This window comes from Eleginops maclovinus, chromosome 2, assembly GCF_036324505.1.
Source record: "Eleginops maclovinus isolate JMC-PN-2008 ecotype Puerto Natales chromosome 2, JC_Emac_rtc_rv5, whole genome shotgun sequence".
Classification (NCBI taxonomy): domain Eukaryota; kingdom Metazoa; phylum Chordata; class Actinopteri; order Perciformes; family Eleginopidae; genus Eleginops; species Eleginops maclovinus.
Window position 1 is genome coordinate 9,638,561 of NC_086350.1, and position 72,089 is coordinate 9,710,649.

The 72,089-nt window shown below is 39.6% G+C and overlaps 2 protein-coding genes across 3 annotated transcripts; both read left to right on the forward strand.

The window, feature by feature from the left end:
* Positions 1-7,188: 7,188 nt before the first annotated feature.
* On the forward strand, positions 7,189-36,862 carry LOC134882742 (tumor protein p53-inducible protein 11-like). 2 transcript variants are annotated; one of them, XM_063910655.1, is made up of 8 exons: positions 7,189-7,316; positions 10,795-10,909; positions 25,550-25,689; positions 30,077-30,135; positions 30,304-30,352; positions 31,175-31,271; positions 33,241-33,342; positions 34,284-36,862. In XM_063910655.1, the coding sequence occupies exons 3-8, from the start codon at positions 25,561-25,563 to the stop codon at positions 34,415-34,417; spliced, it is 570 nt and encodes a 189-aa protein (XP_063766725.1). In that variant the 5' UTR covers positions 7,189-7,316; positions 10,795-10,909; positions 25,550-25,560; the 3' UTR covers positions 34,418-36,862. The 2 variants fall into 2 exon arrangements, with proteins under 2 accessions (XP_063766725.1, XP_063766733.1); XM_063910663.1 differs by lacking the exon at positions 10,795-10,909 and having other exon boundaries at positions 7,205-7,316.
* Positions 36,863-38,940: 2,078 nt separating this feature from the next.
* LOC134878349 (CD82 antigen-like) lies at positions 38,941-59,206 on the forward strand. The gene is made up of 9 exons (XM_063904330.1): positions 38,941-39,115; positions 44,314-44,389; positions 45,597-45,669; positions 50,978-51,102; positions 52,474-52,548; positions 54,381-54,479; positions 55,613-55,786; positions 57,088-57,171; positions 57,484-59,206. Exons 2-9 carry the CDS (start codon positions 44,327-44,329, stop codon positions 57,559-57,561), a joined length of 771 nt encoding a protein of 256 aa, XP_063760400.1. The 5' UTR covers positions 38,941-39,115; positions 44,314-44,326; the 3' UTR covers positions 57,562-59,206.
* The last annotated feature ends 12,883 nt before the right edge of the window (positions 59,207-72,089 follow it).

A 72,089-nucleotide genomic window follows, 5' to 3' on the forward strand; every position in this document is an offset into this window, starting at 1 on the left:
CGGCAGCAGAGAGAGCTGAGTGATTAGAAACATAACATCCACCCAGTGTCGCGTGTTAGCCTTCAACATAGTTAGCATGATACTTAGCCTAATGTGATGTGGAAGATATGAATATATGTATGTATGCCTTGCTGCATTCTACACTGTCAGGAAAGAGCCTTGAAAACATTTAATTAAAATCCCACAATACGCAACATGCTTTGTCGTTGTTAAGGTAACACGATAAGTGCTTTACCATTCCTATACCATCTTGAACTCTTGCAGTATCTCGCAATCCAGCAGCTACCAGGTAACCTCAATTAAGTCTATGATGGTTTGGGTTAAAGTAGATAGATAGATAGACAGATAGACAGATAGACATATATAATCATATATAGATTATCTGCTCTTGCTTGGATGAGATTTGGAGTTAAAGACAGCTTACGACAGCACAGCCTGCTACCATCACAGGGCCAATCGATGGTTCAAATCACCCGTTAACATACAATTTGGGTTTAGGAATAGTCAGCCAACTTTTATAATACTATCTATTGTGTTTCTGAGTGAGAGGTAAAGTGTTTCCTTTCTTTACACGCAAATCATTTTTCTCTAGAATCGATTGCTTGTTGACAGTTCAACCTTTTAGCAGATAAAAGCAGTTTGATAGTGAAATTATGTATTCATGTTGTGCCTGCGTGGGAACAACTCTAACTGTCTCTGTGAGGCCGGGTCAAGCCGCAGACCATCTGCTCTTTGCTGAATGAGAGTAGAAACTAAAAAGGAGTTTACACTTCAGTTAGGTGCTAGGATGGTGTAAAGCTGTACTTTGAAGCCGTAATGCTTTGAACTAAATGCTAACATGCATTTTCACATGCCCACAGCACACTACAAGCGTGACGAAAAAGTTCATTTTAGAACACAGTTTTGCTTCAGACATTTGTAAAACTAAACTTTTTTATTGTGCAATAAATAAATACGGTATGGGTTATATATTTGCAAATAGTTATTTATTGTGGCTGTTTTTTCTTGTTAGGTTTAATTGCAGATGGTAGAATTGGATGTTATTTTGTGAGTACATGCAATTCTATAAAAAATAGGGGCATTTCCTACAACTACACATTATACATATCTCATTAAAGACCCATCAATATTTTGTTGCACCAGCTAAACAAAGTGTCCTTATAAAATATTTAAGTAGGGGTGTTCAGTTTCTGAGTATGCTGCATTATTTCAGATTGGTGGGGAGACACTTGCCTACAAAGCTATTATCACCTCTTACACTGAGCAGATTTATTCCTTAAAGATGAAATATCATGTTAATAGTAAATTTGCCTCTGCTGAATTTATTCATCTTGGAGGGTGAACAGTGTTTTGATCCAGAGGGTAATGGTGTCAAAAAACCCTGATTTAAACCATGGTAAATCGTTTAGTAGATGTGGGGTTATAGAAGAGGTTTTGATCAATTGCATTTATTGGTTTTTATAAAAAGGTTTAAATACTGTTGGTGTTTTTAAAGCATGAAGGCTTGTTTGTTCATACATTCAGCTGAAGCCATAGTCAACACCTACTTTAATTTAAAACCTGAATTAATTAGAATTCATCTTTTTTAATGACATTATTTGCATTTTTTTCTGGCGGAGACCTGTTGCACCTTATATTAAAGCTTTCATTTGCGATACCTTTTTTAATTCTTAACACCGGGGACATTGTACAGCTTATAAAATGTGTATATATACATCACAAAATCTGATTAGGCTCCTTTTGAATAAATAAGCCTGTGTGTTTTAAACTGGGAGGTAAAATGCCTTTAAAATCTGAATTAAGCCTGTGTTTGGGTTAATGATTTTTTCCTCAGAACAAATAAGTGCCAGCTTCTCAAAATAGCTCTTGGCTGAGGCAAAGAGGAAATGTAATTATACTAGAAAGACGGGAGGGCTTTGTCTTCCATGAAAAGAACAGCTAGGTGCTAAATATTTAGTTGGACCCCAGGTAGATGCACAATGTACCAACGCTTCTGAGAGCTCCTTGATATCAAAAGAGTATTTTCTTTTGCTTAATATTTTTGATTGCACCTAGTTATGCAGTCTGTATAGAGTGTTTAGGATACACATTTCCAAAGAGCTTTGTGATTACACTGATTGTGTACCACAAACAAATCCCCATGCTGCTGTTTTATTTTATTTTCCTCTACTCAGTCATATTTTGTTGAAGTTATTCTGTGGAAAGGTAATTTGGTTTGTGCCCTGAATATTATTGGATTAGTTGGTTCCCTAATTTTCTCCAGGATCAGACAGAGAAATAAAGATTAATCTCAAAGTAAGGGATGAGTCAAGAAAATTATTAATTGGCGGTGTCCTTGTCTGGTCAGGTGGAGGACAGGACGACTCGTCTGCAGACAGACAGAGTGGAGTGTAGAGAGGAGCTGCATTTAACTAATACCTGACCTTTGCCTGCTTCCACTTAAGAGCATGGTCTACAGCTGAGGCCCATGAGAGTCCTGATAAATAAACAGCACAGCTGACTGACTTTGTGTTTACATGTGACAGAAGGGGCGGCCAGGAGAGTTAAAACTCTGAAACGGTACATTATATGGATGTTTATCCCTCAGGGTAAAATACATTCAACCTCCCATCCATTTTTCTACCCATTCTTTGGAAATAAAAAATGTTTCTTCCTGTTTTAGAGCTGCAATATCAACTATCCTTTTGCGATCAAACTAATAGTCGTTTTGTGCTTTACAGTATCATTTCAGAAAAAAGTGAAAGATGCAGCTTAGTGTTTTGTAAGCCAAGGATGAAGTCCTCAAATGTCATGTGTTGTCTAAAACTCCTTAGATAATCAGTTTACTCGGTGTAAGGAAACTTGCACATTTGAGACTTTTTTTCTTAAACAAATCACTCAAAATAATTGAGAACTACAATCTGTTTTATCTTTAGAGTAACTGCTTTTATGCACCTGGCACTATTGACTGCAGTAAGTATTGGCATATTCTTTTTTTCCCCCAGGAAGTAAATGTCCTTCACAACTTCCCACAGTCCCACAGTGTTGTGATGACTGTTTTCAGTTTTCTCAGCCTGCTGGCAACAAGCCTAAGTAATCCAGTCCTTCAAATTAAGCAAATATTACACTTATGCACATAAACATCAAAACCCTGCTTTCTTGAGGCAAAGATAAGATGCTTAATATATGTATAAAGCCATATGATTATTATATGCCGGAGACATTTAATGCTTTTAAACTGCCTGGGATCTTGAATGTGAAGTGAGATGAAGCACAGCTGGAGAATTTTAGACTCTAGGCTTAGAGGGCCGTCTAACATGATAAGTTGAAGAGGTGGGATGTCTGTGAGGAAGCTGATATCAACACCTAAGCGTCCCCAAGGTCTACTGAGGTGTTGAGTATGACGAGTTGATCTGCAGCTCCTCTTCACGGATATCAAAAGGAGATATATTGTATTGTTCTGGATGAGGAAATACAGTTAAGGCAGCCCATTATCAGTAATTATATGTGGCGGCCTTGACCAAGAACCCCGATTCTTCTTTTGTTACAGGAAACATTCTCTTTCATTAGATTTTTTTCACTGGAACAAATAGGATCTGATGCACTTTCATGTCGCCTTGTTGACAAGATATATTACATAACAAACCTAGCAGAGTGTGCAAGATTCCCCCCTTCTTCATGCACAACAATCGAACACCCATTTGGTTGCTGCAGGTTGGGGGTGGAAGAAGAACGCTGTTTGTTTGACAGGTTTGAGTGTGGGCGAAGACAAAGTACATATGCCTCCTACCAGCCCCCTTCTTGAAGCCCATATTGTCATGTTCATTTCTCAAACACCGCACACCACATGTCCACGCGTTTGTGTCTGTAGGCTAAAATTGTTATTGAAAATATACTATAAATGGAAATAAGGAGTGAAAATATTTTCCAACCATGATTTCATTCTACAAGCATGTCGATAGATGTTGTTGAAACAATTTGTATGCATGTTACACCATCTACATTTGGCCCATTTCTGTCTTTTAGAGGAGCCCTGCACTCCTCACAATACATTTAAAAAGTACAACCAGGAGAACAGGTCATCTATCCTGCCTCTCTTCTACAGCAGAGGAGTGTCTCTCTCTGGAAGGTATCCATGCAGGACAGATATTGAATTTGACCACACTGCATATACGTATATATATATAAAAACATTGAATAAATGTCTTCTCCCTCATAATATGCCCACACATGTCTTCTCACACCAGGCTATCAGCCTCCTACCCATTTCTATATCACAGATTGCCCCTGCCTGCCACTTTATCTGTAACATCCACCCACTGCAATCATGGCTCTGTCTCAAATGTCACCTTTTCATTTATATGTCCGGTGTCCTTATAAACATAGGTGGATGTCATAAAAATGCATGTAGGCGGAAATGGCCACTAAAACATGACAACAGACCTGATCTTGAATGTTCTCCAATAGCCTTTATTGGGTTAGTCCCATGAAAGAGATAGTTAATATACAATGAGACCCAACTGTGGTGTTGAAAAAGGAATGTTTAAATTAAACTTTGTGTGAATTGCTAGAAGTGGACTTCCTTGGACATTTCCGAGGCCATAATCTGAATTACAGCCAGAAGTCACTTTTTTGTACGCAGATAAAAGATAAAGCTAAAGACATGAAGCCACTAATGTTCCGGGTCACCTTCGTTCAAGCCTTAGCAGTCATATTAACTTGCCATCTTTTTTTGCAGGATTTTACACAAACATCAGTAAGTTTGCCTGAATGGATAACCTCTCATTCTGAGCAGAGTCACTGCAAAGTTCTTTCAGATAAAAAGTAAATATGATGCTGACAACATCAACATGTCACATAGGACTTTATAAAAGTAGCCTAAATCAGAATACAACATTACTGATTCAGTGCTACAGCTTCTGGTCAGGGTGTCAAAATAGATCAGACTCACACGGTAGAAGAACAAGTAGAATTGGTTATAAACCTACAGTTTCAATGCACAGGGGGCTGTGTGATGTTTTCTTTGTAGAACTGTGTGAGTTACTACAAAAGCTGTGTTTCATGATTGTGTGCTACTCTTTCCTGCCAACCTCTGAGGACCTTTCGCCTCCAACACCTTTCATTTCGCTCCTGCCGGCAAATCCTCACAGGTCCTTTCCCCAACACTAATTCAGCACCTCTGCTTGACGCTGAGGAGCTTGTTTTATTAGCACCTACATGAGTATCCCTGATGCTGTTACAAAAGCAATTAAAGAGAAATAACCCTGTTTCTGCCACTTGGGCTCTGAAGACAGACGTTTGAAATATATAGCTGTTAAACTGTTACTGCTGTGCGATAATATTAAAGGATTTATGTTGAAGTACAGGGCAGATATTAAGGAAGCAGCAGCAGCATATTGTCCCGACTGTTCATTGGAAGAGGTGGACACAGAAGAGGAGACAAAGGGAGGACAGAGACAGCATGTGGTTTATGAAGTCATGAAGACAGTCATTTAGGGTTTACATCACGTCAAAACTGACTTTTCTATCAGCTCAGCCTTTTGTAAAGTTATTTTCTTTTAATTCCTCTGTGGGCCTCCGACATTTATTTAATATGCAATATGAAAAGTTCAGATGGGAAGTAATTCATAGAACCAATAAGTGATAGACATCTGAGACGTGATAAAGGGCCTCAAATATGCCCTGCTTTGTACAAAAACTGGTTTTGACTGGTTCCATTTTTAGAAAAGCATTGCATTTTATAAGCTATTTAGATAAATGCAGTAAAGTACAGAATTCATGCAGTCACGGAGGGAAAGAGTACTGAACCCCTTGGGTATTAATAAAACTGCATAGTTTGATCATAGTAAATGATCAAACTATGCAGAACATATTAGGGGCTTCACATTTAAGTGCATGAACAAGGTTTGCTCTAGAAGTGGAAAAACAATCGGACCTTATGTGCAAACTTTGACAACCAACAACACATTTGGCAACTACTTGGCCCTTAAACTAAGCTACAATCTTCCTCGGATAAGCTTTACAACAATAAAAACCCAGAAAACTATAGACAAATACAGAAAATAAACAAAAGAACAATGAATCACAAATGAAACAGGCCGTGTATTTACCAGCATAATAAAGCAGCACAATGACAGCCAACACTGAGATGATGAAAACGCAGTAAACTTCAGCTACAGCCCACAGAAAACCCACATTCAAGCAAAACGATAGCCTGCAGAGCTTTTACACGTTTCTGGTCCACTAAGATTGTTGTTACTCACCTGTTTGAATGTCATTATTTCTGTATCGATCACCTCGACGGCCTCCTCAGTCTGCTCCTGGTAAAACTTCTCTGCTCGTTAGTTTTGCTCCATATGCTCAGCCTCCATGTCGCTCTGCGCAGCTCAAAATCAAAGTGTTCATCTGGATCAGGCTCGAGGGTCTTATGTCACAAACAATCATCACATGAATTTTAGCTTGAAGAATTTAAACTACACCCAGGGTGCACCTAGTCACCTGTGCATCTTGGGTGTGTTTGATTTGTGTCACCGAGCATGTTGGCCGGGTGGTGCTTTCAATTAGTGGCTCACAAAGTTACCCAAGAAAAAGTACAGAAATATTAAATGCAAAAATAAAATTAAAGAATTAAACGAACAAAAAAATATTCATTTAGCAGAATAACTCCTTTCAAAGTGTCTATTACTATAAAATATTATAATATAAATTATAATTATAACATCATATTCTACACAATGGTTATCACCTTGTAGAATAAAAGATGATGTGTTTGTTGTTCAATGTAAAAAGGAACTGGTTAGTATAAAAGGATGTTTATGCTGTTGTTATAATCACCTGCAAATTAACTGTTAAAAAGTAAGTAAAAGTACAATATCTTTCTCTGGATGGAGTATGAAGTTGCATGTAAAATAGATATGGTCAAGTAAATCACAAATGAAGTGAAGAAAGTAAAAGAAAGCTACTTAAGTACACTGTGCTACTTGAGTAAATGTATTGAATTACATCTCACTAGATATTTTGAATGTAGATATTATAAATATGTGATAGAGGTACGTTTAGTTCAGTGAAATAAAATAGTTCTGTCTTTGGATCTGGAGTTTCTGTGTTGTCTTTGGTCAGTGTGCTCTGCATGTATTACGGTAGACAGAATCCAATGTGCGCCGTTGTGTGAGCCTGGGTTATTACGGTAGTGTGTAGCTGTGGATTGTTTGCTGCTCCGGGTTTGTGAAGAAAAGCACGGAGCGCTGCGATGATCCGCCACACTATCTGCCCTGCTCACTGAAATAACAGCTCAATACCCTCTGGAGCAAACTCTGCACATCACTCCTCTTTCTACTGTAAGTTACACACGTTATCTGTGCTTTTAAATACATGTACTGATGTCTTGCCCATGAATTTCCTTTAAATTTCACTTTTAGGATGTTTTCAAGCCATGTCTTCTATCTGTCAACGTCTTGGGAGAGTTGAGTGCTAGATTAAACAGAAGTCATTTTTGTTGCGTGAGTGGAAGAGTTTATCGTATTTCTGTGAGAAAGATATTGATTTCATCTGGCTGTTGTTTTGTTGTTTTATGAGTTTATGTGATGTGTTGGTAAAATGAAAAAAAGCTGGAAAGCGAAGTTACGCGTGGTGGAGAGGTCTGTTAAAAAGCCGTTGCAAAGATATAGATCACCTTTTTTTGCTTTAGTTTCACTGGCATGTAACATAGAGGAACATGCTTACATTCAATGGAGGAGAACCCCCCTAATGTTTAATAATGTACTAGTAATTTATTTATTTTTACGTTTTATTAAGCTTCATATCCGTATACGGCAGAGCTCCTACACCCCACTCTGTTACAGTGAAGTTATTTAGTAGCAAAGGTTAATGTTTGTTAGTAAATAGCTACCTGATTAATTATTCAAAATAACAGAACTGAGCTTTTCCTTATTTTGACAGAGAGTTCCTTAATATTTGAAAGTGGTTTAACCGGTGTGGTGAGCAAGTGAGAGCCAAAATGTCTGGGGCTTTCAGTGGTAGAAAATTGCAGCAGCAGCACATGATCACAAGAGGGGAGACATATGTGTTCAGGTTACACTGTACTTAACAGAGTTAAGATGTTTATATAGATTAAGCTTTGTCTTGTTTCTTATCTGGTTTTATTTTTTATCTATAACTTTTTTTCTTCATCGCTCTCTGGATTCTTGAGCTGCTGCAACAAGTGATTTCCCCTTTAGGCGATCAATAATGTTCTTATCTTGTCTTAAAAATGAAAGGAGTTTGTCTCAGTTTACACAGTTTGGATGTATGCTTTCCTCCTAACATTGTAATTGAGATTAAGTGCAATGATCAAATTGGACTGAGTGAGTTGTAAGCTGCTTTTGTTTGGGATAGAAAGATCTTTTGGTGTAAGAGTTTGCTCGACACCAAATAGTTTGAGTTAGTGTTTGGTGTGTCAAGACTTGTTCATAGTGAGCTCAAGCATTGCTGCAGCACTGACATGTTGTTTTGTTGTCCGGCAGTGAAATGAGCTAAGCCTCATGATGATCCGTCTGCAGGGAAAGTCTCAATCTTATTTACTATGACGATTCTTCTTTGGATGACTGAAATATAAGCAAATGTTATGTTCCTACATCCAACTGCTTAATTTGGGGAGTGTTTTCGAAGGAAGGATTGACTTGCCCAGGTTTCGTCATCCTTTTTCAACATTTGAACACACAACAAAAGCTAACCCAAGATGCTGGTTTGGGTTAAACAGAAGCTCATAACATTAGGGAAGAGTTGTGGTGGCTTTGACATTACCTGTTTCTAAACATGGCAAAAATGTTCATGTTGAACAAGTAGGGCTGTTATTCCCCCTCAACAAGACAACATGTTTAACTTTCTATTTTTATGAATCGGGCTTTCTGTAATTTCCATTTCATCAGGATGTAATCAAGATGTCTTAAATGTTCTGTGGGCAGGGGGAAGGAATCTAATCGGCCAAAAAAAACACAAGAGACGCTTTACGTGCGCATGGCGACAATGTTTTCTGTTTTAAAAAAATGAATAAAAAAGTGTACAGCAGCAGCTTTTTGAACATTACTGTCGCTGTGCTAATGTAGCCATCAGCAGTTTTAAACCATAGAAATAAAACCGTTAGATATTTTCACTCTGAATACTACCTCAGAAGTGGCTTTGGTGAAAAGGTCATGTCTGGCCTGATGATGACCTTTAGGACCTTTGTCTTTTCTCCATGAACACTTGTGACTGCAGGATATTGTCACCTCAGCCAACCCTCAAGTTGCCAGTTTCTCCCACTAATGAATGTCCTTCAAAACAGCAGCACAGCTTTCTGTGCCACATAGAGGGGCTAGGGCTGAATGATTTTGGATTACATTTTTTTAATTGTGATTGTTTTGACTGATTACAATTTCAATCATCAAATCAAAGGAAATGATCATTTTTGTATCATCCTTTCAACTTTTGTATGAAAGCATATTTAAATAGGCCTAATCATGTATAAAAAATAAAGCATTACATCATCATCTTCCTATTTAAGGGCTGTGGTTTATTTGTTCAAAGAGTATTTTCCACAAAACTGCGTTAAACTCAGCACCTTACCAGACCAGATACAGATTTAACTTGGTCTCAATGGAGTTGTGTAGGGAAATTATCCTTGGAGAGTTGAACAGCAGCGTATACATATGGTTTTGTGTCTCTGTGTGTAGTCTTTCTGCAGAGGCACAGAGGCAGGCGGCGCTGGCTATAGCCCTGGGCAGTCCCACAGGTCCTTCACACACTCCTGGCATGCTGCATGCTGGGACGCCGAAATGGATGTTGACGTCTTTTTTTTTGTTTTAACTTCAGAGTGATGAATTAACGCTTTGTTTTACAGCACAGTCCTACAATACAGGAAAAACAAGTATTATATTAGATAATAATAAAGGGTTTTTTGCTTTGTTTTTGCTGCACATGAACATTTGCAGATCCTTAAAAGTGTGAGCGTGGTATTTGTACCGCCTGAGGCATTTGTTCCTGGTGGATCTGAAACAGTAGCACAAAGTGGTGTTTCTCTAAACAGTGGCTGAAAGGATATTTGCCTAGAAACCAAGTCTTTAATACTACATTTTTAATACTCAAGAGAATGGGGGAGTTTGTGTATTTTTAACAATCACAGCTTTCAACATGGATCCCTTCAGATGGTAATTGTCGCCTTAGATGTTTTCCTAAAACAACCATAAAAATGATTTACTTCACAAAATGGTGGTTAGCTATATTTAGTTTCCTCTTTCCGCACTGACTTCTGGTCTGTCTCCAGGGACTCCTGTGTTCCAGAGAGATATTTCTGCCAATGAGGATTGCTTTCTTCCTGGCATCTTTGCTTTTAATTTCCTCTTGCCTGGTGTGACACTGGGTTTACTATAGGCTCTAATAATGGGACGACAGCAGATGTGACTCTGTTTATTTCCAGTGGACAAGATTAGAGAAGCTAAGACCATATGTTGCTTTTCAGACTTTGCGGTTTTATGGCTGTGATAGGCTGCTCATCTCATTGATTACATCTAAGGGAAGACAGAAAAGCAATTGCATTGTTGAGTGGTGTCAAAACACTGTGGACTGTGTGTATTTGGCAAGTAATTTCCCCTAGGCTCTTTACAGCTCTCCGCTTGAACTCTCATTTTGGATTCATTATCTTTGATAATCCCTTTACTTCATATTGAAATGTTGTTCTACATGGGGGGCTATGTTTTTATTTGGCTTAATTGCATCCTATAAACACATGTTAAACAAGAAGAGAGACATGTTTCATTTTAATACCTATGCTTTAATTTTTAATTGACACGTACATTTTAGGTGGCCTCGCAGGACCTTTGGAAGAGCGGAGTAGCAGCAGCGGCATCGTCTTCTTCATTTGGGGTTAGGGGCTCTGCTAAGGTGCAATCACCACAACTTATCATATCTGCTTTCAGTAAGTACAAGTTTAGTTTCTGTTTCTCTGATTTATGATAGTAATTGGTGGTAAAAGGCCTGAAAATGAGGATTATACCAGGCGGGCTGTGCTGTGTGGAGGCTTGTTGTTTGTATATGTATTCATGAGCACAGAGGAGCATTGTGAATGTTTTAGCTGTGTGTGTGTTTCCTCTTTGAGTTGTTTTGTTCCGAATATGGTTTCACATTTCCCTCAGGCTATTTGGACAAAGTCACCTTTCAGTTCTCCACTGCAGCACTCATGCATCACGCCTAATGTTGATGGTTAGCTGACCTCAGAAACCTTATGCTGGAAGGACTCTCCTAAAATATGATTTAGTATTTCAGCTGGTAAATCTTAAGAGATGAGAAGGCAGGTTTATCTCTCCACAGGTTCTCATGTATTGCCTCAGAGCCATCGCTATGCAGGAGGCTTAATACTTATCCTACAGGCGTTTTTCTTTTTTACTTTTGCTCTCTGGTTTTCTTTATAAGAGCAGCAGCTCATCACTGAGCTGTTGGTTTCTACTTAACTGACAACTGTTGCTAGTGTTCTGCATTATTGATCACATAATGTGCCGGGTTCATCTCCAGGTTGCTTCACTTGAGTAGTTTCTCAGTGATTGTAATGGAAAACTGATGATTAAAGAATGACGATGATGTGTAATTATATATTTTTAAAAGCTGCAACTACTTTCATGTGTGTTTGAGTAATGGTTTGTCTAGAAAAGAAAATAGCGAACAATTCCTAACCCTAGACCCAACATTGTTATTTAATCAATTTGATACTAGACTAAGGCAAATATTTAGCTGAAGCCAGTGGATTTTTGGCACTAAAGCTTGACCGATTATTTAAATATTTGCAGACTATTATCAATTAGATCAATGGATTACGAGTTCCCGAAGTTCCACAAATATCCAGAGAAGCAGACACAATGTTTGTCTAAACGGTCAAATATGGTTGGAAAATAAATTCAGTAGCAGCTATTTGTCATGACCATAGTCCAAGTCAGCAGAAGTATAACAGGGTTTCATAAGGGAGGAGCCACCAAGGCCTCACATTCAATGAGTGAGAATTCATAATCAGATGAGATTAGTTTGATTATTTGATTTGTCGGATTCATCTAAGCGTGTGATTGATCCATCACCCTGCATGACAGCCTTACTGGTCACAATAAGGTGCTGATGTGTTGGTTAGCTTCATAAATGCTGATTGATTTTCCTGCATACTTCTTCAAGCCAAGGCAGATTGACTGTATCTTAAATCCTTAGGTCGGGGTAATAAGTCAATATAATAGATGGTCTTAATACGATCATCTTGTGGTGTTGCAATAATGCATATGAATGATTCTTAGCAAATTGCATATAAAGCCAAACTGATTGATTATATTTTTGTTGGCTTTAAATTAAGTTGTATTATTAAATTAAACTAGTAAGTTGTTTTGCTTAGCTCATGCAGCGAGGAAATAAAAAACATTAAACATGCATTTGTTTTTTATATTTCTTTTCCCACAATGCTTTTCACAGCTATTTTTCCCAGCCTTAATAGAGTTTTAAAACTGCTGGTGTTTTATTTGGATAATTGCTAATTCTGATGGGATTTCTGCCATTAATGAGGCAGTGAAGCGCGCAACTCCATGCTCTTGAGAGGTTTAATTTTCATCTAAATGGATTAAAATCATGCAGTCACAAACAGGCTTTTGCCAAGGGAATAAATTGCCGGTTATAGGGACAGGAGATAAATGCAACCTTTTCCCCCGATCCGTTATTTAGCTCATCATGCTTGATCATCAGCCATCGTGGGGAGGCATTGATTTGCCACTGGCTAAGGTTCATTCCCTCATGTGTTTCTGTGTAAACTCAGCTGAGCCCCCATGGCATTTGTAGTGCTCTGTTCAAACCTGATTAGCAAGCTGCGTGGGTGTATTCACATTTATCCAGAGGCAGCTTTTGCATATGAGAAGGTGAGTGAAAATATGTCTGTGACAAATATGTTACATTTTTGTTCGATGTAAGTTGAATTTCTCAAAGTCGAACCAATGGAATTATTCAGATCAAACAACAAGTTCATGAAACAAAAACACATTTTTCAACTATAGTTTTATTCACTGGTCGTGGCCGTACTTTTCTTACTTTTTTCTCTGTGTAGAATAGAAAAGCAATCCAATTAGCTGCAGGACTTCACAGATTGCTGCTGCTGCTGCTGTGGGCTGTTGAGCAAATTCTGCTCACGACTTTAGTGACAAGCTGTCTGACCTTTTTCCAGTAAACTAATAAGGCTTGAATGCATTTGGGGGGAAAAACATCAAACGCCTCACACACACACACACACACACACACACACACACACACACACACACACACACACACACACACACACACATACATACATACACAGTGCAGACAGAGTTTGGGAGTTGCTTTGAAGAAACTTTACCCACTGACGAACAAAGACTATACTTAGTAGGTCTGCGTACTTGTAGAGTGGACCTAGTCTGCTGCTCCTGGTGAGCTGCATGCCCCTAAATCCCCTCCTGAACAAAGACACAAAACTAGGAAGAGATGTAATGAAGGACATTTTGTTGCCTGTCAGTGTCATTTGATTGGCACTTGAATGACGTGAAGTTAAGAGGAACTTCGTGATTTCAATTGAATGCCTCGTATTTTCTACAGACAATAGGAAGGTTAAACTTTTGTAACGTGACGTTTCAAATATTGATTTTCTTTCACAGAGAACCTTTCATTATTTGCACTCTTGTCTGCAGTGTGGGAGAATGAAGGACAAACCAGTCATAGAGACTGAATAGTAATAAGATTGGTATGTGCCTGTGTTGGTTTGCCTGAAGCTGTGTGTGTTGCACTGTTTGTTGAAGGTGCTCCTCTTACTGATGGGGCAGAATTGATTTTAGTGTTTCTGTCATTTCTTCAGATCTGAGGCACACTGACAATGACAGATGCATGTAATGCTGAAATGAGATTCTTTTGCCTGTTTTTAAGACAGACAGATAACTATTAGCTTGGAGGATATAAGGATAGAATAGGCCTCATGAGAGAAGACGTTCTAACATTGACCTACAACAAAAAGTTTTGTATTCAATATTCAATCAACCTATAAAGCTAACTTGAGTCATAATTAAAGCTACATATCACCAACCAAATTGTATCTGTAATATTATATCTGTCTGACTGTGTGTCTGTCTCAACATGGCCCCAAACAAGGAATATTTCCTTATTTACATCTAACATATTTTAATAAAGTAAAAAAAAAAAAAGGTTTTTATTTCCCAAACTAAGAGCATGAAGATATTATTTATAGACACATGCGGTTGAGATATAAACATGCAATAAAGCAGTGTGTGGCATTGCTGCACTACTCGTTTGTATCAAAAAGAAAGACTAAAAGCTTTTTTTTCGGGATTGTTGCTCGGTTTTCTGAACCACTGTGTCGCAAGTGGAGAACAAGCTCTATACTATCACAGAAGATTCAGTTGAACCAGCCAAAGTCATTACTCACTTTACTTTGCGGCTAAAGTCAGAGCAATAAAGTACTTCCATGATAATTGCAATCCTATTTGTTCCCTTTTCTTCACTGCTCTTCTAGTGTGAGCTGTTAAAAAGGGTGATTTATCACACTGGCCGACCGGCAAATAAAATGTCAACATCCTTAATTATGGATGCTTTTAGCTGGAATGCACTACTTTGAATTTCAGTCAACAAAAAGTTAAGTGACTGGGAACTTTTAAACTCTGAAATGCATTAAATTCATACCATTATTTATTTTCTAATGTGTCTGTGTTTATTATTTTGTTTTAATTTTGTGATTATATAATATTTATAGCACTATCTAGACTAATTAAATTATTGTTTTTGGACCATTCAGTACAATTAGAAAACGTTGGATTAGATACATGTTTTATGTACACAGATAGCACATAATTGTATTGAAAAGCAATAATATTAAGTTTAAATAAACTTTATTGGGCTCAACTAAATGTGATGGCTAACCTAATATAATAATATGGAACCTGTTGACATAATGTATTTAATCAAAGTCACTGTTTAAGTTTATTGTGTTATTAAGGATAGGTTACTAGGGCATTAGGGGTTAGGGTTGGGGTTATTTTAGGTTGTAATGTCACTGTATTATACATGATCTCTATCCAATTATAAATGTGTTAATAATATATATTGTAAATACTGTATGATTTAGTCTCGGCCCAATTCAAAGCTTTATAAAATGTATTACATTTAATAAAAAAATCTGAGTTGGAAATGGCGTAGACAAAGAGAGGAACCAAATGGCAGTGTTAGGTGGATCAATAGCCCTTGTCTAGCTTGTGAAAACATCTCCCTCTCTTCCTCTGTCTGTGTTTGTATATACGTCATCACTATAACATTAGAATGTAAACTGAAGCAGATTCTTAGTTGTGTTTACACAGTCACTCATCATGTAAAGAGTGAGTACACGTTGTTGCCCAAACTTCAAGTGTGTGACAACAAGATGGAAGTTGTTGCTCTTGGTCTAGTGAAAGGGAAAGCTTACCAGCATGATGTTGGCTGTTACTGTGAAACCCTCTTGTTGACTCCTTTATAGCCACTATGATGTGTGTTTACTGCTGTTTGAATTGTCATCTGAAATACGTGTTTGATCATCCATTGCTGTCATATTTCCTGGAGTGATGAGCACATGATTGCTCTTTCACATGTTCAGGAGAGAAAGTGTAATGATGTTACGAGATGGCAAAACAAACATGTAGGATATTTTAAAGATCTATTTTTGACCTTTACCTAACAATTACACCCACCTGAAGATATCCTTTAGTGACGCAGGTTAAGCCCTTTAAATGAGTACTCTCCGTCATCCAGCAGCGCTGCCTAGCAACCAGGTAGCGCTTCAACAGGCAAGACAAGCTGTGCAAGAAGGGAACAAGTGGAGGGCTGTCATATTGTGCCACACTTAGGGAATCAATAATCACTCCAATTAATATTGTCTTATCCTTCGCGGGTGAGACATGTTGAGTTTGACTATCAAAAGAGCATCGGTGGCTCATAGCAAAGTCTTTCACACTCATTTTTTTGCATTATTTCTGAATTAATTTCCATGCTCTTGCTGTTTACAATCAGGGGGCTCCAGGAGGTGATTTCATTTGCTTTAAAACTCACTCAATGACTGATGGAGTAAGTAATTGTCCCCAGCAGCCCTGTGGTTTCCCTAGGAACCCAGAAACATGTCTGTTCCACTTTTATAAATTGCACATTATCACACTCCCTATTTAGTACTACAGCATAATGTTCAACAAGGGCAGAAAAGTCGACAAATGTAAAAGTTTAGAATTATGGCATGGATGGAGCTTGATTACGGAGGTTTTGCTAACATATAATGTGAACCGCTTTGAATCATAGGAGTATCATTAATACATCATACACTCCAAATTGCAAAATGTGACGTTCTCTCCTTAATCTCTCAAAGTAAACTTACTGTAAGCTTCTGCATTTTTATTTTAAATAGTGTTTTTCATCCAATCCTCCTTGGAATGGGTTCAGAGAAAACTTCTCCAAATCATTTGTTAGTTTAAAAAACCAATATTTGGATCCTATTTCTAACCTCAAGGGCCCTAGGGATCTTTACAACAATGCTTTATATTGTTGAGTATGAAACTGAAAAGTGCCTCTTTTTATATCGCCATCATTTCAACTCTAATCTTGAACCACTTGCCTTATTTCCAAAATCACTCCATCACTAATCACCACCCGTGAAGTCTGCTTATCAAATCGCTTCCCAATTTCTTAAACAGTTTTTACCAACATCGACATCTACATACAAAACAACCCCATTACCATTATAATAATTCTGTTATTCTCACAAGCTCAATTAATTTCACAGCAGCACTCTAAAAGCTTCCACTGATTGCATGAATTGATTGACCAAATTGTTACCCACAAGTCAAATGGGCAACAGTTTTATAGTTCATAATCATCTTTTAGTGAAATATTATTCACTTAATCCACAAAGTGCAAAACAACCCTTTTTACTGTGATTGTGTTTAGTCTGGTGAAGGGTCTGTGGGTGGTGGTTACCCTTGACATGCTTAACAATCTCCTGAATTAATCCAGCAGTCTTGAGGGGGAAATAATTGGGTGCACAGAGTTTTATCCACTAATAATCTTGTTGTTGTGCGTCATTAAAACCTTCCCCATTAGATCATTTAATTGGTCTTGGCGAACAGTTACCCTGGACAACAAGTGTTGGATCTGGTATTTCCTGCTAACTGGGTCTTTACTTCACTTCATTCCTTCTGGCTTAACTCTGCAGACTCAGTACACTCAGTTACCAGTTTAATATGTATAAGGAATTTAAACAAATCTTGTCTAATACAAAAGTCCTCTAATAAATGATACTCTCATGAATGTTACAAATGGATTTAGCTTCATGTTCATTTTGGAAGTGGTGATGTTTGATCGAGGTGCCTTATACCAGCAGGTGTTTTTTTTTTTTGTTGCTCACCCCCATTCCTCTTTCTGCACAATACAATACAGGTCAACAGCACCTCATGCTATTCTCAGGAAAAACCATACAGTTGTATTTGTATGATGATGAAGTGTCAAAGCTCTTTGCAGTTTTGTAGAAAACACAACATCCTCTTTGAAGGTTCTGCAGCTTTGTTGTTTCACTACAGCAATGAAACATCTGCTTTCTAACCCGTGCAGTAAGTCAGCAGGATATGAGGAGAGTACGTACGCTTACATTGTCAATATTACCATGACAAAATGAAACTAGGAAGAATGTCGTTTCCAGAGCAGCAACAGCACTATTTACAACAACAAAGTCACTACTGCATTTAAACTCATCGATGTCTTACTGTAAATATAAAATGTCAGGAAAATAAATCCTTTAGAAATTTAGAAAGAATAAGGGACGCCCAAATCAGTCACTGTCAGTTCTTCATCATCCTCTGCAATCGGGATAATAGCATTTGTTATAATCATAGTGACAACAATGTGCAGCTGCAGAGGTGAGGAAATCAATAATAACCCTAATTATAAGTCACTGTGTAGCTAATTATAGTAATTATATATATATATATAAGTAGTTATAAATACTGGTGGTCTGCTATCTTGATGTCTTACAGTGCAGTAAAGACTGTGATTTGAAGCATTGTGCCACTGTTGTCGGTGTTTTATTTTAAAAGCGGCACCTCAGTTTGCTTTTCGTTGTGTTATGGATCCCTGCTGAGCTCTGATGGTTTTGTTCATTGGAGGAAACCGTTCACATCCCAGCTGCGTGTGTGCACTAAGTGTCAGCTCTGCTTTACCTCACATCGTCTTTGCTGCCTCTGCCTTGGCTTCACGTTGAGCCCACCATGTCAAGATGGCTCCATAGATAGAAAAAACCAACAATCCCTGGCAGAGCTCAGTGATTTGTACTACTAGCCCCCACTCCTCAATACCATAGATGGTAAACATAAATTGCCCCTCTTTCTTACGCACAATTAAATCATACTTTGAGTTCAAAGCCAAGAAAAGTGTCAAGTCAAACGACAATCCCTTGCTTTGTATCGTAATTATGATATTGACACAAATGAAATGACAAATAATGTTGGATGCATTATAGCTGAGTGCTGGACATTCATATATTCACATTACACAGAGCAAGTATTGGCTCCTACTGCTACCCAAGCCTATTACTGGAGAGTGTTGCATTACGGTTTGGTGTGTTACTAGGCTTGTGAGTGTTTTTATCTCCATGTACAGTGTGTCTAAAAGTGTTTAAGGGCACTAGCCTTGCAAAAATAATGTATAAGAGTCCTCTTCTTTTTTTTGTGTCAATCTATAAATGAGAGGTTGCAGGGCGCGGAGGGGGAGGGATGCAGGGCTGCCTCCCTCCACTGAGACACAGCTTGACCGCTGTTATATAAACTCAGTCGTTATACCTGCAGCTGAATTCATAAGACAGCACTTTAGAAAATGCACATTCTTAATCAGTATCTAATTCAATAAGAAGGGTAGTCATGTAGCATTCAATTATGATTCGAGCAATTTTGAAACTAGGTTTTTCAACAGATTTGCATTGTTAAAAATAAAAGGTGTAGTAACAGCTCAATAAAGTGACAATGACTCCTAGGATACTCGGCTTCTTATGTAAATGTGACTCCCAGAAGGTTTTCATTAAGCACACTCAAACATAATCAAGTCGGAGCAAGTTGACCAACAAGAGGGTAATTTCCCTTGCTGCTCATGGATGTAGTAACTGAATATTAGGAAGGGAAACCCTGAATCCCAGGACTCATTAGGACTAGTTCATCCCACAGTGGCTGTCCCCAGATGAACAGCATTAATCTCTTTGGCTCAGCACAATAATCCATTGACGGAAACTGAGGAGCAGTTCTCGCACAATGACTGCGTGTACAGATCTCCTCTGTGTTGTGTGGAGTACAGTTTCCAGGGTACGCATTGCGGGCCTGTTCTGAATCAAGATAAAAATTCACCGCCTCCTCTCCTTTGTTTATCACCAGCTGTCAGAAGAACTGCTCTCTGTGTCCATGGGTTTTCTCTGCCCTTTTGCCACAGCTAAACCTCATCTGTATTATCCAGCACATCAGAGCCTGCATCTGTTTGCCAGGGAAACCATTACTTTAGGTGATTTGAAGGAAATGATGTCAGATTTTCCACATTTGGATGTCTGGATACATCTACAGGTTCATTCCCTCCACTTGCACGATACAGTGGCGTGTGCAGATTGCTGTTTCCAGTGCCTGCCCTTGACCGAGCTGTACTGATGTCACGGTCAACTTAACGTGTCAATGTGTGATCACGCAGGCCCCATGAAAAAGAAAGACTTAAGACTTGTCATGTGTCATTAGGTTGTTGCTCGTGCATAAACTAAGGCGCTAAGGGCTTTGTCTCCTGTGTTTTTGGAACTGATCTAACAATTTATCAAGCAGACACCGATGGTTTCCACAGTAAGCCCTTAACAAGCTCATTTCCATTACAATCTAATTCTAATTGTGTCCTATTGGGTGGGATTGATGGTGAAATGTTTGGCCACATGTTCTGTTATTTTAATCCTGATATCTTGTCCACAGTATATCATTAAGAGGGGTGCATCAGCATTCAGTTTTGAATTAGTTGTCAACATTGTGACAATAAATGGACTTAATTGCAGCTCTGATAGAAGACAGCACCAAGGATCAGAAAACAATAAAGCTTTTATCTGTTACAGAAATAGTACGAACTTGAAAGCAGTGAGATTACACAATGCACTTCACAACGTTCTCTGAGCTGTTTGCTTTTCAGTTATGAATTGTGAGCAAATAAAATAATCAAAATGAGGTAAGGCTTTGGCTGTAGGCCCATAGCTTGGAACAGACCTCAATGCATGACACGTGGTCTGGGTAAACAAGGCCAATTCCACATTTCATGCTGCTCCTGTTCAAAACACGGTTGCCACCTTCGGTTCGGATCACAATTTTTCATAGGGCTGCAGAAGAGATCCTGAAGGAAGTGGTTGTTAATAATTTTGTCACTGTTGGGTAGGTTTCCAAGGTTGTTGTTGAAAGGCTGACTTAGGCTTTAAAGTGGAGTCCTGCAATTTCTAAGCTCCACTTGCCCCTTGGCACTTTTCAGTTATGTTGGATTGCATCAAGGAAAACTCGTGCCTCAGTCTTCCCCGGTCCAAAGGTCAGTCAATTATTCTGAGTGGGCTCATGAGACAGACGTTTCATGGAGCATGAACTGCTCACACTTGTTGCGGGAGTCTGATCAATAGAAGTGTTGTTTCTTTAATCTACTCCTGGCACTATATGTTGATGCTAAGATATCCCAAACATGCTGGTAAGGGGATTTAGAGGGTCCTGGGTAACGGTGGCTAACGTTATTATGGAAAAGAGGACGAGATGAGCAGGCTGAAGAAACGGCTTTCTTATTTTGAGTAACACATTCGTTCACAGTTGCTCCTCCACACCCACTCTGCTTTGTTCTTCTGATACAATTACTTTTTTCTTTCTCCTTCCTTACCGGAGATCTCTCAGGGAGTTTGCACCTTTCCCTCAAAATCTTCCTCCTATGTTAAGCAGCTTTTCGTTTTCATAGCACATGTCATAAAACCATGACAAAGGAATAGAAAGGGTACTGATTTCTGCTCATATTCTTGCTGCTTTTGGTTCATTCTTAACTCCACATCTGATATCCTCCAACACTCACACGGATCAATTGATATGTTCTTGGTGCTACGACGCTGTTCCCTCTCTCTCTGGGAGATAAATGCATCGATATTCTGCGAATACATGCACGATCACCGATCTCTGCAGACTGAATCAATAGCAGGCGGTCCAGCATATATCACTGGTCGTTCCCTTGAGGCTTCTTGAGTGTATTATGTGCATGTCATTATAACAAATGCAAAGCTTTGAGAAATCTGCAAATATACCTTCTTTATGTACCTTTTCTTTTTTCCTGGGTGTGTTTCAGATTTTAGTCAGGGTGTTTTAAATTCCCATTCAAAATTTTAAGTACAGAATAAGCATTCCCTTTTTAAACAATTACTCCATAAATAGCCGTGTCTTCTAGAAAAGTACCCCTATTATTATATATATCAAATTACCCCCTTGCACGGATTATTGGTGGAGTTCTTGTCTTGCTGAGATGAAAATTGTTCCGGAGGTATTTTCGGATGCTGGAGAAGTTGTAATTGCTATGTAATTTTCAAATGAGCAAATCTTAAATTAGGATCCGTCATTATTGCCATTACTCTGTTCTCTTAAGCAATGAATGAATGGTTGAATGGTTCCACAGATGCAGATAGGGTACTATTAGCACATTTGTAGATAGCTGTTTTCCCTTTCGCGGCACTATAATGTTTTGAGACTTTAAAAAAGGACATCCTCGCTCAATAATCGTAGTCTATATTCCAAGGTAAATATATTTAATGCATCAAAGAAGGAGACCTTTAAAGTAAAACACCTTTTCACACTTGTCTTTTCAATCTTGAAACTATCTTGGTACATTTTCTGTGTACTTTAACTCTGGGTTGCCTGAAAGTGGACTGCTGTCTCAGTTGGTCTGCTCTTGAATTCAGCTTCTCTTTATTCATCCTTTCCAGCACTCTCAATAATTCATTATTTAACTCACTTCGTGCATTATCCTCATCGTCAGCTTTGACTTTGCGTTCATCATCCAGGTTAGATAGTTCCTCTCGTTAAGTTTTTAAGCTGATAAGAAGCCCCTCATCAGGAAATGTTCTCTCCAGTTGACTGAACACAGATCAAAGTGTGTTCATCTTTCCTAAAATATCATTGCAACGAGGATGATATTGGAGACACTAGTGGCTGTCAGTAGAGACCCCGTAATCAAAGTTGGTTTCAATCATGAAAGATGCTTTCGGTAATTAGGAAGCGATTGGTTCATTGGCCGTTGCCAGGCAACTGCATCAGCATTACTCTGGCAAGTCAAGTAGCAATGGTACATTTCTAATGGAGAGACAAGCAATGCTCTTTTATGTGTCATTTTCCCACCATCTTATTCCTTGCATAATAACCGATTCTGTTGGAGCAGATAAACATTCAGGAGGCCATAACGCCAATTTTGCGTCATTTAGAGCGAGGTTATGCAATGCATGCTTCTTCTTAGCGTGTCAGACAAGCCCTGACATGTGGCTATGAAAGCTGGGAGGACAACTTGCCTGTTTCTCTGTGGATGGGGAGGTTGTAGAAAACCAGTAGCCGCTTGTATAAGGAAGGATTATGGAAGTAGAGATGAAGAATATATTTCATCCTTGGTATAGCAATTAGCCTGTTAAGTATTAGCTTTTAACAGACACTAGTGATTTTGACTGATTGGGGCTAAAACTCAGAGGAGCAGCTTCTCACCTAAGTTGAATAGCTTGTCCAGCTTAAAGGTTAGCCCACCTTAATGAGGCTGAGCCAGGATGGTTGCAAACTTCAGGGTTAACTCCTTTACTTGAATCAACAGGTGGCCAGCGAGACACAGGGAGCTTGGCTCGGGTTGTTGCATTTATTCACCAGCGTATAAACTGTGCACACACTGCAATGCCACGTTCACAGCTATAGCCTCACTGACTTCAGACACAGCAGGCCACCAAACTTTCAATACACTAGCGGAAACCATACAGAATAAAGTTATGCAAGGCAGGCCCACAGCTGACAACCCAGCAGCTATTTAAATTAATGCGGTTAAGACATACCGGGGAAGTGGCTGCCTGTGTCCATGACAATGCTTGCAACATCATGGCTGATAACTTTCCTGGCCAGGTCTACCGGGGACCCAGTTTCCTGTTTTGTGCTTACACTGCAGCTGGCAATTAATGATGGATAAATTCAGTCTGTCCATGGGTTATTGTTGCAGCTTGGCCGCTTGTGAGGCACTTTGATCACAGTCCCCTGCATGCAAAGCACTAATCGTGTCTTTTAACAGTTAATGATCGCTTAACAAGGGTCGGCAATCATTAAGAAAAAAATAGCATCCTTAATAGCAAATGAAAATGCAATCATCACATTGAAAAGGATGTAATAAATTAAGCAGATTGCAGAGAGTTGGCTTTTTTTCTGAATCTGATGGCAGTCTAATTGATCTGATAATGACACGTCATACTCAAACAAGCTGTCTGTGTCTAGCTCTGTGATGTATTATCACAGCAAACTTTGTGGAAAGAAGGTCCAAAGTTTTTCTTTGTTCTTTGCTCTGTCCTCTTCCTCTTCTTGGTGATAATTACAGTAAAGAGACAGTATGGTGGCTCCTGCTCTGTGTGGGAGTCCAACAGGAATCTTTGACAACAGCAGTCTGAACACATGCTGCGTAACCTTTACTGACCGCTCCTGGCCTACGTATGATTACCAAGACAAGGGAATGTTGTTGAGCCTTACTATTTGTATCACAGACAGATTAGCCCACTTTCTATTTCCCACCTGTTTGTTCCAGAAAAAAAACATTTCAAAGAAGGAAATGGGGGGATGAGGAGAACAATGTCACAGGAAGACCTTACAATGTAATGCTGTGCAGGTGTGGCTGCTGCATGTGTTTATTTGCATTGTGAGTTACTCTTCCTTATATTTGACTACATGAAGGAGAAGCAACAAATCATCACATTTAAAATACTGATATTGTCAACTCCTCTCTGACTGAGCTATCACCAAAATCGGAAATATGCCAAACCTGTGCCACTGGTTTCTTGTAATGAAACGCTGTACGTTTTTCAACCTGTTTATTTTAAAACTAGCTGTGCCGTAAATAAAACAACAGTGCTTATTTGCGTACTATATGGCTCTCACTGTGATGACACACTTCCTGATTGTTGGAAACTGAGCACTTTGTGACCTGGCAGCTCTGATTGTTGTTTGTTTTCCATTCCTCGGGACAACACACTCTGTTTGCAGTGAGTTCTCCTTTTTCCTGAGTCTTTCAATAACACTTCTAGAGTATTAGTTCATGGATTAGCCATCAGTTTTTCCATTGTTTGCATGTGCACACACATGTCTCGTCCCTCCAGTTGAACCAGAGTGGAGGTTACACTATTGAGTCATTGATGATCCCTTTGATTTGATTTTTGTTTGTCCCCCTTAAATCCACATGCTCTCATTAATGTTGATCAATAGGACCAAAGCTCTGTATCCTGATATCCCAGTTAGCAAACCCCATAGGCAGAACATTAACGAAAAATGAATGTCTATGATTGTGATTTACAGTCATTTTTCATTTCTATGCATCTAAGAAATGATTCTCTGAATGCATAGATCAAAAATGTTTTAAATGTTGTTAATAATGGGACAGTCTTTAACAAATTGAAAGAAGTGAACCATACTGGATGACTATTACTTCTAAATAGCTGCAACATTCAAGACTTTATTGTAAAATGGTTGTCTGATTAAAAAAAAAAGGATAGGCATTTTTTTTTATTTCTGAAGCAAATGTTATATTAATTAAAAAGCTATCAAAGCTGACTGGCTGTGCAACAGTGAAGCTTTGGTGTTTTTTAATCACAGCAGCATGTGGGGATAAAAAACGTTATGCTGAGAGCTTAAACTGGGAACTGTGCCAAACTACAGAAAATGAAAGAAAATGGATGATGATATCATAGTCGAAATAAACCCCATGGCGTATTCCTTTCAAATGCGACGTAAATGTCACACGTTGTCGGTGGAACTGGATCAATATGGACGGAGAGACACTCAGAAAGAAGCTATCTATACACTTGTCAGTGATGTGTGTGTGACAGCAGCAATAACCTGTTTCTATCAGATCCATTGGCTTTTTGCTGAGGCACCTGTGACTGCTGACCTCCCAGCAGACCCAGAGGATGTCTGCCTCCTGCCTCCAATCTGACTTGAGAGCAAGGTTTAATAGGTTGCCTCTATTTGCTAGACCTGTCTTGTGAAATTGTGTTATATAAGTATGGTCCTCAAAGGGAATACTGTTAGATTGGTAGATAGCCCTTCCTGCCTGTGCTGTAAATAGGTATCTCCTTCAAAAGAGGGAATAATATCAGAGAGACAAAAAATTATGTTTTCCATTTCTTTCCTATTTTTCTCTTTCTTTATATTATTTATTTCCCCCAACAGTACTGCCTCACACACTGCTTACCTTCTGAATTATTCCAATAATGTTCCTCTTTACTTTCTTTTTTTGTCAGGTGTGTGCACCATGTCGTCTAAACCTCACCCTCCTCTGATGAAGAAGCACAGTCAGACTGACCTCATAAGCCGCCTGAAGAGCCGGAAGATACTCGGAGTCGGTGGTGAGGACGATGATGGTGAAGTGCACCGCTCAAAGGTCAGATTAAGTTATAGTATTTGGAGTTCATGTCATTTTATTCAACATGGGCGGTAAGGCAGAGGACAAAAGCAAATATGCGTTTCATTAGTATAACCAGCACCTTAGTTATACTTGCAGGCACATGTGTTAAACCACGGATGATATTGCAGCAGAAATGGCCCTCGATCACAGATGCATTCATTAACCCTGAGCAGAGCTATGGATTACTTTTTAAAAGCCACAAATGGTTGCTAATTGGCTGATCGTTCTCATAGTGTCCCGTTGTGTGCATTTGCTCCTCATGCTTCAGTGAATCTAGATCACGTATCCCATGAGCTCCACTGAGATGTGACTGACTCCCCTGAGAGATTCCCTTGCCTTATGCCTCTCATGTAGTATATTCCTGCCTCGCATGTATTTACCCACTCATATACACAGTGCACAGTGCTGTGTTTACCACAACACAATGGCCTAATGCTGGTTCGTGACAGGAGACAGAAAAACACATCTATATATTCATGCACATTGAGCTGTGCAGCTGCAATCTGACAATGATGTTTTGTTCCATTTCAGAAGGGATTATATCAAGATCCCTAAGATTACTTTTTTTATACGATTGCATTAGAATGAGCATAGGCAAAGCTGTTCCTCGCTGAAATATTAATCAGGCAAGTGGGAGAAGGGAACAGAGCAGAAGGGAGCAGGCATACGTTGGTGACTGATAGCTCGTGAGGAGAAGACGCCCCCATTTCTCAGCCCTTCTGAGTGTTTGTTTTCTCTCTCAATGTTTTAGCAAGGAGCTTAACCCGGACATCTGCCACTTAGATCCCTCTCACGAAGCGTACTGATGGAGAAGGAGACAATAAATGCCACAACATCCAATATATCTTAATGGCGATCCAGCAACAGTCTATGCAAAGTATAGCAACGCAATACTTTTGGTCTATTGTTGTTTGAAGAAGGAGGCTTTCGTTATTTAACTATGGCAATGACCCTACTTTAGAAAACTGAATTGTTGCCCTTAACATGTGCTGCATTGTGTTGTTACTCTTAAGTTGTTCTATGTGTCCTTGCAACAAGTGTTCGTGGGAAAGAGACCCATGGGATCTGAAAGATAGCTGCATAGCAGGAGTTGGAGGGGAAATAGTCCACTTTATCCCTGTAGTCCCTGTAAACAAAGAAAGGAAGGACTCCTGCAGTCGGCTGACTGTGTCTTCCTGCCTCTTTTACACCTTAAAATAATTCTGTTCATATTTCTTATTTTCAGTGAGAGTGAGGCTTCTGTGCTAAAATATGTGAGAGTACAACTGTGAGAAATATTGCCCTTTGGCTGCTTTAGACCACTGGTACACTGCTTTAGTGTTCATGTCAAAAACCAACAACCAAGCTTGAGCACAGGCTTTCACAGATAAGGCATACCTCAGTGTTTTGTATATTTATTTTGAGTCCCAGACGAATCCCACAGAGACGTATGAAATGTTGATATTATCGGCATAATGTGACTACACTGCTTACATAACCTAAAGGAAAACTAAATGTTGAATAAGAGATTATACTTCCTATACTACTCCTTAATATTTGTCTTGAACACTAGCTGAGTTGCCCTTTGTTTGCTGTATATAAATGACTGACGACAAGGCTATAGCAACTGTGATTCAGCGTCTATCATCACAAACAACATTGTGCATTTCTTCCTTTTCCTGTTTCTCATTCTCTCCCCAACTCCTTTCCGCTCTACCCCCACCCCCAAGCCAAGTCTGTGCCGTCAGTCGACGCTCATTTCCCTTTGAGTATTTCTCATGCCAGTCATGAATATTTATGTGTTCCTGTCAAAAACCGCCCCTGAAACCATGGCACAGGAAGGCTGATTCACCTGGTCACGTGATCACAGCTGGCACCGACACATTCCTGTACAGACACTTCAGCCGCAGTGCAAAAAGAGATGCTGTAGTGTGCCACTCTTTTAGTTTAACTTCAAGGATATCTTCTTTAAGGTGTCTGCTATGATATGAAAAGTCAGCACCAGCCATGGGCGAAAGGAATTATATAAGCATCTTAAAAAAAGAACAACACAGAGAATCCTTTTTTCTCCATTTCATCTAGAACACATTAAACCTTTTTATAAACCTCTCTTCTATTTTGGACATCATGAAATGTCAGGCCATTGGTATCACTCCATATGGGCTTGGCATAAGTAATGTGGATAACGAAAATTTGCAAAACAAAGCCACCTGATAAGTCACAGATGACGACATGTCTAATGTATGTGTTATAGATATACATAAACAATATAAATTCTTAAACCACAACATCTTTTTAATATTCTTTATATTTCCCTCCCCCACTCATTGTAATATTTGATATTTTAGACATTAAATTCACTCAATTCATGCAGTTTTTTCTCATGATGTGATACGACTGAATACATTTGTGTTCCTGTTGCAGTGCTCTGTAATAATTACAGTACACAGTGGGGAATGATAGAAAGCAAAACCCATGACTCTTATCTTTCTAAAAAAAAGACACAAATGATTTTGTTTCATTCACTCTGACATTTCACAGCCAAAGCATAATTCTAATTGATAGTGACTCATCTCTAAACACTGCTGGAGAGAAAACCGTTCATCTTCTCAGACAGAAAGTTTATTAAGGAAGACGTGTTTGATGGGGAAGGAAACTCGTTCATGTGAGAGGAGTGATAAGACCTGAAGGATTTTGGTCGATAGAACACAACTTTACAGCCAAACAGCATATGTTTTGTCTCTCTGGGTAACCGTCAGGCAGAAAAAAGGATACATTTTTTCTTGCCCTCTGTGTGGTTGGTCTGGAAATAGTTTAGGAACCTCCATATGCTTTTATATTTTAGACCAAAATCTAAATTTGTCAGCAACAATTCTGAGCTAATATCCTCCTGACGTGCAAAAGCTACTTGCGCTTCCGTCAAACTGTGTTAATTGTGTCTAACATATGTATATATTACTTAGTTTTTGTTTTGTATACCCCTTTTTACCCACCCTTTTTTTCTAGGCTCTTATCTTTTTATGTTATATGTTCTTTTATATTTGCACTGTGGGACTGCCAGAAACGGTATTTCAATGTTCTTTATGTATAACACATGTGGAAACTCTGACAATAAAGTGGACTTTGACTTCGACTTTGACTAATCAGTGCTCAGGTCTCTCTTCATATGCTGATATAACATACACACAGATACACATTGATGCCTCTTTTCATTGTATATCTTTGGCAGAGAAATACAGTACACACATGGCATGCTGTATGACGGTTTAGGCAATTTATTTACTTTTCTTTCTCGTGAGATCTAGCTCATTTGCATCCAAAGCACAATTATACTGATTACTGACAAACCTGCTGCTTTTAGTCCAAACGATGTCAGAGAATTGGGAGAAATTGCCAGCTGAATTTGACAGAGCCCAATACTTCATGTTGACTGGCGGTCTGAAAAAGCAAAGATATTCACAATGACTCAATCAGAAAATGTTCAATCTTAGAAGCTTGAGTTTGGATAAATGACTTATTGTGGGTTATTCATTGTTTGTCAAATGTGTCATTGATACATTTCCTGTGTTTCAATTTATGATGTGATGATGTGATGTGTCACAACATCGTGCATCATGCCGTCAGATAGTTATAGAGGAAAAGTTCTGGTAATATCAGACTTAACCGAAAGGGAGCCGAAGAGTGTGCCTGCATTCATATTTCAGTTTTTCAGAGATGAATATATAAGTGGCTGTTGAAGCAGAGAACATGTCACCGTTTAACAGCATTCCAGCGTCTTCTTGCATCTTATCAGTGATGTGAGAAGCTTATCCTTGCTAAGTCTTTTAGCTACATGATTGATTATTCTGGCTTTTAAGGAAATATTAAGAGTTTAACAGTTATTTTCTATTCAACAAGAATAAATCTTTGCTTTTAATTTGTCAAATACTTCTCCTACTTCAGGCCCTCAGTCTATGAATTGAGTAATGCGTGGTGTTCGTGTTGCTAGGATTAAGTTAATTTATAGCAAATTAGGTTTCCCTTCTGGCATGCACCTACTTGTTAGGTATTCATCCAGAATTGACTGCAATATAATGTTATGACATACCCTCTGACTCATCGGAGGATGATTAAGGCAGCGTAGACAGTCAAAGTCTTTAATTAACAACACTCAACCTCTTTTCTTTCTCCCCATCATTTTGGTTATTTCATTTCCAATAGCTCTCTGCAGATGTGTTGGCAGCATGAAGAGCACCTGCGTACGGAGCACTTTACTCTTCGTTATGCTGTGCTTTGTTGAAGGCTGTCATAATAGATTTCTGTTAAGATGTCTTGATTGCTTTTACATTTCCCTTCTCAGGACTAAGTTCCCTTTTTCCTTTTGTCTTACCTATTTCACTCACAGATCAGTCAGATGCTCGGAAATGAGTTGAAGTTTGCGGTGCGGGAGCCCATCGGCCTGAGGTGAGATTTCAAAAGCTCAGCAGCTTACAGTTAACCCAGCGGACTGTGTGAGGTCAGCTGTGTGTCACTTCCAGTAAAGTCTAACATGTTGTAAACTCTGACAAAACAAAAGCACAATAGATATTTCTCACAGGAACGACGTCATGTAATGTCTGTCTTTCTTTGAAGGGTGTGGATACTCATCTCCGCAGTGGGGTTCACAGTCATGGCAGTGATGGTAAGTGTTGCTTAAATCAGTGTTTCTTAAACTGTGTCTATGAATTGAATTAATTAAACATATCATACAATTGTTTTTTTAAAGGATTCATAGATTCATTTCTAAAATCTGAAATAGTACGTTTATTATGTTCTTAGCTAATCATTTGCATTTTAAAATAAACTGAATTCACATGGATTAAATCACATTTTAAATTAGCATTTTTCTCTTGATCGGTGTTTCCTGCAGATAATTGAATGCATTATTTTATGGGCACTCTGTGTTGAAATGGTGCGAATAATTCTAATACATATATCTTTATATACAGTATATATATATTATATTATATACATTTCCCTTTTAATATAAAAAATAAATATATGCAGCATTAAATTATGGTTAGTAATATATAGTACACTCCTTCTCTTGTAAGTGTAACACAATGAAGAACCTCAGGCTGTAATCATCATCATCACAGGAAAGGGAATCCATCCATTCAATACTAAAACATGTTCACTCATTTGTGAATGTTTTTTGATTTAAAAAACAACCGTTGTACAGTAATTAAAGAACAAAAAACTCTCATTGTCAAAGGAAGGAAAATCCCATTATGCAAACCCAGCAGGAGGTTACTGTAGATTCTTTCCCATCTTATCAGAGAGGGACATCTGGAGACACAGCTCCATCTTTGTTGCACCTCAATGCCCCCAGTGTTTGGATCATAAAGTGAGTCCAACTCACAAAAAGGAAGACTTTGTCAGTGCATTTTGGGGGCATTTGTGGAAGACATAATTCTGTTGTGGTAATAAGACAGACTGTGTTGTGCTTTGTGTCCCTACACAGGCCCTGGTGTTTCCTAACCAGCTATATGAGGTTGTTTTTGAGGAGGAGCTCTCCACAACTAGCCTCTCCATCCGCCTTTATGGAGGAGCACTGCTTAGTAAGTCTTCACTTCCATTCAAGCTTCCTGATGCATATCTGCAGCACAGTGATTAAACCGCAGCTATGCATGTGGGAGTTAATTCACTGTGCTACAAGGATGCTAACACACCATTTTAATGTATACATTCACAAAAATGTACACTGCTCATCTGCACATGGTCTTTTGTGATAATGCATTCATTACAGTTCACACACATACATTCAGATGAAGTACAAAAAGCTCTTTTCTTCTTCCAAGGCATCCCTTAAGGCTGCAAAAAAAGGCTGTGTAATTGTATTCAGTTCCTCTATGTTTTGTTCACTAAATAACAACTTGACAGAGACCAATTCTCAAGAATGCACAGAAAGGGCTCCAGTCGCCTCACTGGCCTCATATATCAGATCTAAATCCGGTGGGAGCCCAATGATGGCAGGCAGGACAGTGTATGTAGTGTGTGTGTGTGTGTGTGTGTGTGTGTGTGTGTGTGTGTGTGTGTGTGTGTGTGTGTGTGTGTGTGTGTGTGTGTGTGTGTGTGTGTGTGTGTGTGTGTGTGTGTGTGTGTGTGTGTGTGTGTGTGTGTGTGTGTGTGTGTGTGTGTGTGTGTGTGTGTGTGTGTGTGTGTGTGTGTGTGTGTGTGTGTGTGACCGGAAACTAAGAGAAGAGGCAGTGTATTATTCCACAATACACTGTAGCAGCTCACTGTCTGTATCAAGCAATACATTTAGTTTTTTTGTTGCTCCTCTGTGCCACAGGAGTCAATCGTGGAAATAAATATGCCAGGCAGTTACAGTTTTTTCATTTTATTTAAATAGGCTACTTAGTCTGAGGGATTGGAGACAAGCCGGTGAGTCAGCCACTCAGTTAGTGATGAGGGTTTGTGATGCGACAGTAGCAGAGAGGCACACAGGTTAATTTTTAATGGGAAAGTAAGCAGGGAAATACAGAATGGTGAGAGCAAAGGCTTAGCATTCACTTAATAACCAGCTTAGTGATTATTATTTACATCAGCATTACACCTTTTATAGACACACAAGCACAACATATAGATTAGATCTGATATATTTCCTCCTCCCTCACTTTTTAAGCATAAATACATACATTTGAACCAATATAAAATCTGACAAATAATTAAAAATCCTCTGCATGATGACTGCATTACCTGAGGAGATAAAAGCTCAAACATATGACTGTGAGGAGGAAACTATGAATGAAGCAGCTCTCAATCTAACAAGGCCTACCGAAGAGGTGCTTTGTTTAAATGTCAGCAGGGCGGTGGGGATTAGCAAAGGAAATGGATGATATCTTCCAAGACGAGGAGCGGTATAAAAAGGGACGATGGATGGGGTCTCATCTGCCACACAGATGGAACCTGGCGGGGAAGGGGAGACCGTCCATCAGCCCTCCCACCTTTTCTGCCCACCCCCTGTCCATTTCCATCGCCTCACCATGTTTGTGTGGGTGGGTGGGACTGAAATACAGGGAAATGAACTGGAAGAATGGCAGGGATTAAAATGATTGAGCACAAGCGTTGATCACAATCAATGAGTCGGGACATTCAAGGAAATCAATAGGCCAATTATCACCGTGAGCATGTGGCATCACAGTTTACAGCTCCACCTTCATTGGCCTATTGTGTACAGAGCATTTGACTGTGTATTTGTTTTTACTAGATCTCAATATACTTACACATAAATTGACATACCAGCTATGACCAAAGACAAATTATAAGGCTGGAGAGGTAAATGTAGAGAAAAGACATGACTAGCGCTTATTGTACCTGGAGGAATTTAAAAAAATAGCTGTACTATATCAATATAATGTATTGATGTACCTTTGTATACATGGACTGGATCAGTACAGTATAGTACCTCTGTTTATGTAATCACTCTGGGACGTGTAGGAGTTCTTCTTCTTTCCTGAGTTTCATTTTGTTTTCTTTCCCATGCTCCAAAACCTATAAATTCCTTTTTATCACATATTTTTTCAGGCCTGGCCCTCATCATCTGGAATGGTCTCTACACAGCAGAGAAGATCGTCATCCAGTGGACTCTGCTCAGTGAAGCGTGCTACTTTGCTGTCCAGTTTCTAGGTGATTACATTCCTCCATTACATTATTGTACAGCTATTTTATGAGCTATATCCTTTTTTTTTTCATAGCTGTTATAAATCAGTATCTCACTTTTATAGTGACTGAGTTAAGACAACAGCTCAGAATTGGTTTTACTACAGAACGCTGTAAATGGATGTGCTGATAGTGCCCTCTTGTGTTCAAAGTGTGGAGTCACAGATGTGTATTATTTTAAAGGAAGTGTTTACATGTTATCAACTGTATCTTAAAACAGCACTCACAGGCCCATATGTATATTTAAACTGCGTTTGGTCTCATGAACCATTCCCCTTGTTGCTGCTGGAACTGAAGAGACCTCTTTCTGAAGCAGATGCAGTGCAAAGATTCCCTGTTTTGGTTTTTCATCTAATGTATTTTAGGAAGTCTTTCAAACTTCATGCCCTTTTTTGTTTTTGCTCTGATTGATTTATAGCAAGGGCCTTGAGATGAGAACAAAACATAGTTTGCCTCATCCTGTATTTTCTTTTTTGTACAACGTGTATTTATTAGTGTGCATTGTCCCTTATGTACAATAGAATAATCTAAGTTAAAGTGAAGGGAGAGTGAAAGCGGACACCTTTCGTACTTCAAGGGAAAGTAAAGCTAATGTCAGGCTTCAGCTTTTGCTTATGCACGTTTCTTAAAATTAAAGTATGTCTTTGTGTTATTACTCATCAACTAACACTCTTTTGGAACTTAAAAATGATACCCTTGATTGACACTGAATTTATCTAACACGCACTGACAATTGCAGGAATACACTGCTCTCTTAATGTACATGCGGGCGAGTATTGTTTAAAAAAAACAGATGAACAAAACCTCCTTAATGATTACATTTCCAGAAGTTAATATAAAAAAATAATAATATGAATAACGGTGTAAACATCCTATTAACAGCACAAGATGTTGTTCTGTGTTTTCAGTGACATCCATCACTTTAATCGAGCTTGGCATCCTGCCCAACGCCGCCATGCTCCTGCTCGTCAGCCGGGTGCTCTTCCTGGTGGTCACCATGGCTTACTACTACCACCTGGGCCGCAAGCCGAAAAAGATCTGAGTGCTCTGTGTGATTCTTTCAGGGAGGGGGACAGCTGAGCACAGATCACTAACAAGAGGTCAGAAGGTTTGGAATATTATTTGATTGGGGCTTGGAGCATTACTTTGCCAGTGAATGCCCCCTTTCCATGGGACCTCGCCTATTGTACCCCCCAGTATTTAACAGATGAGCACAGTCTCACATTCCAGACTCTGCAACAAGAACGAGAGACCCCATGGTGGAAGTGAATTTCTCTTTCACTGGGCTTTGAGGTCAAGCCCCTCTTGACACACATTCCTCCTTTGTGCCATTCTGAGTGCCGTTATTACAAAGGAGCTAGCAGTTTGTAGTGCATTGTGTCACCTAGTTATATGATTTCATTTGTACAGTACACCTCACTCACTGTTCATGTACAGCCACGTGATTTCCAGATTCAGTATTTTGTGTTTTCTAAAGTTGCATCTTGACTTCTTAATCACACACAAGGACCGAGAGTTTGTGCTCTCGTTTATTTGATGCTGTTCATGTTAATTCCTACTGTTTCTATGCTTAAGTGAAGCCTGAATATATGTGCTCTTGCATGCTTCTCTGACACCTTTTCATTGAACAAATTGAATGGGGAAAGGCATCCATTTGTGCTTCGTGTAAAACTTAGCTTAATGCTGGATTATTGACAATGCTTTTACTGCTTACAGTTTTCTTGGTCATCACACTGAGGAAACTTACCTAAAGGTCCTCTGTTACTCTCAATAATGCCCATAACACATATTCAGATTTAAACTGCGCAAAAAGTATGCTGAATTTAAACATTATTCAGGGATAAAGTGATTAGTTTTTAATTCTATGAGCTATCAGTCAAGAGGTTCTACCAAAGTTAATAGGAATTGTGTACAGAATATTGAAACTACTGAGATTAATACATGTTACGTTAATAAATATGTGTGACTCGTAGAAGAGAAGCAGTGTGTACTTCCCTCCTTGTTGTGAGTGCGCTGCTGGGTAGGACTTTAGCCTGATATATGTAAAGTATTTTAACAATCTTCTTTACTGTAACATTATTGCCACAAGTCCAGCATGTAAGTGTGCAGAGCAAACAAACCTGGTTCCTCTTCAGTGTTGTAGCACAGCTTTTTTTACTTAGCCTTAAAACTACGTAACAGTCATCATCACTGCATCCTACTTCTTGTATATATGTGAATAAAAGTATTTACTATTATGTGTTGTTCTTATGAACCGGAACAGGGAACAGTATTAGTTAAATGGTTTTCAAAGGTTAATCTTTCTCTTGGTGTGTCTTATTTTGTACGTATTTAAGTGACTTTTGTCTTTTTGACATGCATGCGATTTATTCCACCAAAAGAAATGGCTCTAGCTGTGTAGCAATTATAACGCAAAGCGGAAGAAAACAGTAGAGATGTTAATGGTCGTGAATAGATGCATATAAGCCTCAAAAAGGAACATTTAATTTATGATGCAGGTGAACTAAATGAGACAGATACAACCCATCAATTGACCCAATCCATATGTTGAATTTATTATGTTACCTCCCACTTCTTGGCACACCTTCAGGTACGCAACATCCCTGCTCAGTGTTTTAGAGCTGAGACCAAAGTGCTAGTTTTTCATCTCAACAACTCAAAAAGGCCAGTCTAAAGGTCAGTTAAAATAGTTGACTACTTTTGTACATTCAGTTTGAGTCAAACAAGAAACATACAGTCGGCCTCCTCCAAAGGTGGGCCATATTGTTGCAAATGACCACATTCAGCCCTGCCCTCAAAGGGAGTGGCCCTGAGGTTGCAGTGATTGTGGGTTAGCAGTTGCGAGTCCAGCTCTGAAGGCAGATGTTACTTGTTACTTGGGTGAGCTCTCTGTTCAGATAGGCAAAACATGAAACATGGGTGAGGTCTCCCGTCCTCCTGAAAAGTTGTAATTATCCTTTTTTTTTCTTCCACTGTTTAATTAGATGTAGCTCTCTCAAGTGACATTGTGTGCCCCAACCTACTGCTCCGTCCTGACTAGCAGGGTAATTATGGAGTTCAGAAAAATTTCATTCCATTTCCGTCGATACTACAGGCCTCAAATCATCAGCCCTGTGAAATGTTCAAGGTCTCTCATGGGTGTTATTTAAGGAGAGATGGGCCGTTTTTTGGGGGGGGACAGGCAGAAGAAGGGAAGCAAAGAAATGGGTCTTTCATCCTCCTGGTTCTCTGACGTAAATTAGTCCAAATATTGCATTCCTAAGCCGTTTCCTTGACATTTTAGAGGAATAGTAACTTGGGTTGTTAAATCCGTCTGATTTAGATCCATCATATATTGTTCTGTTGTGAATAGGATCCCAGGTCGGATTGTTTCAAGTTGTAGCATTGTGTTTTTATGTATATATGTGATATATTATACCTCAGAAATGAATTGTTATGGATTTTCACTATTTAGTTTGAAATAAAGGACTCTACTGTTTATTTTGAAGACTTGAAAATTGATGTACTCATCTTTATTCCTTGTCTTTTTTATAAAATGTATAAGAGCCCTGAAAAACTGTTATTTTTCATTATTGATTAATCTGCATTTTGTTTTCTCAACTACTCAATTGTTTGTCTGGTAAAATGCTGTAAATAGTGAAAAAGCTGACTTTCCTAACCCAAATTGTGTCTTAAAAGTGCATGGTTTTTCTTGTCATCTAAAACCAAAACACATTTAGTTTACGCTTCTATAAGATAAAAGAAAGCAGTAAATCCTCAGATTTTAGAAGCTGGAGCACAGATTGTTAAACCTATGTGTTTAAAAAATATACTTAAACCTCTTATCAATTACAGAAATAGTTGAAGAGTAATTTGTTCATTAACAATGAAAGGATGTGTTGATTTCTGATAGAAGTTTTATTACTTATTGAGAAGCTAGATAACACCTCAATCGTCTACTGTACTTTAATTATATTTGTTTCAGTTTATTTCTTTTGAAGGTACCAAATTGAATATAAAAGGTTTACAAATCATCTACATCAAGCATACGGATATGCTAGACACATACCTACATACTGGGGAACCGTGATTTTGAAAAAAAGCTTTCCACTCAATCAAAACATCCTGTGTAACTGAAGCAGTAGGGGTGACACTTTCGAGACTTCCATTTATTGATAAAGGTATTGTTAGCTGGCAGCCTCAAACAGGTTACTTTCCGATTACCTGCAGTAATCTTTAGAGAGGAGATCATTTAGCAAAATGTACAATTTAGTTAAACAAAATACCTCAACTAACACAACAGAGAGAACAATATGGGTCTAACATGTCTCAACAAATAAAACCAGGGAACTGGTATGTAATCTCACCCTTTGTTGGGTGTATTTTGTTTAGAGGGTTTTTACATGTGAATCTACCTGGTTTAGCCTACCACACATTTCTGGGAAACTAACCTTTCCCGTACCACGTGCTCTCTCTTTACATACACTTTGGGCAGAGGGTGAAAGGGGAGATTGTGTGGCACAGGAAATGTGTGTGTGGTTAAGGTTGTTCATAGGCAAAAAGCTCCCATGGTTCCCTGTGTATGAACTTTACTTTCCACTTTATGTATTGAGTCCTGTTTATTTCTAAAGGCATAGTGGTGAAGAGTAATTCAGAAAGTACATTTACAATGCCGCATTTAAAGGCAGTTTAAAATGTTTTCAGAGTCACCCAGCAACAGTTTATCCACATACATGCAAATCTAAGTTTATCATCTTCTGGTATAATTTGCATTATGTAACAGCAGAGCAGTTATACTGTTATGTTGTGCATCTTTAGGAGCAAATCATTATTATTATGTGTTCTTAAAACCTTTTTATTTTCCAAAAATGTAAATTTAGATTATTTTAAGGAACATAACCAAAACTGTATTTATATGTTCTAATGACAAGCAGCATACAAAAATAACATGCAGCAAAATATACTTAAAGGGATAGTCCGGCGAAAATTGACCCCAGGGTCTTTTTCTGCATCTGATCGCAGCCCTCCAGAGTTTTTTTTTTCATTCATCAACCAGTATTGAGCTTGTCCGGAGAACCCGGGAGCAACGCCAATAGCTCAAATGGCTTACAGTGCATTCGATCGGGGCAGTGCGCAGAACGCTTCCAAAACGCCATTTCTTAACCAAGCTCAATACTGGTTGATGAACGAAAAAAAAAAAACTCAATGGAGGGCTTACTCGATCAGTTTTCATGCAGAAAAAGACCCTGGGGTCCATTTTCGCCGGACTATCCCTTTGAAGGTCCAAAAGTAAAAGGAGTCAATATAGCAATATAGACAATGGCACATTTCAGAATCATATTGGATTAAAATTCGACTGAAACTAACTAAACATGGTACTTTCAATATGTCCAACACTCAAATAATAATATAACCTTGTAAAGGCTTGTCTAAATGAATGGTGTTCTAACGAAATGCACCTGTGGAGGCTTCTGCGCTGTTATTTCCGTTTGACAGGCAGGAGAGGGTTAATAACTCAGTCTGTGGCATGAGGGGTGTGAACACTTTCCCAGACACACACACACACACACACACACACACACACACACACACACACACACACACACACACACACACACACACACACACACACACACACACACACACACACATACATGCCGTCGCAGACAACTTGTTTCTCAGCAAAGACAGTTTAGTCACCCAGCAAGCACGACAGGAGCTGGTCGACCCTTAACCATCTGCTACAGAAGAAGAAGCTAAAGTAAGTTTTAGCGTTACTCATGTTTACGTGTATCTCATTTAGCTGGTGACGCTGTTTACGCTGAAGCTACGTTAGTTTATAGTTGACGTTAACGTTAAGCTAAAGTTAGTGAAGTCAAACCAAACTGATTTGGGTTTAAATTGTTTAAGTCCCTGATGTGACTTAATGAAATGGCGGTGCTTCATTTCGCTTGTAAAGGTTATACAAAGTTTGCTGTACACTGGTAACCTGCCGTGGTCACTACTCAACTTCGTGTTTTCAGCTAACAGTTGTTTGCCATCTGTTAACGCCGGTGTTACGACTTATACTGTATGTGAAGTGTTTTTAAAGAACCTCATGGGTGAACTGCTGATGTTGAAACGGGTCAAATGGTCCCAAAAAATGAAGAACCATAGGAGTAGCTTTACTTAAATAAACCTGTTGTGATTTTACTCCCGATATAAAGTAATCATTTCCTGTGTTATGGTCTTAAAACACTCCATTACAAGTAAGCATAGTGAATTAAATGTTACTTATGTAAAAGTACAACGTGTTAGGATCAAAATGTAATTAAAGAACAAAAAGTATAGTAAGTATTGAGTCAAATGTACTTAAAGTAAAAAGAATATTATTTTTATGACTTTTTCAAACGATTTACTCTTCTGGTTTGTCATTCTGGAGCCAATGTGACAGAATTTGTAAAATACATGATTGATAGGTATTGAAGAACTGCATTACAAGTAGCTAGTAACTAGGAGTGTAAGATAAATGTAGTGTTGTAAAACGTACAATATTGCCCTTTGAAATGTGGCGTAGAAGTATACAGTAGCATTATACTTAAGTAAAGTAGAACTATGTCAAAATAATATTTAAGTTATTGTACTTAGTTTCTTTCCACCACTGTTTTACTCAACATAAGTTGTAGCCCCTTTTTAGAGACTATACAGTTTGTCAGGTTAACTGTTCACATCACAGGGTCATGGTTTCAACTTTTAAAGTGTGTTATCATCCTCAGATACTTTTTATTTGGGTGGTGATTGAGCAATCAGCTCTAACATAGTGTATCAAAGTTTTGTATATCAATACAGCACGAAAACATAAGCAAACCCCCTATTTTGGACGTTTTATTATGCAGATCGTTTGCTACATTCCTAATCAAAATCCCTCTTGAACAACTCTCTTCTGTGAAGTTTGTTCTCTTCCCCATTACTTTACAACAAAGCCTTCAGGGGGGATTGATAAATACATGTAATATTATTATTTTCATGATATGTGTGTCTGTAAGAATGCTTCTCCATTTGTGAGCTTTACAGAGACATTACATTGCTTTGTCAATGCAGAAAAAAAGAAGGATGCCTACGTACTTCATGTGAGGAAATTTCCAGTTGCAACAGAGCTCTTTCAACGGTCTTGCATTAGTGCAAGCTTTTTAGCAGTATTGTGGTTTACGAGCATAAATCAATATCTGAGCAGACACACATACCGAAGTGGAATATTAATGTTCAACCCTCTATTCTTAAGTTCCATTTACTTTTACTACAGACATTATAAATAGATTGAGATCGTGATGGATCTATTATTTACTGACAATATCTGAAATGGTAATTTGTTAGCTTTTGGTTTGTGGCCACCTTTCCCATTAACTAGCCATGTATTTAGCTGCCGTGTGACACATTTACAAACTGTAATATACCACGTGATTTAAACGTCTTAACAGGTCATATACCCGCATGATGTATCTTAAAAGCCACAAAGTACAGGTGAGTTGTTCGATGATGTGCTGAACAACCCAGCCTCAAGCTTTTGGATAAGGAAGAATCATTGGTGAGACACAAATTGGACTTCAAGAGGTTAATAGTACAATTTGCATCAAGCTATTTGTGACAACAATACTGCCTTTTTAAGACTAAGAACATTGACTGTGTTGTTAATAGCTGATTGTACACAACAATCTGCTTTATTATCGACTTTTGTGTCGGTAATATTTAGTAAAAAAAGATTATGGAAAACCTTTAAAAAGGTTTTAAAATGTTGATAATAAAAATAATAACTACTAGGAGCCTCTGTCCACATACTGTATTTGTAAGCTGAGATACAAAACACACACACACACACAACTGAAAGTAGACCAACTTTCTAAAAAAAAGTATACGAGCCAAAGCCTTTTCCTATTCTCAAACATAAATGCAAATGTTTCGGATGAGTCACGAAAATACACACTTAGAAAATGAGCTACATCCTGTCTGAACAGAGGGACTTTCAACATTTTTGCAGATGTTAAAGCAGGATTCTGGCATGGTGTTAAGCATTTAGTATGATTCGAGTGTGTGTAGCATGATGGCCTCACAGATGTTTATGTGGGTCATATATGAATATAAAGGGAGGAGGTGGTAGACAAAGGTTGGCACATTGCCTTGCTTTTTGTGTACAACAGGTCTGTAGTTGATCCCTGCTGGGTCCATTACAGACACCGTTGATGCCATCTGTCACTAAAGCTGCCTTCATATCTCTACACCATGTGTGAACTGGCCTATTAATGTAGTGCACCCCACATGGAGGAGAATGGGGAATACAAAGGGGAAAAACAATTACTGTATGGGGTCACAGAGTTTGGGAAGTTCTGGTGACTTATTTGCAGCTTTGTTAAAGAATCAATGATGTGGTTTTTGCACTTCTAAGCCTCAGCTAACTCATCTTTTTCTCCTCTCACATTGTCTTTTTAATTGAGCATTAGGAATACTTGCTGTTATACAAGGGTACTGTTTCTTGGAACCGCCGTTTGGCTCTGCTTTGAATTTCCATTGCACTTTCCAGGCTTTATTTCTTACCCTGGAACAGATTTGTCTTTCACTTTGAGGGAGTCCAGTGTGATTGGGTTTGTCTAGGTAGGTTCAGCAACAAAAAAGAACTATAAAATAGCACTGCAGTTTACATAACCTGCTTAATGTGTGCGCTTGCATGGAACTCTGCAAAAGTATACGTTGTTGGTTTTGTTTGGCTTTGCAGCAAACCTCAACATGTGCAGTTGGCTGCTTCAGAAAAAAAATATGCTTTCCTTTTTTTATCCTATTTAATTTGTTGTTGGAAAAAAAAAAGCATTTAGGCATTTTCTTAGAATTGTATTCAGATGGAGGGAGCTCAGTCAACAAGCATTTGTTGTCATACAATAACTAAGCCTTTTAACCCCAATTGCTGCACACCATCTAGACACAAAGACCAGCAATCTCCTTTACGGATTATCTACTTTGCAGGGGTATCTGCTTTGCGCTTAGCCCCGTGTTTAGTTTTGTAAGCATCAATTGTGTTGGTATTTAGGTTATCAAGGACATTTTAAAAAGCCTAGTATTCCTGGAAATAATAATGATATTAACCCCATGCGTCTTTTGATAGGCCTGCTCTACTGATTGTCTGTTCCAGCCAAGCATTTTGCATTCAAAAAGATATACCGTTTTTTATTTTCCCATGTTGCTTTTGGTTACTTTTCTAACAAAAAAATGCTCTTTTGATGATAAACAACAGCTCAAATTGTATTACTTTCAGTGTTGTGTTCATCCTACTGGTACTGACCCATGACTCTATTTAGGAAGATTAGATTACATGAGTAATTTTGTTAAGAAAATTGTAACATTGTGAAACAAAACTGGATTTAATCAGCATGCTGAGTTAAAATCAACTCAGTAGTTCGAAACACAGAAGTAAAGACTATGGTAACATTTCTAGATGGGTGTTAAGTAGTGTTTATTATTTATAATGTGTCGTGATGCATAAGAAGATGGTGAGTGGTAGATCATTGCTTCCATTTCCATTTCCATGTTTCAATAGATACAACGAAAAACAAGCAGCAGTCAGATGCGATAAGATCCCACCAAAGATTATATGCTCCAAAGTAACTAAACATATTTTAACTGGTAATACAACATATACGTGAAGTAAACATGGCAATGTTTCATGATGCCAAAATCACTCGACACGACTTTCTACAATTGCCGTTCAGTAAAGGAAACCAGTGCAGAGTAACAGTATCCTTTACCCTATTTTCAGATATAAAACACAATAAACATCAGGTTTTTGCTTCCAAAAGTAGTATACATTGTTCAAAATAGAACTAAATACACAGTATTATAGGCATTGGGAACAACCTACAGTTTTGATGGAGAAGAGAGCAGCTTGTCATCATGGGGAGTTGTCTCTATAGGGTATTTTCAGACTTCTCAAATAACCACAATGGCTGGTTATACTTTCAGTGCTCCCAGTGAAGGAAAGGCTCTGGTTGTGGTGCAAAAAAATAACATAACATGCCCCTACTGTGCTGTATTTGTGGTGCTGGCCTGGCCTGGCCTACAGGTGTTACCTCAAAGGAAAATGTTACTCACAGTAAAGAGACTGAATGCAGTCATATGTGTTGGCTTGTGCAGTCGCGTAAACATCTAAACAAACATGTCCACAGACACGAATCAGAGGAAAACTGATTGTGAAACACTACAGCGTTGAGTGTAACATGCCCAAACCAAAACTGCAGACAGCCACAGTTCTGAACTTGTTTGAGGGTCTGAATCACAATATTAATATGTCTGTCATGTAGTTGTATGACATCTGCCATACCTTTTTAAATATGGTTCAATATGTTTTTATAGGCTACTGATTTGATTTGTGTTGTAACTAGGCTTGTGACTGCTGGTAAACAAAGCTGTAGATCGGCCTGGTTCCCTTCTGCCTGTGATGACAATAGACTGTCTAACCACATGCTGTCATGGTCTACACATACAGTCATCATGACCTCACCACTCTCCACGTTGTTGTGGTTTCTCCTCAAATCTGTCTCATCCAGGTGGTTCCTCTTTTTTGTCAAGAATAAAAGTATATTCGTTAACAAATTGGCCTTCAAAAGCTCTTACAATGTTTACAGACAATGGGCTAATTGTCTTTACAACTAGAGCAGGTAGGGTTGCTTAATACTGGCTAATAGTCAACAGGGCTGATGAAAATGAGTTACGCTTTCAAGATTAAAGCCGTTTAATCAGTCACCCAACTGTGCGGATTTTCCTGTGTGCATGTTGTGGCGTTAGACACTTTCTCAAGGCTAGCTGGCTTTGTTTTGTTATTGTATAACTTCTTTATCTTGAAGTCTGTCTTCTCTTTTCCCAACAGCCCACTACATCATGATATTACCCTCTGATGTTTAAATTAACGCACAATTTCTGTCTATTTCTGTCCTACAGAAGAAACGCCGCCATGGGGAAAGGATGCATCACAGTCACCAAGTATTTTCTATTCCTCTTCAACCTCCTCTTCTTTGTAAGTCATCACATTTCTTTATCAGTGCTCTGTGGCAGTGCTGCAATAACATAGCGTGCAGGCTCAGAAACATGTCGCATGACTTCCACTTTGTCAGAGGCTTTATTTACCTAAGATAGAAAGATAGGTGTGCTATGCTCGTTCAGCTGAATGAAACACTCATGACGCATTCAGAGCAGTCTGATGCCTTTCAGCCTTCAGTTTTAGTTTTTATTTGATTAAGCGTCCTTGTTCAAATAGCAATAGAGAGAGACATAGGGAAATGTTGCTGAAACTATGCCTTGAGGGAAAGACTTTACAGAGTACCTTTAACACAGCCAGGTCTAAACAACAGCAGATGCTTTCTGTTTGTTCCCTCCTCTCTCACACTGAAGTCCAGGACTTGATAAAACCCCAGACTCTTAAAACTGCGAGGATGTCCAGACCTTTCCAATGAGACTGCCGCTGTAAACCTGACGCAGACCTTTTGATGTGAACACTCAACCGTTGTCTAATAGGAAGCGTGTGTGGTTGTGTCAGTGTTTGTCCATGTGGAGAGATCAGACTATTGAAGCCAGGAAGTGGTGGGTTAACGATGACTGCCGGCAGCTCAACAGTCTCTCCAAATGAACAGCTCCTAACCAGGTCTCTAATGACTGTTGTTGTGTTGGGGAGGAGCGGGAGTGGGTGAATCAGCAGAGCCTCTCATCTATGCATTTAGCCCCCAGAACAGTGCCCCACCACCTCTAAACAAGGGCCTTCTTAATTACATAGAACTTCATTTCCTCCTTTCATGGCTTCATAATATGAAACTGATCATTTTCCGAGGCTTTCAGGCGCCAGGGACAAAAGTCTCCCGTCTAGAGGTTATATTTCCACCTTTTTTCAATCATCTTGACCCCCTTTATCCCTCCTTAGCACTTTTCAGTTTGCTGTTCTGAATACTACATGGGTGATTTGTAGATGTGTGGCTGGCTGGTTGGTAATTGTGAGAAAGCTAGCAGAGTGGGTTTCTTCATCCTCTCCACATCCCCTCTGCACTCTGCTTAGAGAAAAACAGATAAGCAGACATTGAGACAAAGTGAAGAGTTAGGATCTGATTATTTCCAGATGCGAGCGACTGAGGAAGCATAAGTATGGCCCTATGTTGACACACCCTAGCACGGATTCTGTGTTTAACTTTCAGATGACATTTGGTGCCTGACTCTTTTCTGTTTCTCCTCCACAGGTCTTCGGAGCATTGATCATGGGCTTTGGCCTGTGGATCCTCTTTGATAACCAGAGCTTCATTGCTGTTCTACGTAAGTCACACACACACACACACACACACACACACACACACACACACATACACATACACATACACGTGTACACACACACACATACAGGCCTGCTTGCCAAGCCCTTCAGTGATAACATTCAGCACTTTTGACCCATAGCAGTTCAGCTGGTATGAACACAGTAGATTTGAAATATATATCGGAGACTGTGCTTGTCAAATCCTATAACCTCCGGCCTGCTCTGCTGAGCTTATGTGGATTTTATCCCAAAGGTCTCATTCCCTAGGAACCACAAAGGGATTTTTTTGAACAAACCAAAAAAATGACTCACAGATGCAACTTTATGACTTCCCCAGCGATTCAAAGGCTTCCCTGTAGACTCACAGTGATAGACACATCTGTGAAGATCCAGGGGAGTAGGTTATTCAGGGGAGGCGATGGCTCCCATGTCAATTTATCTTATGTCAGTAAAAAAAACGGCTTTATTTTCACCACAGTTTCCACAGAGTTGTACTTTGAACTTGCCAAGTCTCTCAGCTCCCCAGATGGCAGCAGTGCACAGATAGATTTTCCCACCTTCACAGATCTATTGGTATACACTTCATGGTGAAAAAGAAGCCAAGCCTCCAAATGGCATTCAGCTAAGAGACCAAGTTGTCAGCTTTGTCATAGAAAACAATATATAACTCAAGTTATCTGTGAGGAAGACACTAGAGAAAGTATAATGAATCCCAGTTGAGGCTGAAAAAGAACAAGGAACCATGGATGGAAACTCTTAGTTGCATAAATCTAGTTATAAATGCTTTCAGTGTATTCATCCCAGATGGAGCATTGCCGAGAGCAGCAGTGAGGTTTTTCTCCCAACATCAGTCTATAAAGAAGAATTCCTTTCAATTTATTATCTGGCAACTTAATATGTGTTGGAAGTCAAATATAGCGTTTCTTTCAATAAAACGGTGATACCCTTTTCCTAGAGGAGATGGGCATATGACACGGGTCGCAAAGCTACGTCTGATGAATGTTAACCCATTCGGATCAACCCGAGATGTCCTCATAACATCTGTACTGTGCCAATCTGAAAGACTTATGAGATTTACTAGTGTTATACTGACAATATTTGAATAGGAGTAAATTACTTTATTTGTAATTCAAACGCTGGATTGATTTGATTGAATTAAGAAGGACTATTATGATTATTGATTGTTGTTTAATTGTCTTCAAGATACCAAATGTGGGGATTTGCTGCATTACTCTATTGCAAGTAGCTTCTGTAAACAATCCATAACTTTGGGATGTCTTATCCCTGAGGGCTGAGCAGAAGTGGAGGAATCTATATTTAGTCTGGAGGTCTGCGCTGCTTTGACTGATGAGTTGTGAAGAGGCTGAAGTTATGACGAAGACCAACCCGTACTGACCTTGTGTCCTAAACTAGTCGAAGTGAGTCTTGTTTTCCCGCCGGCTCATATTTCAGCTCCTGAGTTTACTTCTCAGGGAGGAATCACTCCAGTGTTATTATTGAGCTGACTTTGCTTATCTCCGGCGCCTCCAGAATATAAAAGCCGTACAGTATCCATTATTCCTGCCTGCCCCAGTCCTATTGTTGTGATAATCCAGCTGTTCCTCCTGAGATAGCAGAGATCCTGCTTCACCGATACCCTGAGGATATCCCTTCCTATGTGAGGCTTGATGACCTTCTCTGCTTAATTTATTATTGTTGTGTAAACCCGGGGGAGGTCAACTTCAACTCTTAACTGCATCCTTGAATTTTTAACCGCACTGGAAATCTCTTACCACTCTGTAAAAGGAAAAAAAGCAAAGCTACAGGCGCTATGTTTATTGACTCTGTGTGTTCCCCTCAGAAGTTTTACCATTCCCTGACCATAAACAGGATCTCTGTGTATTCAGTTTCTATTCTTTATGAGTTATATTAATAGAGGACTCTGCAGCTGTCCCAAAGACTTCACGGAAGGGAACTTTGGGAATGTTTTGGTTTCAGGACCCCTTTTTTTCCAAGTTAAAAGGGCATCTTCCCCTCAGTGTTCATCCCCGGTGCTGTTATTAGTTACCTCATTGACATGATGCCTTCAATCTATCTCTCTGTCGCTTGCCAAAACATAGCTTGCCTTATGTGTAAACAAAAGTCAGCTCTGGAAAGGAGGTCTGGGAGCCAGAGCCGTTTGGAAATATGCTGCATATTAATCCTGAAACTTTCCAAAGTCATGAACAAAGAACCTGGTTGGAAAAAAGTATCTTCATTTGGGAGACTTAAACTCTAGAAATTAAACACAAAGCTGGTCTGCTGATGTTTACATTTTTAAATCTATACGTAATGTCAACGGTGACCTTTTTTCGGCTTTATACAAATTGAATGTGTGGCTCTGGTCATGTTTACAGAAGGACCTGCAATACCAAACAGTCCCTCCTCCTCCTGCCTCAGCAGCTTTCTTAAAGTGCACCATAAGTCTTCCTTCTTCAAATGGAAAGTTCTGTGGAAACCACCTGAGGGACTGTTTTAGAATATCTAGCGGCGACCTACATGCAAATGTGCCACAGCATACGACAGAACAGCACAGTAACCAGGCGAACACATGTGGACTTCAGAAAAAGGGCATGTGGATTGACCACAGGACACAGATGCACAGCAGGACAGTTATAAACTACACTCTCTGTTGCTCTTCAACTCTGACTCAGAGGGTCAAACAGGAAACACTTTTTTTCAATTTAAAATACTTTTAAGAGTGTTATAAAGAAAGGCTGCAGCTGTGCAATTTCCACAAAACTGCCCTGCAGATATTTGAGAATAATAGCCTTGTAATAAAAAAAAAAACACTACAGGGCTTTAAAAAGTGAAACAGGAAGTGTTGAGTTACAGTAAAAAAATAAATACACTTATGATGTCCATAACATATTCCGTGGGATGTCTGTTACATCACCTTTTCACACCCTGACTATGTGACAGCTCTCGCTTTTTAATATGGCCAGCCGTTAGCTACTGATTCTACATAATGTTGGAGGAGATGGTCCAAAGATTAGATGTATTGTCATAACATGCCAAGAAACGCTTCAATGTAGTCACAACTTTAATCGTTTTGAGATTGCATTAGTATTGAATAACGTTTCCTCTTATTTCAGGGTGGATGTTTGTACTGAAGTGTTGGTTTAATCATGAGGCTGCATGGAAACCACACAAACAACATATTACTCAATTGTAGTTCATACTGTTAATAACCATTATTAAATAACTTGTGCTCTACTTCCACATCTCTATTATGTTGATTAAAGTGCAGGGAAACAGTTCTGCCTCACAAACTGAGACTATAAATAAAGACAAGAAGGAGTATCTAGCAGAATAAATTGTAACTTAGTATGATGCAGTCCTAGTATAGCGCTGAAACATCAATGCTTCCTCTGTTCTATCTCAGCTTTAGATATGGGTCTGTTGAGCCACCAACCAGATACAGAGCAGTCTCATGCACACTTTTTTGCTCATGTCCCTGTGTGCATGCGTATGGTGTGTGTGTTCTGGTGAAAAGGTTCAAAATAACATGCTTCAACATAGTACTGGATATAGAACATGCACTGTGCTTGTCTGCCTCCCTTTAAATGCTACCCTGTAGCCACATACACTCTCTGCGTATGTTCACTGACGTTCTCCTAGCTTTCAATTAGTCTCGTACCGCCACAACATGTGTTGCTCTGGTAACATATGTAGAGTCAGCGACGTAACTGCATGTAATAACATCTTTGTACCGATGTCTATATTTTGTCTGAATTGTAAATGAGTATGTTTATTTAAAGTGTCTCAGTACACTACACCATTTATGTACAACATGTGCAGTCAAAAATGTGTAATAACAGAATCATAATTAAGTTCCACATGACTTTCTCAGATGTCCTATTTTTGTCCAACCTGACGTCCAAAAGCAGCCGAATTTTCCGTGTAAAGGGATATGAAACAGAAAATCTATAGTGGTCACATTAGAGAAGTTGGAACTAGAGGGTTGAAATTCAATTCTGCGAACTGATTGCTCAACAAATAGTTTCAACTCTCGATTACGTCAATAACTGAGTGTCCTTTTGGCTTTTGAGTTTATTTAAATATAATTGTATTGTCCTTGCTTCACTTAAAGCTGTCAGAATGTATGCATAATACAAAAAACATACCTATGGAATAAAACATAAGATAATGAGGTGAGGCGTTATATGCAGCAAATATATAGTTCACCTATAGATGTATTTGTATGAGAATGAATACGTTTTCAGTCTTTATTTAATTATGTCTTTTATGTTTAAGTCTATATTCAAGTGTATAGCTTTATTCAAAAGCTTTATTGGAAGAATGACACAGCTTGCATCCTGTGATACTGAACGTACGTGATGGAATACAATGACTGAGCATCTCTGCAAAGTAAGGAGCATGAAGCCGGACTTGGATGTCCGTCTCAGTCTATTTACAGTTTAAGACAGCTGTACTTAAAAAGGAGAAGTTGTTTCAGTCCTTAGAACAATACATATTCATTGCACATATACCATACTGCATATGATGATTGTTGCATGCAGCATCAGCAGCAAATGTGATGATAAGAGAAGCAACATTGCATTACAGTCATTGCGTCTGTCAGCTTCTTCACTGAATGGATCGGGCTCAGTTATCTGATAGCTCTTGGTGTGCTTGGCCTAGGAATCTTTTGGAGCTGGAGCCATTTCACAGAGCTCCGATTCTGGCTTCATCTGCAGACCGAGCTCTGACTCTCTGGAGCTCCTCTAGTGTAGATAACATACAGCCACATAATTGCTCTAGTTTATCTCCTCTCCAACCCTCCAATCTTCCATTTCAGGAGTGCCCCCTCCTCCTCCAGAAGCCCTCCCGCTCTACATACCATAGAGGGAAATCAATTAATCTCACCGCACATTGGTCCAGCTCTCTCTGGTGGCTTATTAAAATAATCTTTTGTGGGAGAAAAACTAAACACCACAATGCTCTGAATTGAGAGGAAAAGGAGGGTTGCGCAGTGAATCATTTTTTGGCTTCCTGTAGGCATCAAAATGGTTTTTGCATGCGAACAAGGCCTTCCTCTCAGCTGCATTTGTTTGCAAGTACAAAAACAAGAGCAAAGGTCTGCTGCTGCTATTCTATAATGGAAACAAATGGGTTCACGCATTGTTTTTGCTAACTGGTAGGGTTTGCTAAGTGAACTGAATGTAACTAAAAGCTTTTGCTGTAAAACTGACTGAGTGCAGGTGTTCAGTTTGACGAACCAATATTATTGTCGGTGGTTTTGTGTTATGTTAACCTCTTCCTCCTGTCTGTTCATATCTGTTTATTTAGAGGAATCATCAGACACGGTAAAAGTGGCTTCCCACATCCTCATCGCTGTCGGCTCCTTGTCCATGGCCATGGGCTTCTTCGGCTGCATAGGAGCCATCTACGAGATTCGTTGTCTCCTGGGTTTGGTGAGGAAAGATATTCACTTAAGACTTAAAAGCTTACATGCTACAGATTGGTCTTCTTTCTTAGAGGCAAAACACACCCCCACCACAATGAGATAAGGTAGTTTGAAACTTACATAAGGTCTAACATATGACCACAGTCATTATCACACAGGAAACTAAATGTCCTGTTTTTTGACAGAGAAAATAAATTGGTTTTAATATTCAACTTCCTGTTTCTGTCTCCCGTCCTGTCATCTCTTCTCCATATTAAGTATTTAAATAAAGGATACAAATAAAAAATAATACTTAAAAAAACTCCAAGTAGTTTGCGGCCCTCTAATCATGCAGAGAAGTCTGGAAACATTCACCTAAATGCACCTACTTAAGAAGATAAGAACACATGACAGATTCCTGCTGACAGTAAAGCCCTTTCGCACTTGTGCTTATGTGTGGGCCGGGGGCTTGCAGCTTGTGTGGATTTACAGAGGGTGGGGGGGCTGACAGGGATAAAGCCAGTGAGATGTCGGGGGTACAACATGAGTGGGGATGGGTGCATGACCTCTTCAGCGTTAAACCTGCTTGGGGTTAACCGAAGAACTGCTGTGACCTATATTCTCCCAGTGCTAGTGACCAGCTGGCAAAATACCCCCCTCCCTCCATTACACACACACACACACACACACACACACACACACACACACACACACACACACACACACACACACACACACACACACACACACACACACACACACACACACACACACTCACACACACACACCACCTTTACAGGACACACATGAAGCTGTTAAAGGATCTTTGATGGCTTTATTCATAAATAAGGCTTTAGAGATTATCTCTAGGAGTTTTCATTTCTGCTTTTTTTTTATTTTCCAGTATAATGTAAGACTGAAGCCTGAAGACAAAGACTATGAAATTGGGGGAATTTCTTAACCAACAGTTTATTTCTTACCCTTGTTGTCAATTTGGAGTTTTTGGCCACCTGCTGAACATAACACAGGAATGTACTCCTTATTTTTAGAACTTTTTCTTTAAAAACAGATGCTTTGGCCTAAAACAACACAATAAGAGCAGCGAGGTCGAAACCTAAAGCTTAAAGGTTCATGACAGAGAGATAAACTATGAGCTGAAACTCCCTATAAAGCTCTATTAAGCAGAAGAGCATGATTGTTTGTAGGTTCAATTCTACATGCAAGCCATTTCTCATTGTTACATCTTATGAAATCCTATATTTATAAAGTATGTTATAGCTGCTTACATTGTTTTATCTTCTCTATTGAGTATGCCATAACGTGTAATGGGATAATTGATTTCTTGCAGTATTGTCAGTGTTTTCAAAGTTTTTCTGATGGTTTTCTTTATCCTCCTCAGTACTTCACCTGCCTCCTGCTCATCCTCATCGCCCAGGTCACTGCTGGAGTTCTCATTTACTTCCAAAGAGAACCGGTAAGACTCTACTGTATTTTACTAGACTACTTTACTTCCTTCCCCTATTCTCAATTTCACTTCTAATTTCTCCTTCTCTTCACAGTATCCATATTTAGTCTTCTTTATTTCTTCCCCATTTCACTCTCTGTCCTCATTTGACCTTATTCTGATCTTTAACACCTACTTCTCATGCCCACCCCCTCCCACTATCCTTCCTAAAACACGATGACGCAACGGTATTTTCTCTACACAGCTTTGATTGGCTGTGTTTAGATCTGAGGTAAACCTGTTTGTGAGCCACCTGCTTCCTTTGATGGAACATAGTTTTGTACCCTAACGAATGGAAATTGTCAGTTGTGAATGAAGTGAAGTTCGATGTAGATAGGAAGATAGTTGAAGCAGGTGCGTGACAACGATAGAACGAGAACTTCGCAACAGACCTTTTGCACTGAAAACTGTTTCCATCGTCATCTTTCTTGGTTCCCCTGCTGGGTGTTTTTGTTTCCTGTGTTGTATTGGGAAGATAAAAAAAAATCATTGTGAATGTGTGAGTGTTGACAAAGCTGCTGACATATAAAATTGGTATGTCTAACGCTGCCTCATTACTAAACAGTAAATATCGCCCCAGCACCAGAAACCACTTTCAACTGAAGTCTGTGAGGAAACAGTGCTGCCTACAGGCAAGACTATCGACTCACCAGAAATGGATCAATTCACTGAGTTGAGTTACAGTCTATTTGTATAAACCCTGTCAAAATGTTTACAGACGTTGATAAATATATTATAATCCCAGGATAAACTTTTGCATTTAACAGAAAGTGAAAGCAAAGTTAGAAAACGGGTCACGACAAACCAGATATCCTCCCTGTTCACTGGTGTTTCTCAAAATTAAGGATTTGTTTCTATACACGGCGGAATGGTTCTTAATGTTCAACTTTTTAAGTTAAAAAAGCAATTAAAAAACCCACTGGATTATCTTTAAAAACAAAACAAAAACAGTTTGTCTGAAGGCTGAAACAAAGGGTGTTGATGTTTCGGTGATTTCCCATCAACGGCTGCAATATTAAACATTTGTTCCTTAATACACTTTCTCAGTTACCTAAAACACACCAAATCTGTTCTGTTAAATAAGGAATCAAACAATAATAGCTCCAGCCTAAAGAATAGAGGGTGTGTGTTTGCACTGTGCGTGTGAAGGGAGTGTTGTGTTTGAACACTCAACCTCTCTGCCTGGTTTCGCACTCTGAAGTTGTTCATTTTCTCCCAGGACAAAATGCTTTTGCTTTGATAAGCCTCACACCTGTAGGACTCACGGAGGCAGAGGCTGTTTGAGCTTTTAGTCTCATGTACACCCATGTGTGTATCGCTCAGCACATGTGTGTGTGCAGCCTTTAGGCGCGCTCCCTGTGTTTAAGGCTTACCACAGAGCAGGGTGGTGCCATTTCCCAGAATAGGGAGAGGCTCTCACTCGTCTCCTGTAGAGCTCTAATGATGCATCGCTGCCACCCCTCTGTGGTCTTACACATATAAACACAGAGTGGAGCTGCTCCTTCTAAACCCATCACAGGACTTCACAGGGCAATACAACCCGAGGTGTAGCCCTTAGAAACATTAAGTTCAGATGTTGATAGTCAATTTTACAAACAAGATTCAGCCGTGAGTGTGTTTCTTTCTTTTCTTTAACACTGTCTCTCTACCCTGCACCAGATTGATTCCCAGGTGTTTACTCTTCTTACAAGCATGCACACACATATTATTCATCTACAGCTATGTATTGTCTCAAGTATAAACAAGTGACCAGAGTGTGACACATTAACCTCGCTGATTATTTGTTCTTTTCTCATTTCCAGTTGAAATATGAGATGTCCAACATCATTAACACTATGATAATCAACTACACCGGCACGAACAGGACCACAGAGCACACCTGGGACTACATTCAGAGGACGGTGAGTTCTTACCCTGGATTGTACAAGAAACACCAACAAGTTTAACATAGAAGAAATAAACTAAATGCACCAATCAAGTGTGTTGTAATACAGGTCCTATTGTACTATTAATAACCCTAGCCCATGACACTCTGCAATTATTTTTTTATCAGAATAAAAGTCACATAGATCAATGTAAAGCAGCAGGTAGGTATAACGGATGGAAGGGACAGGAAAACGCTCCCTTACACTGGAACATGTCTGCAATGTTTTGGTGCAATACTTTACAAACAAAGCAAAATACAAACAAACCATGCATAGCCTTTTTTATTTAAGGTATTGAATTATTTGTTTTTAGTATTGGTATATCATTTAGTTTATATGTTTCTGCCAGTGACACCAAATTATTATTAAAAGTTTTCGCTTTTGGTTTAAAAATAAGTCCCCACAACAATATGTTATGGGTGATTTGAATGTTGTTAAGAATGCTCAAACCATTAGAAAGATGCATATAAAAGAATCAAGAACAACAGCTACCACTTGTGTTTTGACTCACATTGAATAACCCTCAGACCTCACAGTGAACCCTTTAACTGAATCTATTTTCTACTGCGATCTCTGTGGGTTTCAGACTAAATTCCTTTCACTTGGTTTGTATTGTTTCGAGCTGGGAGTGTACGATTAAGGGATGGATATCACAGAAAATCTCAGCACATAAAGCTGAAACAATTTGCAAAATCAAAGGGGTAAATGAGAAATGTTGTTATTTTTATTTTTACTTTGGATAAAAATGACTCATTAAACTAATCAGATCATGGCAAATAAAAACAGGTCAGCTGAAGTCAGATTGTTCTAATCTCTGATGAAGTGTTTTCAGTTTCTTCCCTATCTCCTTCCTCCTTCTCTCACTCCCTTTCCTGCCAAGGCCCTGATCTTTCTGAAAACGGCAGCCAAGAACAGATTAGGCTCAAGCACCACAAAAGAGATTTCCCTTTACTGATCCATTGCGTTTCTAGTTTAGCTTTCATGCTATTTATTTAATTAATTATTTTCGTCTCTCCTCTTTTTAGTTCGCTATTTGTTTTTGTACCTTTTCAATTCTGCTTTATCTCCTTATCCTTCACTCACATCCTCCCTCTCTTTTATGTCCCCAGATGAAGTGCTGTGGATGGACTGGTCCAGGCAACTGGACTGAGAACATTTTGATCAAGAACAGCTCCCAGAACCTCTACCCATGTTCCTGTCGCAATGAGTCCAGGCCTGGCACTGACATTAAGGATGTAGGGATGTGTGATCACCTGTCCCAAGAACTACCCATCTATGAAACGGTACATAACACTTAAACTGCAGCACTGTTTCTGCACCGATGTTGAAAATCTATTGGATTTAATGATTAAGCCAACAGCTGTTTTCCCAATTGTCCCATCGAAGTTTAGTATCAAGTATCGAAGCTGTCAGGCAGTCGTTGCTCTGGCAGTATATGAGAATACACTGTTGTGATAGAGGAGCATAACTTTGCGATTGGTAGTCAAGTCTTTCCAACTGTGCCTTCTCGGTTCATAAGTTTGGGGTCACTCTCACACTCAGCACCGTGTGAAACTGCTGTGTAGAGCAGCTGCAGCTCCAGCTTGCCGTCTGCCTCACTATGCTGAAAGTTTTACTGTGTTGTACAATGTTTACATTTTTGGTTGATCATAATTCAAACACTATACAGAAGTGTTGGATAATATCTCCAACTGATACCACATAAAAACTCTCATACTGCCTGTGCTGCAGCACCTCTTTCCACCCTCTGTCCGAAACGAGAGCCCAGTCTGCTCTGATTGCTTAGCTGGCTGGCTCTGGTTTAACTTGCTCAACTGCTTAGAAATTTTCCGCCATTTCGCCTATCATGTACAATGTGTTGGAGCGCTAGCTAATAGAAATGCAACGCTTGTTAAGTTATGGAAGTAAACAGAGGAGTCCAATCAAGGTGTTTCAGGACAATTTTAGCATTTTCAGACCATTTACATGCACAAAAACCTAAATTACACACTACAGGAAAAGGAAAACCCAAAAAGCATAATAAATCCCCTTCTCCCCTTGATGATGAATCTTTATGAAAAGTTGGCCACCTGGGTTTGTTACCCTGGCCTACTTAGGTTCACATAAATGGAAACATTTTATATGTGAATTCTAAATCCAGCTGCAGTGCTCCCGCAAGCCTGCCTTGTTCTAGCAGACCATCCTCCTTTACTGATGATATACTGTAGGCTGTTGTTGTGTAATTCCGGCAGCCGGCTCCATGTGGCACTGTGGTCGTACTGAATTAGCAGAATGAACACCCACAGCTGAGGCGTGTTATTTTTGTTGTGGGAATTCTTCAGACATCAGGAAACATCTATTATTCTGTTGTTTGGTCTGTTTCAGAAATGTTTCTCTCTGTTCATACCGCTTTCCTCCACTCAGCTAAGCCGAGTGATTCTTCCACTCACTGACTCAGTCCAAAGACAACAGTTGTGTTTTGAAAAGGCTCTGCTCATGTCCGGCTGGGATCACGTTGCCATTCATCTCTTCTCCACACATTGGCCTGAAACCCCCCTCTTTCCACGTCTTTCTAAACCTCTCTCTCTCTTGTTCTCTCCTTCAGGGCTGTGTCACCAGCGTGGAGAAATGGCTGCTTGACAACTGTGGAGTTATTCTGGGTATCTGTGTCGGTGTGGCAGTCATTGAGGTATCCATTTTTCAAAAGTGTACTCAACCTTTTATACGTGTCACTGTAATCATTTCTGCTGTTCATCGTGTCAGTGAATCAATCCCTCTCTGACGCAACTACATTTTAAAAGAGGGGCGACATTCATTGCTAGGATTTTACCACTTATGTGTCTTTCTGTTAGATATGAAGCTGTAGCAAGGGAAAAGCTAGCCTGATTCTTTACTTTTTGTGGTTTTGTGGTTAATTTCTTTGGCTTTGATATCTATATGTATAAATAAATGCTCAAGTGGCAACTCTGATAACTCAGTCAACAATTTCCTTTTTCTCCAGCTCCTCGGGATGATTCTCTCCATGTGTCTGTGTAAGAGTGTCGTCCAGGAGGATTATACCAAAGTACCGAAGTACTGAGCAAAAGTCGGAGCCAGCTTCACACCGCACGCAGATGCATGGACTCTCTTCCTCTGACTCTTTCTCTCTCTCTTTCCTTGTTTCATTTTCTTATGAACACACACAAATTAAGACAGCTGTCTCCACCACTTGAGCCTCTCCTGCTTTCACAGCTGTTCAAATTTCTCACGCCCCATATGTCCCACAAACACACACACACACACACACACACACACACACACCTTTCAATTCATTTTTGACACACTTGTCGGACAGAAGTCTACAAGTTACCATTGTTGTCTTATCATTTTATATTTTTTAAGGAGACATGAGTGAGGTTTTTTCGGTGGAAGCCTGAGAATTGTGCATTTTTTTATATTATGCAAACATTCATTGATGTGTTGTTTTTGTTTTTCTTGGCTGACCTCGGTGAAGCGCTTAACATAGTTAGTAGAGAGAGCACTTTAGTGACACTTGGTGAGCAGAGAGCCCGTAACTGACGGGCATGGAGATGAGAGGGAGACGGGATGGTGTGGGTGGGTGCGTGGTCGACGCTCTTGAGGATTAATGCCACTTTGTGATCATGCAGCTGGTATTTTTGGTGCAGAGGGGTGGAGGAGAGGCCCAGGGCAGGGCTGCTGTGGTGGAGAATTTAGCTTCTCTCATCAGCTCCTTATACCCGGCAGCCCTGATATTAACCTCCGTTTACATCCACCGCCTCCTTCTCCCTCCTGCTATCCATCATCTGTGAGCGTCTCAAAATCACGCCTTGGCCCTCCTCTCGGGTGTGTCTGACTGGTAACCGGTAGCTTTCCAAAATGGCTAGTTTTGCATGAAGTAATTGTTTGTATGATGTGTTGAGTGAATATTTGTATTTCTTATTTTATATTCTCATGTCATCTCTGTTTTTTATACAACTGTATATATATGACTGTTAAGGGATTATGGCACTTCAGTGTTTGGTCAGCGGTTTATATGGGAATGCTGTCACCCACATGCTCTTGTTTTAAGAGTCCTATTGTTCCTGGTTTCCTCTCTATTGTTTATGATGTACAGAATGTGGCGGCCACAGCAGCCCGTCAGCGCTATTTCGGTCTGGATCAGAGAAATTGGAACCCTTAAAGTGAATCTGTCATCACTCTTAAAGCGATGTTTTTATTACTTTAACATAGCATGAGTTAGTGAACAGACATCCTGTCATATCGCCTGCCCTAAACATTTTTATTTAAGCTCCTCACACCTGCCATTATTTAAAAAGAATATTCTGTATGTATGTACACGGCAGCTGTGTGACCACAACGTATTTCCCTTATCTGGATCATTTGCTGTGGTTTTGCCTGTTTTTATATTATCATAACAAGAGCAGAACAAAAACATTAGAGTCTTGCAGTGATTGCATGTTACAGAGGCCGCTATGACCCGGAAATGTTAATCAACTCGTGTTATATTTGCTAAAACATATTTATACATTAACGCTGCTCTTAGTATCCTGATTCCACTTCTGGTCCTCTTCATATCAAATCACTATAATTGGTGAATTAATGGTTAATTTAGTGGATATGTTGCACTTCAGCAGTCTGTCATTTCAAATCATGATCATCATTGTGTACAAAGGGCAAAAAGTTTCAATTTAAATAAAACAAGGAAATAACTGTTTCTGTCAGAATTACTGTCAGCTTCTTTTTTTATGACCTGGAAAATTAAAACATTAATTTATCTAAATAAAAAATGAAGGCTTTTTGTTTGTGTTTAAATATTTTCACACTTTAACCACTTTTACTTGTTTAGTAGAAGAAATACAGTAAGCCATGTTAAAAAATATATATATATATTTTTGAGAATTATTATTAATAAATCTGAATCCACTAGAATCCAATTATTACTTCTTTCATTTTGTGTGCAAGCAAAAGACTGATTTTGTGAAGCAAATTACTAATTTATATTTTGTCAGGTGCTGTTCATAAAATAATCCAGTAGATGGCAGTATATATTCACAGTGTTGCAGATTCAGTCAGAAACGAAATTAAGACAAGATGAGCAAAATGTGTACAGTCTGTTAAGGGAAGTGTAACAAGAAAGATTCTTCATCAACAGATTGATTATGTTTTAAATGGATGGTTTGTAGAAGCTGAACGTTTTTTTTATAAGCTTTTCACCATATTTAATGTTCTATACCTCACTGCTAATTAATGTATTTTAATTTAATCTCATTGTATTTTCTTGTTCATTTAGTTTGACTATCCTGAGGCTGAACAGAACAAAGGGCTCCACATCTATTGATTTCAACACAATAACAGGATTTTTACAAATCAGCTCCTCCCATATGATTTAAGTGCAATGAATCTTATCAAGGCTAGGGAGCCTCATGATGTCATGTCATGCCAGAAGATAATACCTCACAACTGACTCACAAGCAAGCAGAAAAACACAATCACGGCACCGACCTGGCTGCTCCAAGACTCTTAACCTCAGTATAATGAATACAGTGTTCTCTCTGTTCTGTCTCTGAGTCTGTTTGCAAGTTACAGAGCCACATCTTACCAAAAAGCTCTTTCCATGCCGAGTGCTTCAAGAACCAAACATCTCATTCTTTTACTCATATTTAAAATGGAAATGTTTTGAACTAAAAATGATCTTTTTAACAGGCTGATAGATAACTTTACTAAAGACGAGGTTTATCAAAACACCAAACTGCCTGCATCCTGTTGAAGGGTCAAAGGTAAGGCACACTTACAATGGTAAAAACATGGTTAAATGTTATACAATTCATGTTCAATATAGCTCATATATTTCTGTTTCTCCAAGAGGTAACTATTGTCTAACTGCATTAGTGTTTTATCAATAGATATTCAATACATCATTTAGGGATTCACCAAGTAAATATGTCAACTATTTGCTCTTTCTTCTTTCTAGCCCTTGAAAAATTGGATTTGTTGCTTTTTGTGTGTGACATAATTTACACTTTTTGATTGTTGGTAGAAAAATGGTGCAATCTAAAGATGTCACTTTGGTCCTCTGTGAAATTGTGATGTGTGTTATTTGTATCAATTATAGCAGTCGGCCTAGTGATTGTTCCATTGAAAGAAAATTAATTGGCAGCTTTGTTAATGTTGCACATGATATCTTTGAAAGCAGGCAATGGAAAAGTAAGTGGGCCTATAACAGGCAGGATAGTGCTGCTGCTGTTGGGGTCATCACATAATACACACACACACACACACACACACACACACACACACACACACCGAGCGTCCATTCCAAACACAACCGGGAAGGAAAGCTTCATCTGTTTTTTCCACATGACTGTCAGTCAGTGGGTTCAGGGCAGAGGAAGTGTGGGATGGATGATGATCCCTCTGAGACCTAATGAAATAAGAGGATGAATAATGGAAGATGTCAGGTCCACGTGTTCACCAAGTGACCCCAGAGTGAAAACAATATGTTGATTTGAAAAACACGTCTCCTGAGAATGTGTGATAAAACAAGTATTGTATTTTCTCAATGTGGAGCATGCGTGCAATATATACCAGATAGAGCTCATGAATTCAAATGAGATGTATGTTTACCAGGATGTTCCCTCTGTAAGTATTTGTCTCTCTATCAATGTGTGTTTTTAGTTAACGCTCCGCTCCATTGGTGCTCAACCAACACATATGATGGTGGGGGTCTCTCTGCTGCTGCTTCACTGCCCACTGTGCTCTTCCTCCCTGCATCCTGTTCACATTGTGTCATAAACATGTTCAGGCAGCACCTCCACATGCCCCTCAGCAACCCCACAATGGACCCCATCTCCACCTGCAGACTAACCCCTCTGCCTGGTCCCTTCCTCCTGCACAGACATGCACTGGCTTTCCTGTTTTTAAATTCCTTTCTGGGATCATACATAAACAAATTGTGGGCACACATATATCTACCTGATAGATATGTTCAATAACATCACTACTGCAGGGTCTATCCCCTGTCTGGTGCAGATTACTTTTAATCCTGAGGAGCTCTAATTAGAAATGAGCCCTATGAGTCACAGTGCCCCTGTATGAAATGGAAAGACGATCGGCCTACTTCTATTAGCTGGTTAAATTGTTTCTATGATAGGTGGAGAGGCGGCAATTGGCTGCAGGTCAGTGGGTGTCCTCCGCCTCATTTCCTGCCCAGTGGCTTGTAGGCTCCAGCACCGGAGAAGAATGAAACCCTGACTCACACTCAGACCCACCTTCCTCTCTCTCGCTTCCTCTCTATAACTCTCTCTTTTTTCCCTCTTGTGGGCTAATCCAGTCTGATAAGAGCAAGCTCCCTCTCCATGTGGCCTCTTTAGCCTGCGGAAAGTAAAAACCTCTGAAATCACTCTGCTGCAGCCTCACTGCCATACTCTGTTGAACAACAGCAATATGAGTATGTGAAAACACAATTTACACTCCAGCCTGGTGAGATGGGTGAGAGAGAGGGAGATGGACATTAAAAGAGACTCTTTGTGCCAAGTGAGGACTGAGAGACAAAATAGCAAGGTTATATCAGAAACACCACATACGCAGCAGAAGTATTTGACTCAAGCTCTGTATTTAAATTCAAATCAAAGGAACTTGTTCTTTGCTTATTGTATTTTCTCACTCCAAATTATATTTCTCGCACAACTTTTGTAACCGCAGTGGTACCTATGCAAACCAAGATTTTACCATAACAAATAACATCTTTGTAGAATACATTTATTAACAGATGTATAACCATCTTGATTAATCTGCCTTTACACATAGGCTACTACTGTATGCACCATTGATAATTAGGCCTGACATTGCACCTCCATACCTATGACATTTGATGCAATAGCAGAGACTTTTGTAAAGTATTTGGTGCTAATTAACAAGCTAGTGATTTTTTGAAGAGACATCTTTTTTGTGCTGCTTGCTCAGATGAGGTCTCTAGGGACTCAGAGACGGGTGTTGTTGTGGGTAACTTTAGGTTGCAGACTTCCAAAATCTAAAAAAACACATAATACTGTCCTGCACAACAACTAATTTGATCTTTTATTATCTACATTTGCAGCTAAGTGCAGCCAGGACATGCATCAGTCCAATTTGCGCTGCATGCTGCCAAGTACTAGCAAAATCTGACTGGCTGAAGTTGTGTTGCATGCTAAGGTGAGTTAGCCGTGGAAGTTTGTTTGGTTAGCCTGGCCGAGTGCATGCTAGACGTTAGCAACCTGTTGGTTAGCTTGATTGACTGATGTAGGTTTGTGCTAGTATGTGGTTTTACTTCTTCTATCACAGTGTCTGAAACCCTAGTTTAAATATTAATCTATATTAATATTCATGGTAAAGCAACACTTAGAAATGAAGTTAATAGCCTAGAGCAAGAGAGGATTTAGTCGATCGTCAGAAAATGTATCGGCAATTTGATAGTGGATTTACTTTTGAAGACATTTAATCAGCCAAAAACCAAAACCCCTACAACCAGCCTCTCAATGGTAATAATTGCAGCTTTACTTAGTCATAACTTATAGTAAAATGAAACTGACAAGACAGCCATCAGTTTTGAGTCATAGATATTTGTTGTACTGAACTATAAATCTATTCATAATCAATAAGGTAAAAGATAATCAGTTTCAGCCCCAGAAGTTTAAAAAAAACTTCCAACATTATGTCAAATCTGAGCTATCTTATAATTGTGTGGTTATGTCTTGATCTGATTTGATTGAAAGTGGCGTCTCTTCATTGACATTGTCCATGGAAATATGACTTCATGTTTTTCAGTCAGTTGCCTGTTTACTTCAAACCTGACCAAAGAACCAAAGAAAACACTAATGCTAAACACTCTCATGTGAGAAAACAATGGTTTGGTTAAAGATACTTTACAACCTCATCAAAGTATGTCTTTTGTTATTGTTTGATTGAAGGAGCCCTCACCATTTACATACTATAGGGATCTGAATACTACACTATGTATTTCTACAGAGATCACAGCTGTAGTTAACATCTTATCCTGATCACACCTTAGGGCTGTGCTTGAGGTGCTAATTATTTGTCTTTGTGCCCATAAATACCTCATAATCACACTGTAATCTTTTGTACCAAATTGCTGCCATAACATTAAACCGCACAGGCTATAATGAGCTCTGAATTAAATACCTGAGAGTGTTTATATGTGAGGCTGTGTGTATACTGTATACCTCTGTGTGCTCGAGTGGGAGTTTGTGTCCGATCTGATTGATGGGGGTGGTAGTTGAGGCAGCGCTCCCTTGATTGAAGCTACAGGCAGCACTAGGCTTCTCATTAACCTATGATAATGCACCTGTCACCCTGAGACGAGAGCCTCACAGCACATTTGTTGCGGATGGCTGTTCTCGCTTCTTCTTCTTTGCTTTTTTTCCCCTTCACTTGGTGTTCCATCTATCTCCTTTTGTGTCTCCTTTCTCTCTCAATTTTAAGCTCCACTGTTTCGGAGAGTCTTACTGACTCTATGCCAAGCTGACCACAACAGATGTAGGTTTGTGCATTTCTGTTTCACCCCCTCAAAGCCACTTACAATTAGTAAAAGGATCTGTGTTAACTAAACCACCAGAAGCATGGTTGATCTTTCATGGCTGCATTTGTGTGTGGACTCCAAATGCGACAGCCTTTCCAAAATGGCTAGCAGTATGTGCCATCACACAACATACGCCCTCTGAGTCGACCCATTTGCTGGCTGACAGAGATGTGATCTCTCCTTCTGGTCATAGTTTCATTTTATCTCAGATTTAGATGATCATAATGTGGATGTACCAGCTACAGTATTTCTGTCCATTAACAAGTACCGGTATGTGTTTACTGTAAACTCCTTGCTAAGATTTTGTGTGTAACAAGAGTCAAACCATGAATGTATAGATACATAGAGTTGCTTTAATAACTGTATTGTAATCTATTTTAAAAAAAGAAGTAGGCTGTGTTATTTTTAGCAACAAATGTTCCTGATTTTTATCATTAGTAATATTACTCATACCATAACCCTCTCTCAGTGGTACTTTAGCTTTGTCAATTGGGTTCACTTTGTTAATATTATCCTACAGTTAGCTAACATCTGTCGGTCACTATCATTTACTCAATCAAAGCTCCACGAAATGTTAATTCAATACACATTGAAAATAGAAATCATGAAAAAATAGCTAAGTATCATTCACCAAAATAAAACTACTCATAATGCAAACAAAGTCCCTGTGGGTCTAGCTTCATACTGCTGTTATTCTAATTATATTTCTACTATTAACATACATTAATCCATTAATGTCAAAGTGCCGTTTATTTGCTGGAGCTTGTCCCTGTTAATTTTAACTAGTTTATATACTGTTTGGTATATTTTCCGTTAAGTACAGTACTCGAGTGGACTGGGTGCAGATATTTAGTAACACCTAATGTAAGCCATCACTTCATAATGGGGGCGAGCTCGTGAATTGCTGGTGTGACTGGCTCCAGTAGTCGGCGTCCTATCATAATATCTTTATATATGTCATTTTCACCTCCCGCTCCTCCAGCAGATGTCTTCCTTATTCCCTGTTGCCCGTTCCAGTCAGTTTCTCCACTCTCCAGAGGGCCTGTGTTTGATTTATTTATGCTATCTGCCTGTTCAGCGCCAGGAACACACCCTCGGAGACCACAGGACTATGGGAATGTTGCCTCGAGCCGCTGGAGAGTGTCGAGAAAGGGAGAGGACTTATAGGACAGATAGTAAATCAGTCTTGACCTAAATGTGTGTGTCAGAACTGTAGCATGTAGAGTGGATGCTGCTTCATAAGACGTAAAGGGAGTGTTTAGGTTTTGAGGTTTGGGGGAGTGAAACTTCAGTATCCCCCATTAGTCACTCTGTCAGATGTGAGAGAGATCAACGAGGCTGCGCTCGTCCCATTTGATGCCAAACAGCCTTTGGAATTCAGATTTCCCAATATTGGCAGCACTTGATCATGATTAACGAATGAGCATGTGTGGTGTTGGGAATGTCTCTGGCATGACTCTTCGACTCCAACCTCTAATCTCCAACTGCTTCATCTTATGCCATGCAAATTTCTCAGAGGACAATCTAATATTACTGTTTTGATGTCTCTAGAAAATACCCAGAGTTTGTTTGCGTTAGATACCAGCTGCTCCCAGTAAGAAAAAACACAGGACAAATAAAAGTACCATCCTTTCATGGGGTCCGACCTTCCTGTTTAACAACCAGCCGGCTTCCTGTTAGGGGGCCCCATCGTATGACACGTGTGACCGACATTGACACCTCTTTGTCCATCCACGACCTTGAAAGGAAAAACCTGCTCTACATTAATGCAAACATCCTGCCATCTTTTTCCTTTTCATCCACGCCTGTAAGATCAACACAGTGTGAAATAGTTCACAATTCAATTAAGTGGCATCGACAAATCTGAACAGGTAAAAGCATGTAGACACTTGTCAGCATCTCAGAAATGACTGTTACTACCTTCAAGCAGCCTTAAATTTGTTGGTGTCACTGTGACCAGAGATTGGAAGTAATGTGGCTGTATTTATCTACTGAGCTGTCATTCGGAAAAGACTGGCTTTCAGCTTGAGTGGCCATTTATTTCTGTTGCTTATTGAGCGGGACTGAATGGCGGAAAACAAGCCTCTCCTGATGTGACGAGGCCAGGGTGGATACTCTTAACATGGCAGCCTGCTGAGTTTCACATGTAAGGACAGACCACTGGACGTAATGGAAGCAGAGAACAACAGATGGAGCTTTCTCAGTGAGTTTAAATGAGGATCCTTTAATAAGAATGGAATGAAATAACACTCAATTTATGCATCAGTGTAATCAAAACCAGAAAGAGGTGGGGAGCGGATGGCCTTCAGTGGAATATTCTCGGCAGCTGATTAGAGAAGCCATGTTAATGAGATTCATTGACAGCCTAATATGGAGAACAGAATGCCCCCCGCTGTGTGTGTCTGTGCCGTCCCTTCCTCCTGGTCGTCTTCCTTGTCTCATATTTAGCTATTTTTCATGCTTCCCCTTCCTGTCGCTCTGTCTCTTCTTCACAGAGGGGATTATGTTTACACTGGACCAGAACAGCAGGGGACCTGGTCCTTTCCACCAAACTCTGTAATGATCACAGTTGTGGAGTCGTGCCTTTTTCACATTGTACGCTCTGCACAGATCGACTGTCTTTTTTACCTGAGGGTAGAAGACACACACACACACACAAACACACACACACACACACACACACACACACACACACACACACACACACACACACACACACACACACACACACACACACACACACACACACACACACACACACAGATAAAGCACCTTGGGGTTTGGAGACGGGTGCCACGTGACAGGCAGGCAGCTGGCCCACATTAACAGGAGTAATGACTAACGGGCCACTGCTGTTGGGTTTTTTTTGCCTTTAAGCGGTGTAACATATCCTGTCAGGTCCTGTCACTCAACAGAGCTTTTCGGTGTGTGTGTGTGTGTGTGTGTGTGTGTGTGTGTGTGTGTGTGTGTGTGTGTGTGTGTGTGTGTGTGTGTGTGTGTGTGTGTGTGTGTACTGTATATAAGGATCCATCCCTGGGCTCAGTGGAAAGCTGTGCAGGGAAAGTACTGGGCCCAGATGTTTTACCTCAATAAGCTTAAGGATGAGTTCATGGGAAGAACATCTGAGGCTTTCAGCTCTGTTGACCCCAGAAAGAAACTCTTAATCCTGCCAGTTTAAGGACATATGTGTGCATATCCTTTTCGTAGTAAAGAATGCTTGAGATGTGACTGTTATGCAAGTACTTTTGCTCAGATAAGTGTGACCTAATTTATTTATTTATTTATTACCAGAAAAGCACTTAAAAACAAAGCTGGAGCGAGTCAAACTTTGGCCAAATGCAGAAACAGAAACAAATGTGTTGAAATGCCTGTGGGTGTGCTATGCAAAATATTAAAGGGGGAGATAAAGGGGGAGAATAAGGGGCGACATAGAGGTTTTGAAAAGGATGTTGAGACTATGATTGTACTTCAGATAGGGGGGGTGGAGGTGTTTGCAGTCAGACTAAAGTGCCCTATTAAGCAAAAGTGTGTCTGTGTGTAGGTGATCCTGTTTCAGTCCAAAGAAAAGTCAGCCCGGTGCTAATCGCTTCCCTCAGGCCACCCTCTTCCTTAGCCATGGTAGCTGAGCGGCTGCAGCATCAGCGTCGTGACAAAAAGAGAGAGGTCGCTAGAGGTCAGGTGGAGGGATGGATCCCAGGAGGCTGCGTTTAAACTCTGGTTACACAACACTAAACTTCCCCCAGCAGAGGATAAACAAGGCCACACCACAAGCATCCTGGGAGAAGTCCCCTGCCTGTGAGTGTCCACAGCTTCTGACCAGACTCAACTGCTGCAGACTCTGTGGTCACACTGAGCATACTATTGCAATTTTTTTAACAAACCATTGAAAGTTGGTTTGTTAAATTAAGACAGTCTTTGTATTTGTTTGAACTTGAGCTAAATGTGATTGTGTTTACTGTATATGCCTGATATTTGAATGCATTTACTTCTGCAATACTCTCTCACTTGGGTAAAATAAAGAGCTGAACTACAACTCCAAATACAGTATATAATATTTGTTGTTTCCAGTTGGGTAACTCAGCTTTTGCTTATGTATACTTGGGTGTTACACTGGACTGTATAAGAGTAACATCATGAAAAACTAGTTGCTGATTTCAGTGCAAGCAGAGCACACATTTTTAAGCAGGAAAGTCCTCTGTCAGCGGTCTAGAGGCATTATGGGTAATGTTAACACCAAGTTCTGACCATGAAGAAGAATGTGTGGCGTAAAACAGACCATAAATCTGATTCTGTTGCTGAAGTGTTTATCTGTTTTTGTTTATCTCATTGTGAGTTTGACGCTTTTATAGGAGTACAATGCTAAATCGATGAGATGAAGATGTTTGCAGCTGTGAATTTAAATATGTCCTAATTTCACCTGATGTTTGCTATCACAGAGGAAACGTCCCTCTTCAGACTGACAGCAGGATAAGCTCAGCTGCCATCCACCCTTTCCTCACAGTCCACAGTTGATCAGTAACATGCACCTGAGGATCCAGCCAATCACTGCAGCAGTGGACGGAGAGGTCATGTGAACCCAGTAAAGTCTTTTTTTATGAGACCATACCAGACAGAGGGGGAATGGGACGGAGGAACACTGTCTTTTATTGGCTACTGGGGATAGTGAGCTTCCATCTCGAGGCTATTAAAGGTCTCCCCTGCACAGAGAGTTTCATAGCCTTGGGGTGGGACATGATGCACCTGGGGTCTGTATGGAGACAGAAGCTTAACCCATTCTGTCCTTAACCCTGATTTTCCCATACCTCATCTTTCCATCCCACCACTCAATGTATATATGCGTTTCCCAGTTAGCTTTAACAGCATCCAAAGATTGTATTCTTGGAATCAAATGTATTCAAACTAAAGGGTAGCAAGGGAAGAGGCTTTGCCCTCTCAGAGTAATAACTGAGAGACACGATTCACTTATTTCAAATTCAGTGATTTAACCAGCCTTATTATTAGATCTGGTGTCCAATGTCAACAATAAACAAGGAAGGAAATGCCCTTTAAAAAAAAAAAGGACTGCTTATAACTTTGGTTTCTTTGGTATGCTAGTTGTAGTTGTCTGCAGGCTATCTCTGGGTAAATAGTATGCAAACAAATACAGTCTAATCAAAACTGTGCACAACTGCAGCCCACAGCTTCATGGCATAATACGTTCTGTTTACATTACGTCAAGCCCCAAAGTTGTCTTTATTTTGTCTGTCTTCGTTCTTGTGTCAGTTTATCTAGAGGCGGCATTGAACAGTGAAAGTGAGCAGTATATATATATACATACTCTACTCTCTTGAGGTCATAGCTTGTGGCTCTGGTTAGTTTTATACTCAACAGGCAGCCGCAGGGATAAGTGAACTCACTCGACTTTTACTGACCTACACCATTTCATCTGACAGGACTTTACGACACACCCACAAGAGGTGAAAGCCTGTATCTCTCGGGAGAATCCTTGTCAACCAGGATGTGATTTAACTCTGAAACCGGTAAGGGAGATGGAGTGGTTGAGGCTACACCTAAATTCATTTTTCTAATTCAACTCATAATTTCCCCCGCTTGTACTCCTGTATAAAGCCGAGCAGTTTGCTGCCTGCAAGAGAGAATGTTTCGCTAGATTGGCTTTGTCATTTTGATTTATATGGAGCTCGTAGTGAGTGTGTTATTGTGCCATCCTGAGCCTGTTCTCCTGCCGCACCTTGCTCTCCTCCCAGTGTTATTAACTTAGCATTGTTTTGCCGTGTAAAAGATGAATAGTCACGGGGGAGGAACTTGGTAAATGATTAATTGTTAGAGGAAATATGTTGTTCCTTTTTTCCCAAGTCTTGCAGCTGATTGAAATCTCACTATCTTCCCCTTTTTTATGACAATGTGTGGCATAAGGTGGAAGGAAGAAAAAAGAGTGTGAGGAAGAAAGTAGCCTACATTGAAAACTCTTGATTTGGCATGCAGTGCAAGACACCAGAGAGCAGTGCATGATTGTGGAAGCAACAGCCGCCTGTTCACCTCTCGCTTCTCTAATGTTGGATGATCGCCCGCAACAGGATTCTTCTCACCCACCCAAGAGAGTGATGAACACTTTGTTCACACAAAATCAGGTGTCTGATCCGTCAGCAACATTTCTTTCTCACATTGCAGCTCTACCTTGTAACTATCTATGTTTATTAAGCATGTTGATAAAACGCCACTGGTTATTTTCTTCAGCATGTGGACCGGAAGCAGGGGGGGGGGGGGGGGGGGCTAGCCTTGCTCTGTTTCTGGCAAATAAACTGCCTCACAATTGTGTTGTTAAAAAAACCAACTCATTGATTAACTGATGGGACAATAGATATAATCACTAGTTGTGTCAGACTTTAATATTGGTTCTATTTGCCAGTGATAAACTCTCAAAACAGCAAAAACCACATATTTAAAAAGGAACAGTAAACGAAAAAGAGACACAGACATCATGTGGTTGTCTTAGTTTGAACACAGGTGGAAACAGCTAACCTGATGAAGTGAACAGCGTAGGAGGGCTCTTTATGTTTGATGTGTTACAGGCACAGTCTGTCATGTTTTATAGCTGTAATGTCTAAGGAGATGGATTTGCTCGTGTTTGCTTAAGACATTGTTTGATATGCATGGAGGTGTATTATGTTTGTTCTTTTGTCTATGTTATTGCTGCTGGTTCTTACGTTTGCAGCCTTGTAAGCTGATGTGGACTGGGCCCCTCTTGATGCAGATGCATTGAAAATTAAATCACTTAACTATCCCTTTCAAGAAATAGGCACATACTGTAATCCCTTTATAAATGTCATTTTTGCACTTGTGTTTTTGTAGGTACTATAAAGCATTATATTATATGACTTGTTATGAGTGAGCTTTAAAGGTGCAGGTAGTCTTTAGAAATGGCCAAGCTAGCTTCTAGCCTTTATGCTAAGCTAAGCTGGTAATAGCTCTATAGTTACTGTACAAACATGAGACTGGTATTTTCTCATCTCTCGCCAGAAAATGAAGTGTTAGTCAGATAAGTGTTCAGTCAAGGAATCTCCAGCCTCCTGCCAAATATTCAGTTTATCTTTTCCTCTTTCTTTCTGTTTGCCCTCCCTTTTTGCCTCACTGCAGTCTGGACTTCTGTGCCATGTGCTTTTTGGGCCTGTGGATAAGAGAGTGGAAGTGACAGGGCGGGACGGCAACTGTCCCCAGAGGGACTTGATGTCCTTCTGCCTCAGCAGTGAGCGAGAGCCAGCCAATCCGAAATGAAAGCCTCAGCCCAAACTCACCGTGACAGAGAGGACGGAGCCTCAGCCCAACCCTGATGGCGACTGGACTCTCAGACTGGTCTGATCAGGAGCCACGTTTACATGCAACACTGCACCCACATGATCCTAAAAGTACCTTCACGGACTGGAATATGCTGGGAATACAAATTCATCAACAAAGAGAGAGAGAGCATAATGTTAAACTGCTTTGATACTGCATTCTCAACAGGTGCCACACGTCTGGCTCCGAGCCACTGCCCAATAGTCTGTGGTGAGGAGATATAACATGGCAGCAGCTATAGAGTGTCATTGTAAATCACTCAGAGGAGTTTTACTGGCTCGTCTGCTGTAGTGCATATGCAGACGTGCTGGTAAACCTCAGAAGTCTGCTCTGTGATTGGAGAGAGAAATGATGGGCCCCTTGGTTAATGGGGAAAGCAACCGGCGGAGGAAGCCTGTGTTTTTCTAGCTCATCTGGCTTAGATTAGAGCACGCCTGCACTCCACTGTCACAGTGAGAGTGGAGGGGAGATAGAGGCATTAGGACAAGAAGGGAACAGAGAGTGAGGGAGGGGACAAAGGGGAGGGGGAAAAGAGAGGGGCTTTTGGGGGGAGAAAAAACAATAATAAAGACAAAAAGCATCCAGGAAATAGAAAAGCATTTGCAGCGGGTTTTAGGATTTGTGATGAGCTCCGGCTCTGTCACCCCGAATGCTTAGCACAAGTCAGAGGCATAAACCCTTTAGATAGGCCTTGTGGAACA

What these genes read in the sequence shown, in the direction of transcription:
- LOC134878349 (XM_063904330.1), top strand. Translation starts at nt 44,327, where the DNA reads ATGGGGAAAGGATGCATCACAGTCACCAAGTATTTTCTATTCCTCTTC. An exon ending in TTTACTTCCAAAGAGAACCG is followed by an intron (nt 52,549 to 54,380) that starts GTAAGACTCTAC and finishes TCTCATTTCCAG; the next exon opens with TTGAAATATGAGATGTCCAA. An exon ending in TCGGTGTGGCAGTCATTGAG is followed by an intron (nt 57,172 to 57,483) that starts GTATCCATTTTT and finishes CTTTTTCTCCAG; the next exon opens with CTCCTCGGGATGATTCTCTC.
- LOC134882742 (XM_063910655.1), top strand. Translation starts at nt 25,561, where the DNA reads ATGTCGTCTAAACCTCACCCTCCTCTGATGAAGAAGCACAGTCAGACT. An exon ending in CGGGAGCCCATCGGCCTGAG is followed by an intron (nt 30,136 to 30,303) that starts GTGAGATTTCAA and finishes CTTTCTTTGAAG; the next exon opens with GGTGTGGATACTCATCTCCG. An exon ending in CTTTGCTGTCCAGTTTCTAG is followed by an intron (nt 33,343 to 34,283) that starts GTGATTACATTC and finishes CTGTGTTTTCAG; the next exon opens with TGACATCCATCACTTTAATC.